General features: G+C 39.4%; 8 protein-coding genes and 1 pseudogene across 11 annotated transcripts; 5 read left to right on the plus strand and 4 right to left on the minus strand.

Annotated features, from left to right (window-relative positions):
- The first annotated feature begins 9,982 nt into the window (after window positions 1-9,982).
- On the plus strand, window positions 9,983-18,090 carry LOC136243481 (syntaxin-2-like). 2 transcript variants are annotated; one of them, XM_066034984.1, is made up of 10 exons: window positions 9,983-10,157; window positions 10,223-10,315; window positions 10,369-10,465; window positions 10,511-10,585; window positions 13,615-13,691; window positions 13,743-13,928; window positions 13,977-14,066; window positions 14,125-14,172; window positions 17,713-17,823; window positions 17,876-18,090. In XM_066034984.1, the coding sequence occupies exons 1-10, from the start codon at window positions 10,113-10,115 to the stop codon at window positions 17,969-17,971; spliced, it is 918 nt and encodes a 305-aa protein (XP_065891056.1). In that variant the 5' UTR covers window positions 9,983-10,112; the 3' UTR covers window positions 17,972-18,090. The 2 variants fall into 2 exon arrangements, with proteins under 2 accessions (XP_065891056.1, XP_065891057.1); XM_066034985.1 differs by lacking the exon at window positions 9,983-10,157 and having other exon boundaries at window positions 10,272-10,315; window positions 10,516-10,585.
- A 1,907-nt stretch (window positions 18,091-19,997) lies between these two features.
- Window positions 19,998-26,623, minus strand: LOC136243480 (uncharacterized). Its single transcript, XM_066034983.1, has 5 exons — window positions 26,440-26,623; window positions 25,947-26,102; window positions 23,195-23,425; window positions 20,635-20,694; window positions 19,998-20,586 (listed from the first exon to the last, which is right to left on the minus strand). Exons 1-5 carry the CDS (start codon window positions 26,471-26,473, stop codon window positions 20,132-20,134), a joined length of 936 nt encoding a protein of 311 aa, XP_065891055.1. The 5' UTR covers window positions 26,474-26,623; the 3' UTR covers window positions 19,998-20,131.
- LOC136243478 (uncharacterized) lies at window positions 26,444-36,742 on the plus strand. 3 transcript variants are annotated; one of them, XM_066034979.1, is made up of 19 exons: window positions 26,444-26,584; window positions 26,633-26,736; window positions 26,785-26,929; window positions 28,771-29,042; window positions 29,672-29,811; window positions 29,870-29,924; window positions 29,980-30,043; window positions 30,098-30,250; window positions 30,298-30,385; window positions 30,832-30,878; window positions 30,935-31,001; window positions 31,048-31,088; window positions 31,145-31,227; window positions 31,497-31,536; window positions 31,584-31,647; window positions 35,198-35,441; window positions 35,966-36,079; window positions 36,471-36,536; window positions 36,585-36,742. In XM_066034979.1, the coding sequence occupies exons 1-19, from the start codon at window positions 26,539-26,541 to the stop codon at window positions 36,645-36,647; spliced, it is 1,896 nt and encodes a 631-aa protein (XP_065891051.1). In that variant the 5' UTR covers window positions 26,444-26,538; the 3' UTR covers window positions 36,648-36,742. The 3 variants fall into 3 exon arrangements, with proteins under 3 accessions (XP_065891051.1, XP_065891052.1, XP_065891053.1); XM_066034980.1 differs by having other exon boundaries at window positions 26,788-26,929; XM_066034981.1 differs by lacking the exon at window positions 26,633-26,736 and having other exon boundaries at window positions 26,512-26,584; window positions 26,771-26,929.
- LOC136243479 (uncharacterized) lies at window positions 36,652-38,530 on the minus strand. Its single transcript, XM_066034982.1, has 3 exons — window positions 38,278-38,530; window positions 37,811-38,230; window positions 36,652-37,032 (listed from the first exon to the last, which is right to left on the minus strand). The coding sequence occupies exons 1-3, from the start codon at window positions 38,483-38,485 to the stop codon at window positions 36,707-36,709; spliced, it is 954 nt and encodes a 317-aa protein (XP_065891054.1). The 5' UTR covers window positions 38,486-38,530; the 3' UTR covers window positions 36,652-36,706.
- LOC136243482 (GPN-loop GTPase 3-like) lies at window positions 38,445-40,757 on the plus strand. Its single transcript, XM_066034986.1, has 7 exons — window positions 38,445-38,584; window positions 38,639-38,747; window positions 38,801-38,888; window positions 39,363-39,442; window positions 39,491-39,828; window positions 40,139-40,267; window positions 40,618-40,757. Exons 1-7 carry the CDS (start codon window positions 38,540-38,542, stop codon window positions 40,654-40,656), a joined length of 828 nt encoding a protein of 275 aa, XP_065891058.1. The 5' UTR covers window positions 38,445-38,539; the 3' UTR covers window positions 40,657-40,757.
- Window positions 40,485-45,247, minus strand: LOC136243476 (uncharacterized). Its single transcript, XM_066034977.1, has 10 exons — window positions 45,059-45,247; window positions 44,931-45,009; window positions 44,641-44,872; window positions 43,451-43,842; window positions 42,490-43,400; window positions 42,146-42,319; window positions 41,639-41,778; window positions 41,519-41,590; window positions 41,333-41,462; window positions 40,485-40,909 (listed from the first exon to the last, which is right to left on the minus strand). Exons 1-10 carry the CDS (start codon window positions 45,161-45,163, stop codon window positions 40,694-40,696), a joined length of 2,451 nt encoding a protein of 816 aa, XP_065891049.1. The 5' UTR covers window positions 45,164-45,247; the 3' UTR covers window positions 40,485-40,693.
- A 19-nt stretch (window positions 45,248-45,266) lies between these two features.
- On the plus strand, window positions 45,267-51,567 carry LOC136243477 (uncharacterized). Its single transcript, XM_066034978.1, has 2 exons — window positions 45,267-46,451; window positions 50,395-51,567. The coding sequence occupies exons 1-2, from the start codon at window positions 45,381-45,383 to the stop codon at window positions 51,388-51,390; spliced, it is 2,067 nt and encodes a 688-aa protein (XP_065891050.1). The 5' UTR covers window positions 45,267-45,380; the 3' UTR covers window positions 51,391-51,567.
- A 2,066-nt stretch (window positions 51,568-53,633) lies between these two features.
- LOC136243422 (protein pelota homolog) lies at window positions 53,634-57,875 on the minus strand (annotated as a pseudogene).
- Window positions 57,876-59,947: 2,072 nt separating this feature from the next.
- LOC136243423 (uncharacterized) lies at window positions 59,948-66,703 on the plus strand. Its single transcript, XM_066034930.1, has 6 exons — window positions 59,948-61,299; window positions 61,362-62,989; window positions 63,160-63,374; window positions 63,435-64,016; window positions 64,095-64,316; window positions 66,482-66,703. The coding sequence occupies exons 1-6, from the start codon at window positions 59,948-59,950 to the stop codon at window positions 66,701-66,703; spliced, it is 4,221 nt and encodes a 1,406-aa protein (XP_065891002.1).
- The last annotated feature ends 3,368 nt before the right edge of the window (window positions 66,704-70,071 follow it).

Here is a 70,071-nt window from a genome sequence, read left to right on the forward strand (position 1 = left end):
TTCATTGCTGGCAGGTCGTGCACAACACAGCTTCTTACAGCAATGGACTACTGGACCCAATCACTTAATGATGGCTATCCTGTTGACATTATATATTTAGATTTCCGAAAGGCATTTGATTCTGTCCCTCATAATCGACTACTGATGAAATTGAAGGCATATGGCATGGGCGGGTCTCTACTAAGATGGGTACAGAATTTTCTTTCTGGTAGAAGGCAACGAGTTGTGCTTAATGGTGATCACTCTAGTTGGTCCACAGTCTCTAGTGGGGTTCCCCAAGGTTCAGTCCTTGGCCCCATGCTCTTTCTATTATATGTTAATGATATTCCGTTATCTGTGGACAGCCCAATCTTACTATTTGCTGATGATGCCAAGATCTTTCGATCAATTAGATGTGAAGCCGATTACTTACAACTTCAACGGGATATTGATATATTGTTTGAATGGTCGAGAACCTGGTTGCTTAATTTTAATATTAGCAAGTGTTATGTTTTGCATTTAGGTCTCACCCACTCCTATGGAAATTATTGTATTGATGGTAATGTTATAACATCTACTGAGTCAGTCAAAGATTTGGGAATCATCGTTGACTCTTCTCTGAAGTTTCATAACCATACTGCTATAGTAACTGCAAGAGCTAATCGTATACTAGCTGTGATTAATAAATCGTTTGAGTACTTGAACACCAACGTGTTACTCCAACTGTACAAATCCTTTGTTCGTCCCATATTAGAATATGGAAATATTATATGGGGTCCACAGTTCATACTCGATCAGCAGTCAGTTGAAAAAATTCAAAGAAGAGCTACCAAGTTAGTGAGCGAAATTAAAGACTTGCAATATGTTGACAGATTAAACTTACCATCTCTCAGATATCGACGTCGTAGAGGGGACTTAATTTACACATACAGACTATTTCATAACATGCTGGACATGGATAGCTCATCTTTATTTACCCTTCGATCATCTTCTATAACAAGAGGTCATGATTTAAAGATCTATAAACCACACGCTACCTGCTTGCCACGCCGTCACTTTTATTCAGTAAGAATTATAAATGATTGGAATGGACTCCCATATGACTCAGTTAATGTTCATTCAACCAATTTGTTTAAGACACACCTAGATAGATTTTATTATGATTACCAGTATGATATTGTAGTTATTTTTGTAGTAGTTTGATTGTATAGATCAGGTTTTTACAGGCTTTGCCTCCTTACCTGTACCCCCAATAATAATAATAATAATAATAATAATTGACTTAGCTTGTCCTTCATAGCGCTAGGGGTCGGCGCTGTGCCGCTTCCGCTCATTTATCTGCGAGAATGCTAATTATTTTAGACGCGCTTATTTCATTAAAATACTTCAAATGCGTGCATTATCTATGGTTCAATATAGATACGGTGGTGTAGTATCCATGCTATGGTGCATGCATCAGCGTGAAAAATAGGTAGTCGCGTGCCAGACGGTTTGTGTAGGGGCGGCAAAAAAACTGCAATGCATGCAATGCCTATGGGCTATGCTATGCTTGCACTCCGGCAGCATGTAGTCCAGCTGTTGTAGGTGTCCTGGCATTGTTGCAGCTAGAGTTTGCTATGTAGCTAGCACAACATTATGTGGTGGCCGCCATGTAATGAAGCAGAAGGGGTTAAACAAACAGAAGAAATCTGTCAACCAGCAGATTGACTGGTTTCCAATGTTAGATTAGATTAGATTAGGCCACTCCAATTGGTAATTATGTTTCTGGTCCTTTGAAAATCAGTTTTAGGTGCGGGCGGGCAGAATTCAGCAACAAACCAACAATGAAGTGACTGCTCAATTAGAGTATTTTTGTGATTTACTGACTGTTCTATTAGAGTATATCGATCCGTACTATGCACTCTGTCCATTTCTTGCAGGTTTTCGCCGATAAAATAGGTGGGGACTATTCTACGGAACGGAACGGAACGGAACGGAATGATGGACTAAACCACGGAACGGAACGCTTTCTCAAACTGAAGCTTGCAACTTACCATTGCTGAAACTTCCCTTATAAGTTAGCAGTGGCATCTCCAGTGGGTGGTTAAACCATACTCTATTATCTATGGTTAAACATAAGATAAAAAGAATTAACGGATCGATTGTGGGTTTTTGTTGGTTGTCATTAGTAACGAAGTATTATTGTGGGATGAGCTGTATCAGTGATGTTCATCCATACGGAAGGGAACTTTATGTGAGCTGTTTTTCTTATTTAGACTTTACAAAACAGTCTGGGCCGGTCTTTCAAGTCATAAGTCAGTGTATAAATAAAGCAAGCAGGAAGATACTGGTAACAGGAAAGAGCCAGCTGAATTAAAACTTGAAGAATTTTGTGCAGTGTGTGAGGAGCAAATATTTTGGCAGACTGCAAGGAGGGTATATTCTGCAAACATCACTGATTCAGTGTATGCATGGAGTTATTTATATATTAACAGCTGGTGCAGTGGACTAATGCCGTATTCAATAGTGAGCTGATTTTATCTGTTGCACAATTCAAGGATGTGTCTGACTGCTAGCCTTGAATCAGGCTAAATGTCAAAACTCCAAGATCAGCCAAATCTCTATTATAAGCCGCATGTGAAACCATGCCCGTAGCCACCAGGCAAACGTGATTTGGACCAGGATGTGTGTGTAATTTCAATGTATCTAGTCAGACCTGAAATGGAACACTTACATTAATTACATACCACCTAAGAATCCTAGGATTTCTTAAGTGTAACATTTCACATGCTTCACTTCAAACAAAACAGGTTAAATTTGTTCGTCTATTTTCAAGTGATTCCCAGTCCAGCTGGTCCATGAAATTACAATGGGATCACATGTATTTGTTACAGTGCAGGCTGTCCTGTGTTGGATCTACTCTAGAGTTGAGATTTCAAGGTAGACTCACTGCCAATTTGCTGACACTAGTACTGTTGTAGCATGTTTAAGTGGAGGACAAATGAAATAGTAATGCTAGATTATTTATGTATACAAATTTTTCATAATGAAATTGATATCCCATTTTGATTTGTACTTCCACTTTGCAACATATTCAAGAGCAAGAAGCTACCACACTTAATCTCCAACCACTGTCATTAATTAACCAAGATCTCACTAGTCTGTAATTCACCTTACTGTAGTGATATTATTGATTCATCTGTATGCTTTCTTCATTTCCTTTGAAGTTGTACCAAGAGTTCATAATAAGGTGGGGAGTGTCTAACTTGAATGCATTCACCAAACACCCTGCTTAAAGTAACACCTCGGCCTTATTTCAGAACAAAGGCTTTACCTTCTTCAGCAACTCTAATCAACAGTTTTCTATCCCCCAGTAAAGGTGTTGATTTGATGAAAGGTGAACTTTACACAGGGTGTTTGTACAGGCCATACTGAGAGTTACACACTCTCCCCCATACAAATCAGTATTACGAATTCTTGGTTGTACAGTATTGGTAAACAAAGATAAGTTTCTCTCCCATCTTATTCTAGGATTTCTATTGACAAGGAAAATTCAATTATTTGTATACAGGCTCAAAATTGAGAAAATATAAAGAAAGTGAATTAATATTATACAGTCAGTTCGCTTTTGGATATTTAATGTCTCCAACCACAACAAAAATTCAATGAATCCATGCATCTCATCACTGGTCGTCTGATCATTCTGAAAGTGATACCTCACTCAATCAACCATATATTCTGTTTATTAGACTGAATAAAGTCATGATTACCTAAACAATCACTTAATTAATGTTTTATAATTATCCTATTCCATTTTCCTGGAGGTTCCACTGATAAAATGCAATTTCAGCAATGATAGCAGTTAGCCAAGCTGCAAGTTGATTCAGAAAGCACTCCATTCTGTAAAATAAACCCCATCCAGAATTCAACTCATTACTCAGGCTGAGATATCTGACAATAGTCCACTACTCTGTTAATGAATCATTGATGTTCACACAATATAGCCTCCTTGAGGTATCTGAATGTTTGCTCCTCACACACTGCACAAAATTCCACTTAGACTGAGTTGATTCAGCTTGTCACCATACTTGTTTCCTTTGTAGTGTAGCTATACACATACTGATTTATGCCGATTAGAAAGGCTGGGCCTCAGACTGTACATTCTAAAGTCAAGTAAGGAAAAAGAACTCACATACTAGTAAAAAAAAGTCATGCATTAAGTTCCCTACTTGATATATCCGAAGATGAAATTACTGAGTCAGCTATTCCCACAATTAGTACTTCGTTACTAATGACAACCAACAAGAACCCACAATCGATCCTTAAATTCGTTTTATCTTTCTTGGAGTACGTTTGATTACCTGCTGGAAGTGCCACTGATAACTTGTACAGCAATGGTAAGCTGCAAGCTTCAATCTGAGAAAGCATTCCGTTCCGCAGTTTAGTCCATCATTCCGTTCCGTTCCGTTCCGTTCCGTTCCGTAGAATAGTCCCCACCGATAAAATACAAATTATGGCATTTAGATAGTCAGATTTAGCATACTTGTTGCAGCCCAATATTTGTTTCTGAAATCTAGGTTTTTCAAAGAGCTGATGCGGGAATTTTACCCATGTATTTCTGAAATTTCACATTCTCCAAAAAAGGATGCGGGCGGTGGACCAGAAACATAATTACCAATTAGAGTGGCCTTATCGATTTTTGTAAAAAGACAAGGGTCACACAAAAGGCAAAGCCTGCAAACGTGCTCCCCTTACAAAGACATACATACATACATACAGTTACAAGTACAAAATAAAACATACAGCAAAAACATGATTTCTCCTTTCTCCACCTTTTCAAACACACCTTAAGTAGTTAAAGTCTAAGTAGCTAAAGTCTTTGAGCAGGCTGTAGGACCAGGTGTCCTACAGACCTTCAGCACTTGTGCTGTAAAGCATTAATAAAATAAATAAAATGACACACGACAACTACACACCTATACAAAAAGAAAACAAAGAGAAAATTACAAAATCAGGTTAGCTGAGCAGAAATCGACGAAGTGCCATCCGAAAAGGAATTGCTTTAAAATTTCTACAGGTTCTGAGTTCCAAAGAAATGGAGAATTTATAAAAAAAGAAAAACGGTATGCGTTAATGGTAGATGATGATGTGGTAAGTGAAAGTGAATGGGACCTAGTATTGGTGCTTGAAAACTTGAAATGTGAGTTGAATGGGATAATGACAAGGAATAATTCTTTAACTGTTGCTGGTCCAAAGGTCCACAAACTTTCCAACACACGAGAGTGAACACAAAGAGCCACGCACACGCCGCATTTTTTTTTTGTTCCAGTCTGAACGTAGCTATCATGTACTGACTGGTTTCCAACCTCTGAGGTACGTGGATACTTTGCCATCAAGGCTGGCAGGGTTCATTCTGAGACATTGTAATTCCAGTCTATTTAGGTAACTCTAAAAAATGGCTTCATAGGCAGAAATGGTGTACATGCAGACTTGTCACACCTTTCACATTTGCAATAGCTACTGTCGTGAATCTATATTTGCAACCGAGCTTCATTTGCACTGGCCGCCCTATAGCAAGTCATTCATTATAGGCTCAGCACTACTGCGCTATACTGGGTCACTGATGCTGCAAATATGTATATTATACTCTAATAGAACAGTCATTTTAAGCGTGTATAGAGTAGGCAGGTATACCACCTGCAGGGGCGGATCTAGGATTATAAAAGGGGGGGTGGCTAATTCAAGGTACTAATCTTTGGGTGGAGGCTGGAACTAGGGGGGTCTGGGGGCATGCCTCCCCAGGAAATTTTTGAAAAATAGATGCTAAAAACTGCAATTTGGAGACCTTTTCACATAAAATGCATATTTCTGCATGCAGATATTTTATATGCTGCCTTTAGTTTAGATGTATATGGCTCTCTGCAGCATTTGCTAATGGAAAGGTTTGGGTAGGTTCAGACAACCAAGCACATGATGTTGAATATATATGGCTCTCACAATTGCATGCATGATAGAATAATAATGTTGAAACTGGAAATTTGAATGATACAAGATTGAATCTGAGAGCATTTTCAATGGAAATTGTGTACCTGAATTATGTATACCAGCACCAGTAATAACTACACAAGTAGATGAACAAGCCTTTTAAACACTTCATTGTATGTATAGGCACAGGCAGATTTGGAAAAATTTCATAACAGAACCAACTTTTATGCTTACACTGAATGTTCTATTAGAGTAGTTAGGTGACTGTTCTATTAGAGATCTAGATCTTGTACACCTCCAATGCTGATCCGGCCACTAATAATTCCTTGGAAAGATGTTTATAAGGTGGGTTTATGAGTATTTGTATTATTAGTGATCATATAATTATGCTAAGACAAAATTTCATTATAATCCTCAGCATATTGATCAAGTAAAGCCTAAAAGTGAAGGGGGGGCTTCAGCCCCCAAAGCCCACCCCCTAGATCCGCCCCTGACCTGCCCAATGTATGCTAATGCTATGCCACTATGCTATACAATGTAATGGAGAGTATGCATGGTGACACGATGTATAACTGTAGCTTCCTGCATGGCTAGCATGCACATATACACATGCATGTACACTATGTTTACTAAACATACACACACACACACACACACACAAAGAAGAAAAGCCTACAGCAGCCATGCAAAACACAGCTATTGCCACTCAGTGAACCAGCACTGGGATGCCTGTGCACCGCTCAGGTGTTTCAGCATTGTGCAGGCAAATCCTCCAGCAGGGGCAGGACTAGTAACCCACAGGAGGACTGTCCCTCATGGAGAGAGGTCACAGAACCACAAGTTCCACCACTAACTGAGACAAGGACAGTTGGGCATTTGCTTTCCCAGTAAACACCAGCTACCCATTGATGTTACAGCTGGGTGGGCGGCTTCTCCAATCACACTGGATACCATTTCAGCTGGAGCAATGTGAGTAGTGTTTCTTGCTCAAGGAAACAACAGCACTAAATTGGCATAAACATGTAGGAATTGAACCTGGAACCTTTTGATTAGCAGGCCAATGTGGCTATGCTGCCTCTCTCTCTCTCTCTCTCACACACACACACACACACACACACACACACACACACACACACACACACACACACACACACACACACACACACACACACACACACACACACACACACACACACACACACACACACACACACACACACACACACAACACACAACACACACACGCACGCACACACACACGTGCGACAGCAAACAACCAGTGGAACTGCATGCACCACACATCATCATCATGATGTACAGCAATGATATTGCCATGGACAGGGATAATCAATCACTTTCATTATGGCAACTTACCTATTGATAAATTTCTTCAGCTGAGATGTTTATCCAATATAGCTATGTTCATTTGTGTCCTTCCCTCTAACAGCACCCTCTACATGGCACAGTTGATGATCTCTCAGAACAGATATATGTGCATGACTGCAAATGGATCAAACTACCCTGATAACTAATAATGTGCACAAAGTCTCTGTGAGAGATTTTTCTTCAGCTCATATATACAGTGTGCCAGCCAGTGGCGTAGCCAGGAAAAATTTTACCAAGGCAAAGTTTATGTTTTGACCTAATTGAGAGGGTCTATACTTCGGACTCAACTGATTCACAAACACTTTCAAGCAAGGGTGGCACAGGTTGACTCTCTAGTTGGATGAAAGAAACTGTTTCAGATAACTCTGAGCATTTTTCTACATGTCATACTGATAAGTAATGCTGCAGCTTAGTAATGCTAACAGACTACCATGCTTCAATTATTAGACTGGTTTAATTGCACTCAACACAAAAAATAATGACTTACTCCGGAGATAGTTTGAGTGGTCAGGCCATTCATAGACTGCAACGGAGGTCATTAGTGAAGTGATGCACACCATTCAGTTTTTATTGATATGATGTGATGTTTAAGTCAGAGATTATCTCTTTCATGTGATGCTCAACTGTATGTGCTATAAGCATGTCAAGCTATAGGGAGTCTGGGAGCATGCTCCCTAAAGGAAAATTTTGAAAATATATACTTTGAAATGGCATGTGGAGGCTAATTTCTTGATTGTAACTGCTAATGCATGACTTACATGATCAATTTGCTCAATAATATTTAATAATGCAGATGACTCATTGGACCTTTTGAAAAGTAATTTACAGACAATTAACATAAATGTAAATGATTAATAGACCAAGCAGTGTAATGAGATCAGTGGCTATAATCTGTACTGAATGCTCTATTAGAGTATATTATGGTGACTGCTCTATTAGAGTATCTCGATCTTTTTCACACTGCTTGAAGGTTCTTAGTTTACTAATTTGTTAAGATGCCTTACTGTAGTTATACTGATAGTAAAGTGTCAGTAAACTTAAGTATATGGAACATAATTATTTTACTAAGTTTTAAACTCTCAGTAAAACATCAGTGAATGCAGGTTTACTGAAAAACTACTAAAATAACAAACAATTAACTGTTCCATATACTGGGGATATACCACTGTAGTAAACTAAGATACTTCAAGCAGTGTCATATATATATACTTACTCCTGCTCAGCCTAAATTTTTGAGCATTTCTTACCGAGGCAGCTGCCTCGGTTGCCTCAATGGTAGCTACGCCACTGCCAGCCATGCAGGTGCACATGAAAACCACAAATGCAAATAGCTATTCCCTATACATACACATACATGCATTCTAGAGGGGTTTCCTGGAAACCATGCACAGCCCCACTCCAAGAAGTAACAGACTAATCAATGACCGGAATTCATTACCCTAATCTATTGTTGATCCTCCTTCTGTCAATGATTTTAAAACACTGCTGGACAGACACTACAGTAATTGCTTATTTGATTTTGTATAGTAATTAGAATAGCTAAGTACATAATTTGTTTATGGATGTACAGGCATATGCCTTTATCCTTAAAATACAAAAAAAAAGAAGGGTAATTTCGGCGTGATATCATTCTGAGGGGGGCTTAGCCCCCTAGCCCCCCCTTTCCGCCGCCTATGGCAGCTAGGAAGTGTATATAGTTACCAACTGGAGCTAAGTATATAGGAGGACTATTGCAGGACAAGACTAAAGTGATAATCCAGCCAACTACACTGCAGACTCTATATCATTGCTAAACATATTAAACTCTGTATAGGGCTATACTGCATGACTACGTATATACATCATCAATTTGATCACGACTGATGCACTCACAATTATGCAGATCCTATGCCATGAAATAGAACGAGAGATACATTACTACTATATGCTAAATATTATGCATTTATGAATTTAAATGCACTACTTCTATCTAAAACAACCAGGCTGTCTACCACCCAACACCATATATTATATATATATATATATATATGTATTTATAATTCGTTTCAGGCTAGCTACTCTTTACAAACTTCAGTATATGTTTCATGGTCATCTCAATTAATTTAGCTATATCAAACAATAAAATCTCTAGCCATGCACTGATATGAGATTTTACATTACTGTAACTTTTTCCGTACCATGCAGTTTCCACCAATCTCATTCCATTTCATTCAATTCACTGTATGCCATGAATGCTAGTGCCCTAGTTAGTCTGGCGGCGCCCGCCCCTTAGCATACTCTATGCTAAGGGGCAGGCGCCGCCAGACTAATAGCTAGTATGCAACGTATGGTCTGCATATAGCTATGCTAGCATGTCTAAGTATGCAACTATCAGGAACTGAATTTACTATGCTAACTATGGAGCTCCATTGCATCCGGTTATGTACTGGCATAGCCGCTACCTATGGAATCAAGAGTCCAGTCATGGATTATTTCTCCTTTCTAAATATACCTAATATAGCATCTTTAAACAGGCTGTGGGACCAGGTGTCTTACAGACCTTCAGCCCTAGTGCTGTAAAATAAATATACTCTAAAATATTAATAAACATTATACTCTATATAAACTCACGTGACTACTCTAATAATAGCATTAACTTAGATCCACGAGTCACGAGCCAGAAGAAGCCATCGAAACGTCCTGCGTGTATTTTCTGCTGACAGTGCAATCCACCAGCCTAGCTATTCTAATACAATACACACGTCCTTAGCGCATGATATGAAGTGCTTAGCTACCACAGCGCCATGAAAGACAAATTGAAACAGTTGCACGAGCCACTACTAATCGACGTGAGGCACATTATATTTGTTATGGGTCTTAAATTTTTAGTTTTGGAACGAATTGTAAATATCAGGATCACGACGATGGAGATACAGACGACGATGGTTTGCTTCAACCCACGGCGGAGATGGACAACAACGCATTCATGAAGGAATTCTTCTCCAATGTATTTTAGTACTACATCATCATGGTGTGCTCTAATTATAAGCGACGATGTAGGTAGACGAAATTAAACAGGCCATCAACGTTATCGGCCAATCCGTTAGGAGGATCAAACACAACAACACGTCTATGTTAGAGACTTTGTCACATGAAGGTGAGGATGTGTGGCTGTGTTGTTGATAGTGATATTGCTTCTCAGTTCAGAAAAGAGAAAATGAGGAACTCTGTCAGCAAATTAAACAACAATCACGGAAGGTGCACAGTGGACTGAAAAGTATGTCTGTGAACTGTGCTTATTACAACCTATCTATAGAGGTTATCTGTTTGATGACACACTAAATATTTTCTGTATAATCACAGGTTATCTTCATGAATGCATGAGGCAAGAGTAAGTTACAAGCCGAAGACGCTAGTGAAAATAAGAAAGCTGTGGTGCATTTGTTGTGTTATTCGTTGCTTAGTAATATCGCTTTTCAGCTGGAAGAAACAGGACTATTATACTACAGCTGTTTGCTGGCTTGTGCACTGAGTTAACCCAGTCCCATTTATTCCCACTCTTCAATTGGCTGTTAATATAAGTAGCTCACTCAATGTAGCGATTTCTCCCAAGTGTTTCTTCAGTTGTGCACAATTGCTAAGAGTTTTGTTTTCTGCATGGGTCCCATTGATTTTTGCCTCAAAAATATGGTGCCTATACCATTACTAACTTAAAATAACGTAAACGGATATCCTCTGTATCTACTTAGTCTTGCATGGATAGACTTCAATCGACTGTACCGTTTAAGTAGGAATCCAGGTGAAAATTTCCCATGCCGCCCAAAATTCCACCTTTAAAAATTATCCTAGAGATATCTTACGAGACTAAAATCACCTTTACGGAATAGTACTAGTCCATATACTACACAAAACAGCATTAAATACAACAAACGCTACAGGTGGTCAGCTACAGAATTTTAAAAATTGCCAAAATCTTGAATTTTAGACTGACTGACAACACGGTCGCAAGCCTAGAGGCCAAAAGAAGCAGTGCACGGCCACCATTTTATGCCACAATAACAAACTCACCAGTGAGATGTGCCTTTTGGGGTTCCGACAAGTGTGTGCCCTCTGCGCCTTGTCTTTTCTTTTATCTCATTCAGGCTGCTTGTCTTCTTCATCCAACGAAACCATATCGAGGCGTTAATTTTCTGAAGCAACACTTTCTTTAAGCAGCATAATAGACGCCACAAGATTATTTAAGGCGCTTAGACTATGAGGCATAGATTATATATTCCTTACTGATATAATCTATGATAGAGGCTACTGTACGGAGGTACCAGTACTAGATAGCTTTCACGATAGGTGACAAGACTACACCCATTCTTCATTCTATGTATTATTGATCTATCGATTGAAACCACAACCACAATGACACACCCCTTTAATGCTAGCTGTATTTCAGTGACCACACCCTTCAAGTTGGAAGGCTGACTCGAGATGCTCTAATAATCGATCAAAATCACGCCCCTTTTTGGCAAGTGCGCATCTTTGCAGGCTGACTCGAGATACTCTAATACAGCAGTCACCCTAATAGAACAGTCACATGTTTATAGCTAGCTGTATGCCTTAACAAAAAAAACTAAACAAACTAGTATATTAAAAAATTATAAATTAAAAAATAAAGTAGGAATCCAAGTGATAAAAAGTAGTGAAACAAGAGATGAACAATGGTAGCTATCACAGCATAGCTCGGTGGGAAATTCCTACTTTGGCATTGAACACAAAATAATTGCTATACCATGCCAAAGTATGGATTTTCCACTGAGCTATGCTGTAATAGCTACCATCGTTCATCTCTTGTTTCACTACTTTTTATCGCTTGGATTCCTACTTTATTAAATATAATTTTTTAAATATCTTTCATGCAACCTTGTAAGTTAGGAAACAAGAGAGCAGTCGCACAGTTGAACGTATACTGGAAAAAGTCTATCACCATAAAGCAAAAACTACAGTCTTTATTCTGCTACATATACGTGGACATTCAACATATCAGTACTAGCATCTGTTGTCATAGGGCAAAAATTTTTTGACCTTATTAAGTAGGTGGCCACATTAGGCAAGTCACATTATACACAAAAGAATCCCTTGAGGATTTTTACAGTGGCCAGTTAAGACAGGTGACCTTAATAATCACCCATCAAGAAGGTAATAAGATAATCAATTAGGATAACTATACTACTTTGCTAGTTAGAAGATATTTCTCTGGCTATATACCTAGTTTGATAGCTAAAAGAAGCTTCTTTTTGTTGTTTCGACCATTTAGGCGTTTGCGTAAGTTTCTGAAGCAATTGTAAAAGCTTGAATCAACAAAATGATAACTATCTTAGTATGTACAAAGGTGCTAGTTTCCCTGTTTGTTGGCTGTGTGTGATCACGTAATTATGTTCCGATGGTAATATTGATGAAAGTAAAGCCCATTTAGAACTTCACTCAAAAATAGTGACCTTTGTCTATATATCACATATGCAGCAAATGGGTGTCAAAGAAAAGATCATCATAGTTGAGAGTTGATACTTGTTGCAAGTTTATAGCTTATTCCATTTCAATAACATAGCCCTGCTCTCTCTATAAGGACTTGTGGCTGCAAAGGGTTCTAAAACATTTGGCGCTTATGAGCTCCTGACAGAGTTTATACATCAATACTATCATTGAATCAATTATAGCTGTATATAAACCCAGATTTCAGCTTGAAACTGATGACAGAACAATTATGACCTTTGTTGAACTACCTGTACATGCCCCTATGCCCCCACCCCTGAATCTCTTTCCACGCTCTGGTGGTATGTGCTCCCTGCAATGCCTGCATAATAGCTAAATAAATCTACACTAAAACAGTAAAGCTGCGAAAAAATGGTGTGGCCTTAAAAGGCTGGGTGAAAAAAAGTTGTGAAATCAAAGGTGGCAGCCAACAAATAGCTGCAATGATGTTAATGCTAATAAATTTTAGTATTGCAATTAATAGTCATCTTCATGCCAGGATACCATACGAAGGTGATAATTTTTGACACCTTTACTTTAGGAACATAGTTATACACCATGAAAGTATTTGAGGTGCTTAATTAGTTGTAGCAGCTAATATAAAGTGATTGTAATTGGGCCATGTCCCCTAAAACGAACACTCATGACACCTCTTGCTGAAGCTACACCCCTCAACGACCTAGCTCTGCAGAAAACAATACCACACACCCCACTGTGTAGCACATATTTTATCAGTATGTGGAAAGTTAATGCTTTCATCACAAAGTAAACAATTTTCACCAATAGGGATCAACCAACAGTTAAAAGCTGAGGAAAGTGGACCAGATAGGGGCTCTGTCAACCATCGTATCAAGATGGTTCATGTTGGTGTTGTACATCTAGCCAATCAAATCACTTTATTTGACGTTTTCTAGCATGTCAACTTGACTCATATGTTTCATGAAGCTATGATGGAGTACAGTCATGTTCAGGAAGACTATCGGGACAAGACTAAAGTGATGATCCAACAGCAACTACAGATAACAACTGGCAGACAAGTTACTGAAAATGACGTGGATGAAATGATAGAGAAGGGGAACCTACAAGTGTTTACACAAGATGTGGGTGTGACTAACATTTGGGAGTGTGGCTAGTATGCTGTTTTGCAGATATTGGTCAGTACCTCACAGCAACGACAGGCATTGACTGACGTAGAACAACGTCACCAAGAAATAATGGCCTTGGAACAAGACATTAGAGTAATATGATGTGTTTACAGATGGAGGTGGAGTGTCACATGGTTCTATTGTTGTTTAGGAACTACAAGAGATGTTTATAGATATATCAGCTTTAGTACAGGAACAGGTGAGTGTATTATATATAGTGATCTTTTTAGTTAGCATAGCATAGCATTATATATATTTATATATATTTATATACACAACGATAGCTGCTTTAAAAGTAACCAATCTTCCCTTCATATAATTTAGTACTGGTTGTACTTTGCATGGGACTGAGGATCAAACTGCACACTGTATTTTCCATACATTACACTTTGCTGCTAATCCTATCTGTTTGTTCTATCACCAGATTGTATGGACAGTTACTGCTAATCTGATGACCAAAAACTGTAAGGGTTTAGATGAACACATAAAACCAGACACCCAATGATGTAACACTTAAAGAAGCATTATTTGCTCAATTGTATGAAAATATAGTGGTCTCAAGCTTACCTTGTGTTGTATTAGTCTCTTAACCTCATCCACTTGGACTTTATTATAAATTTCTGTGCAACCACGTAGCATTGTGTTAAGGAAGTATAGCATACAGAGATCACAAAGGTTTGTGTTATCAGCCTTGACAGGATACAGGTAGCCCAAACGTGCCTTCAAAGCACTTCTGATGAGTTTATACAAAATTCATGGAATTTTCTGCCAATTGAGTGACTGATTGTTGCCTTCAGATAAGTGTAACTCTGAGTTAGGCCTGACATGTGCCTTTTGGTATATGTGACATGTTTAAATCTGAGCAAAAGCCACATCATTCCAAAAGATTCTATTAAATTTAGCTCAGTGTTTATTGTTAGGAACAATCATAATTGTAAACATCCATAATGCATTCATTTTATCTCTCATGGTATACTTAGCTCCCTTTGAACAGATGAAACTGGACATAACAATGTGAAGACACTTATTTCCCTTTCTCCATGTACCCTATATGTTATATTTGTAAAGTGAAAAACGTCCACGTAAACTTGGCATACTTCCCTGCTGTGATTAACTTCTTGCATTGATTTTGTGACTAGGATATGGATAGCTGTGATTAATTTCTTGCATTGATTTTGTGAAGTTGAATAGTGCTAGGATATGGATAGACTTTGTTGGCATGAAAAGTTATGCAGTTCATGAAAGAACAGTAAGTTATCATACAGTATGATAGTAACTGTATAGTAAGTACCACAAAGGAGTAGGCGGGGCCCATGAAATAACATCACCCAAAAACCAGCCTCAATTTTCCCTGACGACAATGAGGCAGTATTGGTGAGGTAAAACTAAAGCCCAAACAAGCTTTCAGATCAACCCGAAACACTTTCAACAAGTTGCTACGGAATTTTTAAAAAAATTTATTCGATGGAATTTTCTACTGACTGATTGACTGAGTAAGTAACTGACTGATGCCTTCAGACAAGCGTAACTCAATAACGGCTAAGGCTACGGGCTTGATTTTTTCACTGTTCGATGCCGCTTTGGCCCGACAGGTGCCTTTTGGCATACCGCAGTAAGTACAATGCATTCTTCATGGACTTACCAGTGTCCTCCTTTGTGTCCCATTCATCTTTACTTACAGGGAAAGGTGTCGATTTGGCGCGAGCACGTGATGACTTCCCTTCGAAACGGAAATCGTCCGTATTTTTTGTAGTGGCTATTTTGATTGCAGAGGTGCTTTTCAAACAGTTCTTGATTCGTACTGCTGTGTAATGGGTTGAACATAGCTGACAGCAAAGCATAATGGATACTTCACTTTTCAGATGATAATTAATAAAATTGGGGTGCGGCACCATTTCTTTTGGTATGCGTAGATTGTAGAGGTGCTTCCGGAAAAGTTCTTGATTTGAAATGCTTTGTAACGGGTTGAACATAGCTGACAACGAAACGTAATGGATACTTCACTTTTCAGACGATAATTGATATAGCTGGGGCGTGTGGCGCCATTTCAGATGTGGTATGCGTGGGTTTACCAGTTGTAATACAAAAAAAGTTAACAAACAAGTACACGAAAAAAAATGGAATTTTTAACTAGAGTAGGGACCATAGCACATCGATAAAAAGTACTGAAACAAGTTGGAGTGGTCCATGATATTAAATCACAGTAAAACAATGAGCACAGTAGGGATATAACACTTCTTATTGTTTTACTGTGATTTAATATCATGGACTACTCCAACTTGTTTCAGTACTTTTTATCAATGTGCTATGGTCCCTACTCTAGTTAAAAATTCCAATTTTTTTCGTGTAGCTACTTGTAAAAAGAAACTCATGCCTGCTCTGTCGATATGTGTAGAACTTTATTGCACTCTATTAGTACATTGAACTTAAGTGACAAAAAGTTAAGCATGAAGTTTTAATTTATACTGAAGTGATCAATGTCTATTGCATGCAAGCTATGGGCACAGCTATAGTGAAAGTAACATATTCCCATATCACATGTAGCCTTTTTATAATCTACTGAACTGTTAACATTCCTGCTCTCTCTATATACATATCCTACCTATTATCAACAATACAGTAAATTATTAGCTATTCAGTGAAACTTGTAGCAAGTTTAAAAACACTAATAAACTATGGGTACACAGAGAGAACTACTCACAGTGAAAAAACAATAGATTGTTGATGCATATAGTAAGGGCGTCAGAGTAGGTGCGACCAGTGAGGCCAGAGCCTCACCACTTTTTGGCTCAGTGAAATAAAAAAAATTTAAACTTGATGAAGCCAAACTAAAAGTAGTTAGCATGTAATACTTGACATCAATTTAATAGCAATAATGGACAGAAATAACACTAATCAAACCTGTCTTTCACTCAGAACTCAACTGCTTCATGTCGACTTCGTACGTATTAAGTGCCTGTAAAAATAATTGCCGTTATACTATAGTGTTTCTCTTTGTAGCTGCTTTGGAAACATTTCTTACTGTTTATTAATAGACTCAAATGATAAGGTTAGGAGTTAAACATTATTATGGAGGTGCTTTTTGGTCAGTCTCCATTGAACAGTTTCTCACAGTAAATGGCATCTATAAATATGTAATTTTAAAAATTTCCTGGGAGCATGCCCCCAGAATGAGCCTTACCACTTTTACTCTGATGCCCCTGGCATATAGTCTCTATAGTGTCATTTGTCCAGCTTAGGTACACCACTGTGGAGCTGTTTTTGCAGTGAAAGACATGCTTTTCCTATCTGCTGCAGATAACCTGTACTTGTCTTGGTGAAGGAGGGTCCCCCTCACCCATGACAATGTCCTTGTAAAAAGATCTTGGAAGCCGCACTGCCAAATAGTGATAGAGCTGACGGAAGGCCAATGGTTTTCTTGTACAGCTGATCATCATTCTACATTTATTTCTCAGACTTCAGTAGTGGTTCTTTCAAAGGGCACATTTGCATTCATGGATTTTATGTGTGTGCACTTGGCTTGCACTTTATATCCATGAACTGTAAAACAAATCCTGTAAACCCCTCTCAGTAAACTGAACTGCTGCCCAATACTGCTTAGTCATCAGGATATCTACATCCTGGTGTATAATAGCATTGCTCACTACGTGCTTTTGTCTCCACATGGTCATGATTAATTTTTTTTTTCTCTTTTCACATGCTAGTCTTCATATAGTCACACATACTTTGTTCCTTACAGGGTGAGGTAATCAATCGTATAGAGTACAATGTGGAGAGTGCTGCCCACCATGTTAAGAGGGGAAGACTACAGGTTAATGACGCATGTCAGTTGAAAAAATCTTACAATCGTGTAAGTTGTCATAATGAAAATGATATATTATTGGTTTCGCTCTGTCCAATAGAAAAGATACATTCTTATCTGCATATGCATTGTGATTCTATTGGTCATTGTACTTATCATTGCCATACCAGTTGGTGTGCATGAGGCTAAGAAATAAACACTTATTTTTGTAAATAAATTACAAGTGTGGTATTTGTGTTGCTTCAATATTAAAGCTGTATACTCTTGTGTATATACTATATGTACACTCATGTGTTCATGTACTAGTCAACAGTCTATTGTCATGTACCCACCCAGGAGAAAAACAAGTATAGGAGGCACTGTACTTTTGATTCAGGGATTTGTCTATAAGAGTGTTTTGATCCGTTCCGTAGAAAATTCAATCAAAAAGTCGACTTTTAATGTAAAATTTAAGTGATGAAACCCCTTCTTGCAGTGAATTGAATTCATGTGATCTCCTGCTCCCCTTCCTGGTTTTACCCACCAACATTGCCACACACTCTAGTTAGAGGATATTAGGCAGAACAATCAATATCATCAGTTAGTTCATTGAAAAGATAAACCTCACTGTGCATCTTCACTTCGAGTGACCAACATGTGTTCTCTACATAACAGTGTCCAACTGCATACACCATGCACATATGCTCTGAGTGTCTGTGCTTCAGTCTGCATGTTTTATGGTTTGGCCTTGTTTGTCACTGCCATGCAATACATATATAGCTAATATATGATTAGATCAAACCTGAAGTTTACCAGCAGTAGCCATATACATACTTGAGTCTCCCTTTCTACTTGGGTATACCAGCTGTTGTCTGGTTGCAGTAGAGAATGAGGAACTGAATCAACTGATATACAGCAGCTATTACTAAATGCACAAAGAAAAGTATGTCAATCAAGTTTTGTTGTACAGAATGATTGGGATGTATAGCTATTATTTTACAATAAATGTCATAATGTTTGCAGTATAATCTAATTTGTTTGCAATAGAGCTATAAGCACTGTTGCATTTCTGTATGGGATGATTTTGTCACTAGTATGTAATATGCATGGTCACTGCAAGATGGAAGCAAATTTCTTTCAGTAAAATAATGGCGTACAATGCATTTATCATGCATGCATGCCTGCAGCAGGTGCTCACTTCATGATCAATGACTAACTCTACTTTAGCATGACATTGGAGAGCAAAAGGTGATAAATTCACTAAGGTGATATATTCACTCTACTAATGGTAAGCATAACCTTTGCATTTTTCAGTACAGATATGAGACAGAATTATTTGTGGCTGATGTATTGCTCAAAATTGATATTTCACTTGTCACGATGCATGGTCACAAAGGTGAAAATGAATTTTATCCTTTAATAAATGAAGCAAATTTTAAGAAAGGTGATACCAACTCAAGTGAATTAAACTGATTAAGTTATGACTCCTCTGTATATGCAATGCCCTGAGAACCAATCACAGCCTCCATTTCAAGAATTTCCCTAATTCTTTTGCCATGAATGATACTATCAACGGTATATGTAAAAGCAATGTCTGTGTAAAATTTCACTGCTGCAGTGCATGGAAAGTTACTATTTTATAACAGGGTGTATGTATACCTCTGTTGCTATAGTGTAGCATTCAAATTGAGCATTCCTCAGTACAGTACTCTTCTGGGCACAAAAATTAATATCGTTGTATAGTTATGAGTCAAGACCTTCTGCACAAAATAGGTATACTATAGTTACAAACTGCAACAATTTTTGGATGCATGAGTCCTGTCCAAAATCAGTTGCCATATTAAAAACAACTGCATACAAAATGTCAGAGAAAGAGATCACATACTGCATGTCAGAACAACCATGCAATAATAACTCTAATAGAGCAGTCAGGTAGACTTATAGACTATATATATCCAGTCATTATATCAAGTTTTTCTATGGGCAGCATTACTTTCACTACATGGCATACACAGTTTTTCTCAAGCTCACAAGGCAATTGCAACACATGTCCCTAAAATGATGTGCATGAGTGCATTTATTGCATGTGTTATTGGGTAGTCAGTTGTACCAACACAGCAATTGGTTGAAGAAATGTTAAGTTTTGGTATTTGGCTAAATAGAATCTAATTCCTAGTTACCATGCAATAAAATTATCCTGCAAGCCTTACCACTTATGGGGAATACCCCAGGGATGAACAACGTTACTGCTTCATGTACATATCATATGGTAAAAACAAAACGTGAAAATATTGGCAAACATGAAAAAATCAATAGCAGGACAAAAATCATGACAAGAGTGTTTATAAATTACAAAAATTAGCAAATATAAACATTATTATCGTGATGATACTTGGAACTTCTGCTGAGGCAGACAACAGCACCGATGTACCCCAAGAAGAAGGACACAGAGAGTCAATAAAAACAAAAATGGCAAACCCAGCTGGATAACTACTAATACTGTTGATAGTCGCTTGACAGTTGATGAACAAAAATCTTCACAATCAGATTCATTATCGGGACAATTGTCATCTGGAGGATCATTAAATGTGAAATATGCTGATGCAGCAACAAGAGCAAAGTAGCCAATCACAATGAGGATGAAAAACATCTCCAGACAACACAAACAACTAGTACAAGCATTTTTCTCTTTGTTGCGATCACTTCCCAGGAAGAAAAGACAACATATGGTGAATCTCATACAAGTCAATACGCCCAGTACAATCCCACCAATCACATGACAGTATAATATCACTTTGTTCTCATAGGGACAGTCGTCAAAGTTTAGTGCACCTGTATCGTGGATCATGTGAACTATGTCATGCATCATGTGATGCTTACCAGCCAGTACCATGACGACAGGTAGTACTATGGCAACCCCAATTAGTAGTAACGCCAGAGCTATAGTAACAAATGATTACAGTTTAATAACATGTTGAAAATGTGCCAGTACTGTTGATACTACAAAGTATGGTTCGATAAAATATACTTGGGGCATTAGATCCAGAAACAGGTCTGCACTTAACCAAACTAAATCACAGGAGCACCAAAGTACTCTAATGGACAGTCAAACATCTACTATAACAGTTACAGGGGCGGTTCTAGAAAAAATGCTGACTGGTTTCCAACTTTAGGGTAGGGGCGAGGTCCATACAGTGGTATTAGAATTAGAACCTACTATATACATTATTTAGTTAAACACAAATGAAAATTGTCCTAAAATGTCATTCTAAGCGTATACAGATAGATTTAATACCTTTATCAAGCAGTTACAGAAGTTATGAAATCAAGAACGATAATTATTTTTAGAGGCACTTAATGTGCTCAAAGGTGCAAATGAAGCATTTTGGATCGTTTTGTGTGGTGGAGAGTAATTTGATCACTAATAGCTGCTTAATAAACTATCCAAGTGCTTAAATACGTTAATTTAGGCTAAAAATTCGTTGAGTGTTTAATTATTTTTTCAATCTTAAAAAGCTGACTGGTTTCCGGAAACCGGTGAAATCCCCTTAGAACCATGCCTGAACAGCTGGTAATTAAGTCACAATAATAACTATGAATAATACCACTGTAATACAGTACTATTATTAAAATATTTCACAATGTATCTTTTATATATTAGGTGGATCACGATCGGTATCTTAAAGATTATAGAGACAGTCACTGCCTATCCAATGTATGTAATCTTTGCACATGGAAAAAGTAAAAGATTTTATTACTCATTTTCTGCGTAAATAACGTACAATATTTTAGAGGACGGAACATTTGTCGATGGAACATTTGTCGACAGCCAAGCAATCATGAAAACCACAAAATTTATACCGTTGAAAATTAGTACTATCATATAACATAGATAGTAACTAATGCATTAGTTAAACACAATTGGAGAGATGGCACACATTCTTGGGTGAAGGCATATATATCTGAGGAAAGTTAAGCATTCATGACTACTATCGCAGATTGGCATATAATGATGCTATGGTGAATATGAGGTTCTGTTTAACAGTGAAACCTTACTTAGTGGCTACCACTGCTATGTAACCATGTCAAACCTCTATAGTCTGACATTCATTGTTGCAAAAAAATGTGCTTTTTGGGTACCTTTTAAAAAACTTCTCAGTGACTGTTCTATTAGAGTATCTCGATCACGCTTGTTTCACATATTTAGTTTTTATTCTATATCTGCTTAGCTAATTAGCACTCTCGGTACTTTCTAACCACAAAAAAGGTTGCACTATGATAGTTACTTCATCTACAAATAACTTGCAAGTTATTCCATCAAATGGATTACCCTGTAAGTGTGTCAACCAAATTGCTTTTGCATTTTAAAAATTGTGCATGGCTCCCTTGTTCTTAATCCAATTCGTAGAAAAATAGGATTCTGAATTTTGCTTTTTCTGCCCTCCAAATTTGAATTAAATCAACTAAAGCATGTACTATTTATTGCAATTAAAGTGTGCGAAAAGCAGAATAATGTGTATGTAAGAGAAAATAAGACAAACTTTGAAGGCGTATATCTCAGTGATGGCTAGGTGAATTTGACTCAAATGGTGTTCTGCCCTAAGGGAGTTTACATAGCAAAAATGGTTAATTACTATACATTGAGTTATGAATTTGTGATAATGGCATTTTCTTGGTTCCTATAAAATATACACGGCCTCATGACACTTGATAGCCTGACAGTTACTTATCCAACGAGGTGGTGGCCAAGAAATGGCTGCAATGATAATATACTGCGAGTGTCACTTACTTTGTATCACCCATTTCTTGGCTGCCACATCACATCTGTTTCATACTAGCCTATTTGGCCGCACCCTTTTCCGGCTGTTTGGATTAGTAAAGGCATTCTGGACTAAAGTGATGTCAGCACAGATACTATACTTACAATATCTATTACAGGATTTTTACTGTAGGTCCCAACACCAAGGTGTACTTAATGATCTCATTAATAAGACCTAGTTGGTGTTCACCTGAGCCCTTGTTTCTTGTTAATATCTCTTGTTACATGAGCCAGCTGCCCAAACATTTAGTAAACACTGGAACTGAGTTATGAGGCTTTTAAAATATCCCATACATTTAGTATGGACTATTCAGGCATGCAAACATGTTTACAACATGAAAACATGCTTGTTCCAGTACAAAACCATTGGGAGTGAACACATGTTCACTTCTTTGATATTACTGTATTTGGTGGGGGCTCAGGTGAATGCATACTGACCTATAGTGGCCATGTAAAGTATCAGTACCAAACATACCAAAAGTAAACAGTTATGACCTGTTTAACAAGACCACCTCATTATAGTGGCCATATTAAGCAGGTCTCAAACATAGCCAAGCATTATTAAGACATATTGATGATTTTTAAGGTCGCCCTATTAACAAGAGTTAGCTCGACACTCACTGAGAAGTAACAGTCGATAGCAGTATATTCGACCACGTGCTTTCTTGCTGTTATCCAACATGGCCCGAGAACTTGGAATGTGGTGTTCAATATCAAGATCGGCATCAGGAGATTTCCTCATTGCTCCCCAATGTCGGCTCATGTATTGAATACTGTTAAATGCTGCGAACCGTTCCACCACAGTGAGGTTGGTTCTTGAGGACCCATCTGGTGGCAATCTGTCTGTGCTACCTGTATAATAATAATAAGAACCTGGTAATACATTTATAGTAGTACAAGTAAAAGAAATTTTACATTTAAGTAACAAACAAGGGTACACCTACAGCAGCTATACTAGTTTACAATCCTACTTCAGTGATATACAGCCTGTCAGTAGTATAGCCATGACTGAAATGTCAACTTGTACAGTTGCAGGTGTAGCCTTGTTCATTGTTTTCTATTTCTATGATTCCTACTCTAAAATCTCTAATTTCTCGTTTGATTACTTTTCTCCTCATTTAATAGCTGTCTGTGACTGTAGTAGTAGCTACATTTTGTATTATGTCTTTTTTAGCAATAAAATAATTCATTACTGGTGAACCATCGCATACTGCATCAAAGGAAAAAAATGGCACCAGACACATTATAAAAACTAACTGTGTGACCGAATGCTCATCCCAATTATCAATTACTGAAATGTAAAGTGGCCATTCTGCTTCACTTCCACCTATGTTCCACCCACTATATAGCAGCAAAATCAGAGTGCACTAGAAGTGCCTCTGTAATCGATCCACAGAAATTAAAGTACCGAAGCCATAACGTGTTACTACCAATCGACATCTACGGTAGTGGAGAAAGAGATGGGACACAAAGGAGGACAAAGGTAAGTCAATAATGCATGCCTTGAGTTGGAGAAAAGGCTTGTCTGAGGCTGAAGTGATGTCAAACAGTGAAGAAATCAAGCCCATAGCTTTATCCATAGTCTAGTTATGCTTGACTGGAGGCATCGATCAGTCAGCAGAAATTTCAATTTAAAAAAAAATCACAGAAGGTTTTAGGGTTGCTCTGAAGACAATTACGGGCTTGGTAGTCCTTTAGCAGCTAATAAAATGATTGCAATGAACCACACCCTCTTAAAACAATCATAACACACCAATAACCACTGACGAAGCCATGCCCCTCAACAATCTAGCTCCGTAAAAAAACAACAAAAAAACAAGGCATTATACTACGTCTCCTAGCTTAATCTGAGTAGTGAGGTCGAGATGTTCTAACACAACAGTCACAGCCACACATTATTCATGTATTCCATAGCTGTACTTCAACAGAAAAGTTAATAGTGCAATAAAAATTATTATGAAGTGATAAAAAAGAAGTGATAAATAGTAAACAAGAGATGATGGTAGGTACAATGTAAATTCCCTACTTCACATTGCAGCAATGTGCGAAAAACCAACATTAAAACAGATCATGGTACTAGGCCCAAGAAATGATGCAATTTAGTTATAATAACAAGCCAACTATATATCGATATACCACGACAATTTCCTGTTACTAATACTGTGTATTCGAATTTAAATACCGTCGAGCACTACTTGCGAGTGTGGTCAAGCAGGCAGACCAAAATTAATGAGCTTTAGCAATTTCTAAAAAAATCAATATCCAGCTGCCTGGGTTTTCTTGCTTTTACACTCTACTTGATGTTGAATGGAGTAAGACTATTCCGTAAAGATGATTTTCATTGAGTAAGATATCTTTATTATGGCTTTTAGAAGAGGCATTTTTAGTGGCATTTGTAATTTTAGGGGGAACCCTACTATAGTATGTTCACGTTGAGCTGAATCCTCAAAAACATTTAATAACTCATGGATGCAATTACACACGATCTTGAAATTTGGCTCATTTGTAGTACTGCTTGACCTGCTACAAATATTTCAAATTCTTGTTGTTCAAACGTTTGACATAATATTTACGGCCAATCAAATTTTCCACAACACATTTCCTATGGAGAAGCCATATAAGTACAGTGTCCATTAGAGCCCTTTCCTGAACTTGTAATGGAGCCAAACCATACGTGTCTGTTGTTGACACCTTTGCTGTTACCAATAATCATCTGGTTGGCAGAAATGTTAACTCTGTGGAGAAAAAAATCCACTTTTAATTTTTAGCTGTTTTTCAGGGTTCAGCTCAACATGAACATACTATACAGTATGTACAAGTTGAGCTGGATCCTGAAAAACAGCTGAAAATGATAATTGGATTTTTACTCAAGGACAACTAGATGATTAAAGGTGATTATAAAGGTGTCAACAACAGACAAGTGTGGTTTGACTCCATTACAAGTTCAAAAAGGGTTGTAATAGACATTACACTTTTATGGCTTTCCCATTATATTGATCGTAAATATTGTGCTAAGGCATTTTATTTTACAGAATATTTTTAGCGGGTCAAGCAGTGCTAAAAATGAGCCAAATTTCAAGATCATGTGTAATTGCATCCATGAGATAATTAACTGTTTTTGAGGATCCAGCTCAATGTGTACATATAAACAGTACTACTGTACTGTTTGATAGGTTTAAAAGATCAGAGCTTGTACCAAAAGTTAAGCCATATAAGTCAGTCAAGCAGAACAGCAAGGCAACATTTAGATTATGACTTCCTATTATACATAAAGACTGAAAAATACTTACCAATGATGTGGGCATGTGACATGTAAGGGCCATATAGCTCTTTTATAAACCCATTCATACAGCTGAGCAGCTAAAACACCCACCTTGTGATACTGGTGATGTAACTTGAGGAGGAACAAGGTAGCCACTTTGGCGGTTGTTGTCATGGTGGCCAACAGGATCAATAAAAGCAGACTCCCTCGTCGTCAAAACTGGTTGATCAGGTGCAGTGGCTAACACGTCATCATAAGATGGCGGTGCTGTATGAGGAAAACTACGTGACAAGTAGTTTCACTTTTATAGCAACAGAAAATAAATATAATTTATACATTGTTACTATCAATTAACAATAGTAAGTCAGACATGAATACACCACGGGCAAACGTTTCTCAGCACGTCCAACGCTTTCCTGCACACCGACTAAACACCAATTATTAACGGAGGATTGCACGTAGATACACAAGGTGTATTAAAACATTGCAGCATCGATTACACTGTAGTACGAGAATTCATAGTAGCTGTATAATATTTATTACCACTTACATGCCAATTACGGGTCATTGAGTGACTACATCACTTCTAATACAGTCAACTCACCGTCATTAGGATCCCGATTCTCCAACTCCGCCATCTTTAGGTACTACTGTTAGTTAGGAAGAGAGAGGGTGTGGTTTTCAGCTCCAAGGCCCACAATCGATGTTGTCGGTGAAGATGGCGCGAACGATATTTTTGTTGCAATCTTGTGAGTTGTCAAACGGTTGAGATGACCTCGAATGAGTCACGTTTTTAGCTGCTGATAATGATTACCGCTACTGGGCCACCCGAAATTTGCATAAATATTTCGAGTTCCGACTTCCTCCGTACTATTCCGCATTTATATTTGGAAATATACAGGTGCATTTTTACTTAGAAAATCTATAATTTTTAGTTACCTGACAACAGCAGGATAGCAGTTGGCTGAAGGTCGATGATGCTGATTCTGCTGCCATGGCAACCAAACACTTCACATCACATTGGCCTACAAGTGACATGATGAGGCAAGACACTTGCTCACGTGATCTACATCACCTTATTGATATTTTACAAGGTATAATACATGCATGAATATTGGCAGCCTTGTGCAAAATTTCCTTTGATGTCTGTCTTCACCCAAATTGTCCTCAGGTCAAAAGACCATATTTTAAAGTTTTTACTTGAGGAACTATATAATGTTCCTCCACACTACATGATGTTTGTTGATACCATTTCCTTTAGCTGTAGCTTGTGTTGTTTTTGGTGTCTGTTTTACAACCTCAAAAGTGTGAGATGAAAATTAATGTGTGTGACATTAGTAGATGAAGTCATTGATTGTGAAGCCATGTGCAGGACAAAACTCTTTTAAGACATGAAATGGTAAAGACAGCAGCCATGTAGAACAATGAAATGGTAGACATGTTCGTAAAGCATTCATTTTATTTGTAGTCCTATAGCACAAGGCACTACAGTAGACCAAACAATGGCTGTTTTATAATTCTGTATATACTAGTGTTACAACTGGAGCGATGTGTTTATGGGCATCACTATGAGCTGGCTTGCTTTACATGGAAATTGTATGTATTTTTTTTGAAATCGAATTATTTGAGGATTGTGACAGTTATGTGTGACCCACTGAGCGAAAACCCGACTAGTTTGTAATTTTCTCGAATTTCATTTTAGGACTTATTTGTTGTCTAGAGGGAAAAATCAATGGCTTTTTAAAGTTCCAGCCTTATCTGGTGAGTAATAGCAATAGACAGCAAGAAGAGCAAAACAAATGTACAGTGTCCATAAAATTACAGGCACCTATTTAATCAATTTATAAGTTACATGTGCAACAGGCTGTGGAGTTAGGACTTGTATCATTGTGTTTACCATTAACTGGGGCATTCATCATTTTACCACAGTATAAACAAACACACATAACTCATGTTTGCTTCATGGTACAAAAGATATTCTTACTCTCCATGAAAAGTGAATTCAGTGGGGTATTATTTCCTTCATTGGTTTACTGAAGGGATTAAAATGTGCGTAAAATTTAATTTTGTAGTACGCATTTTTGCCCATTGTATTTCAATGGAATTTATCTCAAAAACAGAATGATGTAAACTAGTCTCAGTGGGTCACATATGTATGTGTCTTAATGGACATAATTTTCACAAATCTTATATAGATAAGGTATTGTTAAGTTTGTTTCAGCGTGCTTACCATATTATAGTTAGCAACTCAGGCTTTTCTTTCACAATAGCCTCTAGAGTAAAGGTCCAACCCTGTCACCCTGTTTTATTTATTGACAAACTGGCCGTTCTTTATTATTAGAAAGTTTCGTGTAGGAAATTAAACAAATTGGTATACCCTACCCCCAAGAGATGTTCTGATAATCAAAAAAAAAATCTACTTTTTTTTGGAACCATCAACATACTCTAATAAGACATACAGCTGTGAACAAAACATTCTAATTGAGCGGTCACCAATGCAGTATGTGTGTGCGTGTGTGTATGCGTGCATGTGTGTGTATGCGTGCGTGCGTGCATGTGTGTGTATGCGTGCGTGCGTGCATGTGTGTGTGTGCCTGTGTTGTGCCTCAGGATGCATCAGAAGCAATCTATGAGAATCTAAAATGCAAAAATTTTCTGGAGTGGCATGTTATTCTCAGGTACTGTATCTGAGAATGCACTAGTGTGCATGGCCCTAGATGCCATTCACATAAAAGTAAGCACAGAGATGCTTACACTACCACCCCCCTACTCTGATAAAACTGTATTTTGTCCCCCCCCTCCCCCCTTACTAGATGAAGTCCTGACTCTGTGTGTACGTGTGCGTACATGCTACCAAGAGTTAATAACTCCATTAACACTTGATGCTACCGTGTATGGATAAAGTATGACTTAATAACTATATACATGTTGATAGGTCATCACCCAATAATTGACGTAATATGGTTTGTGGATGATTTGAATGACTTCCACCTTGAGGCATGCTTGCTTGGAGCACTAGCCCGAATGAGGTCACACCACCCTGCTTCTCATGTTAACATTGTCATGAAAGAACAACCACCCAATAATATTCCTGACTTTGTGAGGTTGCTATCTGCAACACTGCTCCATGGCGATGATACCTGTTTAGCTAGTTTAGCAGCTGTTGTACCAGTTTGGCGAGGACAGTTGTTGTTACATCATAATCAGGTGATTATATTACTAATACTTAACAGAGAAGGTTGGTCATGGATTGCACAACAAAACATGGTCCCCATTGTTAATACAAATCCTTTGTTGCATTGACATCATCTGTCAGTTTGTCACATTAATGATGAAGCTTTCTTAAAGCCATGACTGTGTTGTGTTGATGTGGCTGAAGAAGGTTTATGTATGTCCCACATTAAATATTTGGTATCAATACTGAAGTGTTGAAGTTCTTTAAAATTGTGTGTGGCCAACCTCCTCTTTGTAGCATGTTATTAGTAATAAGTTGTGTCACTGCATGAGTCTATCATGCTATGATGTGGTATACGGTACTGCTCAAATGTAATGTCATCTTGCGAGAGTGTGAGCGATTAAAAAAACTAAAGAGTGTGGCACCCGTTTTGCTCATGAGTATTCATCCCAAACGAAACATTACAAATACTTGCGAGCAAAACGGATGCCACGCTCTTTAATTAGCTCATTATTCGCTCACATTCGTGAGTCAATGTTACATTTGAGCAGTACTGTACTTAGCCCCCACGGTAGAGCAGGCATCGGATGTGTTAACCTATGTCTTGTGTTGTTTCTTTGTCACTGTCAGACATGTTACTATAGTCATGTCATTTTATTAGGACAAGATGATACTGGGTGGACTACACTTGGATTGTTGTGGCAGTGTTGACAAACACTTAACAAGTGACCTTGTCATGGAAGCCATTCAAGTAATACCTACTCCTCCTCTTCAGTGGGTATGTCCCACTGAATACAAACTGTATCCATGGTGATAGTTACTAATAGCAATGATATTTCCTTAACAGTGGTAATTGTAGATCAAGTCGTCATGACAACCCAGTGGCCTCATTATTACAAGCAGTTGAGAATCAGGTATGTTGTTGGAATTATGTGAGATCATGTGAACATTCATCCCCCTGAAACACAGTACCTGCTGGTCAGGTTTGTACACTGCTCATCAGATGTTGCCATGGAAATTGCTGATGATAATGGTATATATTTAATGTATTTTGTTTTCAGTATTCCATCTAATTATATATCCCAAGAATTATGTAACTATGAAGAATTACTGATCCTTGGTAGAAAATGCATTAGTTGTGACCAGCAAGTAACCTGTAATGCCTGGTTCCTACGAAAACCAGAGGACTTTTTACCCTTACCATATCCCTTCCATATAAAGAGCACCCAGTGTGGTGATGGTGAGTTATGCTATAGTTTGGTGTAGTCTTCTATTAATCATTCCTAGATTGCCACAGTAACCAACTTGTATCACTTCAGGGACTTCCTCTCTTAGCCCCATCTACTTTATCCTCTGAAAAAACTGAGATGAAAAGGTTACTGCGTATCTGTAAATTAATGTTATGTGATAGAGCGTTTTCACTTGTTAGTATATAGCTAGTGGATAGTGCTAATTTTTAAGAATTTTGATATCTTCTTAATACTCTCAAGTAGTTGTCAAAATTATGTAGCTGTTTGTTTCATTTACAATCTGTTAATGAACTGTTGAGTAACTGACTGTCCAACTAAAGTACCATACATACTGGGTATCCATATTCTGGACTCTAATAAATGCCAGGTCCGAAATTAAGACCAGGGGTGCTACCTAAACGTAAGGTTGCCCTTAGTTGTTGACTTAGCACTGTGTCCATCATATACTGCTTCTTTGTCAAAGTGACCCACTTAATTTGTGAAATATTTGAGCTAGGGATAAAGTATTGGTGTAAAATATATTAGATGAGCATGCTGTTTAAATGAAGTGTTATGTTTTTATTGACTGTAGTTTCACTGTGGAAGATTTCTGCCAGTGCTTGTTGTCTAGTTGCCATGGTGAGTAATATAGCTGTGTGTAGTGTGTATCATTGTGTTTATGTTAACATTTTCAGAATTAGATTGTGATCAATCTGACTGGCCGGAAATGAGGTTATTACGAGACAAGGACAAGACAGAATGGTATGGATAATCTGATTGGATGAATTTGTCTACTACACACCTTTAGTGTGCCCGACAAAATAATTGTCCCCATACCGACACCTTATGGTAATTTTATTAGCTTAGTTGTCACTCTCATATATGGTATCACATCTATCCCATAGATGACAACCTGGATCAGGTGCTGAACAAGTTCGGACAAGATGGATCATGTGATCACAGCAGTGAGCTGTCCCCTGTAAAATTGGTATGTCCACATATCATGGAGATGATGTGCTATTGCAGTGAAGCCAGTTATCTAGTCTGTATCATTAAAACTGTATTGATTTGGAAAACAAACCAACAGACTTATAGGCTAATGAACAACCGCCTACTCTAATACAACAATCACTGGTGTTTGGTTAAACATTATAACTGAGGTTTCATGTAAATAAGAAACTGATTGGTTGTTTGTTTGTGTTATATACTCAATGAGAAGCATGTGCCATTCCTTATATGGAGTTGTGTACTTATCAGGAACATGGCAACACTTCATACCAGAACATGTTTTCAGAAGGTGGGTGTTTTCTTGTGACATCACATTGTATCATGTGATCCTTTTAGGAGAACACCAGTTAACTCACATGAGCTTCAAGGAGGCGTGTCATGGTTCCTACCATGGCATAAGGTAGTCTCATTTTGCTAGACCAGTTAATGTAATTACTATAATGTATGTGCCATGGCCAGACACTTATTGATATTCTTATTGTAAGTGCTGACTGTAATTGATTCAGTGACATTAATGACCCTACTGGTGTGCTAGCATGGGGGTGGTCCATACATACTTCCAGTTGTGCATAGCATGGCCTATTTGTGTTGGCTGCGGCTTAGATATTACGAAAACAATGAAGATGAGGAAAACAGACTGCAAAGGTGCCAATAAAAGGAAAGTTCGTGAACAAGTGTTATATCTTTGAAAAGGCTGCATGTATCGAGAAGGACATGAAATATGTTGAGAGAATGTGCTGTACTTGTTTTTACAGCTATTGTAAACTGGCTTTGCATGTATCTGCATTTAACTAGAAGCTTGAAGTCTCATTGGAGGAGTTAGGTGGGTATACAAGAAATTGCACTGGTACTACCAAAGAACCCAACTTGCGTCTACTGCCTATGGGGGAAAGAAGGAAGGAAGAGAAGGCCATCTCAATTTTGCAAGTCTGAGTATTCAAGAAAGTGGTACAAATCTCCAGTCATGTTATCTACTTGCCCATGTGCATGTATATTTGCTGCATGTGCAATATGTATAGAACAATAACTCTGGTGTACCTATTGTGTACCCTGAACAAGAAGGTGCATCATGAAAACAGCTGCAAGGCAAAACATGAAAGGTTTTGTTGGACATTCTGTTGTTTCTGTGTAGTAACTGCATGGATACCAACATATAGGTAATGTTTTAAAAGACCAGTGCATCAAAAAGCATACATGCCATGCAACAGAGGAATGTGCTCTAAACTGGTGAACTCTATTCTATTTCAGTGGGCAAACTTAATCATTGAATTGTAAGAGCATGCACCTACAATTCTGAAAACATGCACATGAACAAAACATGAAAAGTGTATCAGATTAGGAGTCATGGGAATTTGCACTGTCATTGTATTGAAGTTCAGGTACCATGAAATGAGTCTGATACAGAAGAACACATCAGTGCTGCATGCTGGTCACAGTGGAAACAGGTCATGATAAGCAGTACACTTCGATATGACACTATTAATAATCCATTGTTATTTTTTCTTACATACAGGCTGCAGAAGTTATTGTCTCACACATCAGCCACAACTCTTGGAAATTGTCCCAACAATGCAGCCAAAGATCGAGCAAATTCTTATCTACTAGACCTGAAAACCAATGAAGAGAGCATTCTACCATCATACATTGAACAAAGCAGGAGTTGCATGATAGTGATAACAGATGAAGCTGACAGACAAGATTCAGCAGAGGATGAAGAGTTGAGTGACACTTGGTGTCAAGCAGTGAGTATAGCTACAGTAGTGGCAGCGATGATGGCTTTGATGATGAAGACATGTGCATCAGTAAAACGAGCCTCTGGTCCCCTTAATAGTATGCCTCCCCAAGTGTTGGAACCATACTATATCACATCACACTATTGCTTGGATTGTCAGTAGTGATAAAACACACTGGTTTGTAGGTGACAACATTAACAAGAATATTTAGAAGCATCAACTACAATTAGACAGAAGAAATCAGTCCATCATTTCTATGTATATGCCCACATTGATGTGTCTCAGTACTCAGGCAAGACCACCAAGGTTACAGAGCATGCTGCAGCTTCTGTATTACTCAATGATATAATGCTGAAAGACAACATTGCAGTGTCAGTTGGTTTCTAGTGGTTTGTTAGAGTCATTGCATGGCATATAATGCAATGAATAGCAAATCAACAGTTTGGCTGACACTATCTTACACTTTAGTGTGCTAGTTATTTTTCCTGGTTTTGTACTGATAACACTATAACTTACTCCAAAAAAAATTTGCTATAGTGTGTCGGTCTTCCATAACAGAAGTGATGCCAGTAAGTTGCTTTGCTGGAGTGTATAAATTGATTTTTGCCCACCCCAAAAAATGGAATGGTACTGCTGAATTTGTCCCCCAATCTTTACCTTGCTCTGGCTGCTGTCAGTTGGTCGCATCCTGCTGCCTTCTCTATGGTTTCTGTTTCCCTGATGCTATATATCTTGCTCTCAGTGTGTGTGAGATGCATGGAACATACTGATGTAAATGAGTTAGGATAGCTGCTATTCCTTCGCTAGTTGTATTATTTTGAGGAACATTACTAAGTGGGAATAATAAGTATCTCTATAAGTACCCGTATCAAGTTGACAGTGTCAAAAAAAATCTTGTCAGCATTGTGATGTATTCTTTTGATAGCTTGGAGGTTACATCTTATTATACTAGGCAGTGTTGCTACTGTCAGCTTCCCACCACAGCCACCTCTCAGTTTCTTGAAGTCACCATGCCTTGCTTTCTCTGCAAACTGATCTCTAAAAATAAGTACACCTATCTACCCCACTGGGAGCACTCAAGTGTATTATCTTGTGGACATCAGGAATATCTGTCCCCATCCCAAATGTACTTGTTCCACATACAATTCATAGTCACTGTATGATTTAATTGTCTGCTTTTTTGCTTCTTGGTCAGTGACTTATCCAAATGGTATTTTGCATGGGGCGTCAGTGGGATATGTGCCTTCTACAATGTGTAGTGACTCTGTCTATTGATGTTAGCTTGTCTCTCAGAACAGGACCAAAAGTTGCACTGATTGGTACTAAATTGGATACATCATATACAGTGTTACTTTTGCTGCTTGCGTGGGGGAAATAGCTAATTACTGTTTGGTTGACAAGCAGGTGATACCTTCATTCTTAGTACTAATCCTTGGAAACGGTTGCTGTCATGGCTATAAATCTACATTTTCTGCGACAGTTCTTCCAATCTTAGCATGAACGAATGTATCACCCCTATACTATAGTTCTTAAATAATTCGACCATTTGGTGACAATGTGTTCTTCATCTCTCACTGTAACTGGTTACATAAAGGTTCATTGTACAATACTTTTCCTCATCTACTATGCAGCAGTACCTCTGGGGTAAATAAAACCCAGCTGATATTGACTCTGTTATAATGTTTCTGAACAACCTGGCACACATCCAGTTGGTACACTTATTGTCAAAATGTATACATCTGTCAATTATTCCTAATAGTGGTAATACTACACATACCGTTACTATGGTTGGTTCATCTGGCTTGTAAATTTCGTCAAAGAGAAATGGAGGGCATCCATACATAACAAAGGCTTTTCCCATAACCAGTAGGTATTATAGCAAACAAATCTTGACTAGCATATCTTGCTGCAAATCTTTCACTCCTTCATAACCAAGCATTTTCACTGCTTGTATTGTTCTAGGCGTGTCTTCACTTTCAGTTTGAACGCTACTCTTTCAGCAGTGCCACCCTCGTCACCATGGGATGAAACCCTGGTAAAAGGCCAACCGATAATGCATATGCCATTTATACCAATAATTGGTTGTGTACCATATGCTGTGCTACAGAACTGGTAATGGGTTGTAATGTCACCACACCAATTACAACTAGTGCTTGTAAATGCCTGGTGCGTATATTGATTATTGTCAGGCATTTATTGTAATTGTTGTTGCCATAGTTACTGCCTGAGTAGTGATGAGTCGTATGACTCCAAACTTGCCAAGATACAGCAAAATTGTGTTGCCATGGAGACTCATTGCTCACATGACCAAAAAGACCAGAAGCATCCTACTAATAATGAGGTAATACAAGAGCAAAATGACAAACCACCTCCACCAGTAGCCATTGTAAAACCCAAACAAAGTCACAAGGGTCGTCACTCTATATCTACTAAAAGGAAGAGATCAGTACGGCACAAGAAGGTATTGTAATCTGATGTAGAGAACAGTGTTAGTTATTATAAATAAGATGTGGTTGCTAAGTGAAATTACACTCTTTGCAAGGCAAGCTTCTTTACTGAGGTCCCATTTACAACTAAGATGAGCAGAGGTGTACATAGAAATTTTGAAAAGGGGTTTCCACTTCCTGCAGTTAAGTGACTACTTTTAGAAATGCCTGACTGTTTTATTAGAGTATTTTAATCTTCAACACCAAATTGATGTTGCCATAGTTTGGGAAACTACTGTTTAGCTAAGATAAAGGTTTATAATGTGTCCTGTTTCATAATGAATCCCTGATTGTGAGTCTCAATTTCTTAATGTTCCAAGTAGTGATGCTCCCAATCAGGAGCTTATCCAATCCGTCATCCTCTGTACTTGATAAGCTCCTAGTCTGATATAGTTACACATTTCTGGGAAAAAATGTTTATGCCTGATGATAGTGATCTCTTTCACTGTATTGTGTTTGTCAGAACTATTACATGTTGTTATGGTTACTGTGCTTTCAGCGACTGCAGGTGGTTGTGTTGAATGCACTGAAGGAGAGGGGTGTGTCTCGGGATCACATGTGCTTCAAGAACTGCTACAAGCGTCTGTTCAATTTAAGCAGAAGTTTTCTAAAAGTGAGTATTTGTGCAACCTTTCTATGACAGACACTTTAACATTTTTGCTGCTACAAAAGATTTTGAGATAAAAAATATGTATAGCTGTATTGAGTTTTAGACCAATTTTTAAAAGATTTTTGCCTTAATTTCCTGAAAGTGCATTCAAAATGTGCTACAATACTCTAATATAACAGTCAAAATGTATTGCAGATAGTGTAGCTGTAATATCTCCAACCCCTATAACAACACCTCATGCAGGTTTTGAATTTAATATAAATATGTGTGAATGAAGGCCTAAGCCCATGTTGAAACTCTGTTGAACACAGGAAAAATTCCCAAAGCTCAAAATGTACGACATTTGTCCTATTCCATTGTGGTACATTCATGTATGGTTGTTTGTGTATTATAGGACCTGCAGAGCTCAAGAAATCTAACCAATGAGATGAAACAAGTTGCCAGTAGTAATGTACAACAGGTACATAATAATGGATAATAATTTAGCCAATCATATTGATTATTGTAGGTCATTGAATTTGAATGCAGAAGAGCTGGCCTACAAGCCCCACCCACTGAATCTAACCAATAAATAATTATATTAAAAGTGTATAATTATATAAATTCAAATAATTAATATTTTATTTATAATTAAACTATTTCGGGCTTTGGTACACCAGGTAACTTCATTTGATCAGAGTTCATATGACCTTGATTGGTTGAGTCTACATTAACAGTATCTGGTAGGGCGTTACTAGGCAACACCACAGGCGGATGAGATGGTCCTGACTTTTGTGGTGTCTCAGATTGTTTGTCGCCATCCTTGTATGGTAGTGGTATCACCAAGGGCAACAGCAAGTTGCGAGGGTATGGTACAAATCCTGGTAGAGTGGTGATCCAATGAAACAACTCTGATCTCTCAATTGCAATAATGGTGGTAGCTGGCAGTTTAAAGATGTGGAGAAGATCATGTATATCTGATGTACATTAGTCAAGGATTGTATAATATACAAGACAGCTAATGTGGTATTCTAAACTATTAATTACACAGTGGAACCTGTTAAAGTGGATGAAGACATTTGCACTAATTTATTAACTTTAACACCCATTACCACCTTTGGTTTCACAACCTGGTTAATGAAGGCTGCACCCTTCTTTCACATGGATGGGTAAACCAAATGTAGCTAGTACATACCTGATTAGTACATGAACCTGACCTATGAAGTGAGGCCAGTGTCCTAAGGTCTACTGTACACATCAAAGTTACCTTGTCAAATTTTTCTTGCAGGTGAAAATGAAAAATTACACATGCAAATTCTATTTCAAGCCATTTGCAAATTGCACTCTGGTTTAAAGCCACAACACTCATCCCAAGTTTTTAAACTGGGAAACATTTCTATTATAAGGTACTACCAACAATGTCACTACAACAATCACAGAGGGAAACATCTACCATATCTGATGAATTTAAGCAGAAAAAATTTTACAAGGTTTTGTAAGATATCTTGGCTCGCTGATAAATAAAGGTATCTGGATAGAAGCATCCACTTGTTGCATTAAAATTACCATAATAAGTTGTTTACCAATATTACAAAGCAGCCAAATCATCATGCAGCTAGTTAAAATGTGAGGGAGGTGACTGACATAAAAGCAACCACATCATTCATTAACATACCTTACTAAATGGCAAGTTTTGGAGGGATTAGTTAGTAACATTTAAATTACCAACAATACAGCATCAGTTACCAAGGATACACATGTAACCAGTGACAATCCCAGAGAGGTGACCAACCAAAGACACATTTTGTAATGTCATCACTTGACAACCAACCAGTAACAACCACGGATAGGTGGAGCGAGGTACAGAACACATTCCATATATTGACTGTCTCTTGTTCTTTGATACTCTCACCTCCAACACTAACACTGCAAACAGCACACCGGAGAAGCCGGCAACACACCTGAACGCCATACTGGGGAAAATAGTGGCCAGGAATACACTAATGATTAGTTGAACTATTGCACAAAAGACACTGAACAAAATGAGGACATTCAGTAGATAAATACTGCCAAGTCTCTTTTCTACCGAGTTACCCACGGAGCTCAGGAACAACATATTGAATACCAGATGTATCCAGTTTGTGTGGAACAGTGTATACGTGAATAGCCTGTAAACTGGACACATGCAATCAATAAGCGCCTAAACAAAGCTTGGTGCTTACTTTCATAGTTCTCCACGACACTGGTGGCGCTCAGACAGATGGCAGTTATTCGGAAGAAAGACATGCTTAACGTAATGTGCACAAATACGAGGAATAGGAAACAACAGAAGGTGACCAAACAGTAGGAATTTAGCCAGTCCGTGATTCTTGCTGGTAACGACGTTATCCCTTTCCTCATGCTGAGCACTGCATCCATTACACGTTCCATAGCTATTGCTTATTCTATCTAATGCGCACTGATGCGCATTAATATGAACACGTAATGCGTTATGGTCAAGTTGTCGTGGGTCCGGCTGGTAGCGGCAAGGTGTGGTCACCGTATTGTGTGTAGCGTATTGATAATTTTTGTCTTCCTTTCTAGTCTACCTATTGTAGCGCTATCGTCAAGCATTGCGAGACTATCAAGCGAGTGGTGCACGTGATAAATCTTGATCCTGCTGCAGAACATTTCGACTATCCAGTACAAGTTGGTTAGTCAATGTAGTATCCAGAGAATGTACTTGTAATTTTGTACTGTGTACAGATATCCGTGAACTAATACAAGTTGATGATGTAATGGAAGACAAGGATTTGAAATATGGGCCAAATGGAGGACTTGTGTTCTGTATGGAGTGAGTTGATGGGTAGAAGAAGTCATTTTACTGCCTGAATTCCCTAGTCTGGCAGCTTTCTTATAGAGAGGAAGGGTTTGGTCACTTTAGCATTACAGAGTTGTGATGCTAGGTTGACCTGCAGCTGTTTTCCCTTCTACATATGACACATGAACTTGGCCTTGTATGCACACAAAGTACATCAATCAGCATTATTGCTCAAGGTGTAGATTGCATTACAGAGTGAATACACTACATGCTAGATTTTATAACCAATAATAAATTTAAAAGTGCATTGCTGAGTAGTGCAAGAGTGATGTAGCTTATTGATGTATATTTTCCTTGCTCCTTAGGTCTGTTATATAGTGTGGTTAAAATGCCATCACACCTGGTCTTGCTGTGCACTCTATTAGGATATTTTCATAGTGAAATTCGAACCATGTACATATATACCAGCAACTATATAGAAATGTTCAGATTACTCTATCACCGCAGGTACCTGGTACAGAATATTGATTGGCTACAAGAACAACTGGGTGATGATGACGATGATTACTTTCTGTTTGACTGCCCTGGTGAGGAATGATGTCACATTATTTCATAATGGCACCATCACACAACAGGTCAGATAGAACTATACACTCACATGCCAGTTATGAGGGCAGTGGTAGACACACTACAACATTGGAACTTCAGACTATGTGCGGTGTACTTGATGGACTCACACTTCCTCAATGATGCTGCCAAATTCTTTGGTGTTTGCCTGACCACTCTGTCAACAATGGTACAGCTGGAATTACCTCACGTCAGCATCTTGTCCAAAATGGATTTGTTGGGGAAACAGGAGAGGAAAGAGATCGATAAGTTCCTTGACCCAGAAGTGTCCACTTTAGTGTCTGAATTGAGTGTCCAGTCAATGGGACCACAGTACCATAGTCTCACAAAGGCTATTGGCCGCCTGGTATTTCCTGTGTGTTGGTGTGTCTTTGTTAGTATTATTAATGTCATGAACTCAAGCTTCTATTTTTCATTTTGTTTTTTACTTTACAAGTGTACCTGCCCAAAACTCATGTATTCAAGCTTCATAATGTTCAACTATACGTAGCTAACAGAAATTGAGTTAGAAGTTCTAACCCCCAATTCTGTCACACTTGCTACAGTATCATAAACACTTCTGAATGTAAATAGTTATCCCTACAAGTGCATTTGTCCTGTGTGTTTACTACTATGCTACTTTGTCACACTCACATCTATGCTATATTATCCAATAGATAGATGAGTACAGCCTGGTGAATTTCACACCACTGGACATCACAGATGAGGAGTCCATCAGTAATGTATTGACAACAGTGGATATGTCCATACAGTATGGGGAAGACTGTGATATACACATCCCTAAGGTAATTACACTGTACCATAAAGTGTTTGCAATGTTGGGGGTCTGTGGTCCACATACATCCCATTCACTTTCAGTTATCATTTTTCGTGGAGTTAGTAATGATTTTCCACTTGCATATTGTTCAAAATTATGTTTGTTATAAACGGTGGGATTCCTGAAGTCTCGTATTCACTGATGTCCCAAGTACATAGTGAGAATTACTGTATGGCTTAGCAGTATTGAAATTGTGAGACAAAAGGGATACAGTAAAAAGTATGCAAACAGTGATCTACACATGGCATACATATGAATAAAAATCTTATTGACAATTGCGCACATAAAGTACAAGTGATTAATAGTTGCATGTTACAGGATTTTGATGATGATGTTGACAACGAAAGTGTTGATTAGATCAAGGATTGACTAACTGGATCAAGCATTGACTGGATCAATTGATCATGTGTTGTTGGTAATTGCTGTAATCATTGATCATGTGAAACGAGTTGATTGCACTAATCAAACTATCTCGTGCATGTGAGCTTGAACACAGCACTGCAGCTTGCAGATTAGGAGGTATAGCTAGTTTTGGGGGTGTAGCTGACTGTTGTTGCAGGTAGTGGCTAGTTAAGTATACCAGATAACACAGTGATTCCATCTTGGAATACTATAAGGAAAACATTATACAGTACAAGGGTATTTGATACAAAATCCCATTTTAGTAGTTGCATTGAATGTACTTACTGAATAGCTGCTAGCAAAATGGAAACAATTATTTATTTTAGCTCTATAACTGTCAGTTAACCAGCACCAAGGAATTGTAAAATTTTACTTCCAAATTATGCAGTGCAGTCTATTATGCGTTCACCTGAGTCCTTAAGTCTTTGTTACATGGGCTACTGCCCAAACAGTTAGTAGGGTCATGAAGCCATTTAAATGCTGGAACTGATTCAGAAAAGTGAAGGTAAGAACAATCAAGTTATGAGGCTTTATGGACAATTCAGGCACACAACCATGTTTACAACCATTGAGAGTGAACACTTGTTTACCTATTTGATATTACTGTATTTGGGTGGGTCACTATACCTACCTTATCAGGAGAGTAAGCTTCTAACAAGTTGACGAAATGTTGAAATAATTCTCGTAGAGCTCTGGTGACCACATCACATGATCTCTGATCCCAGATGACCTCATGAAGGAGGGGCTGACTGGTATGACCACTATTAACAGTATCCAACTCATGTGATGCCTGTTACTATAAATAGTTACTACTTACCAGGTCAGCCACATGTGGTAGTCCAATAATAGAACATCAGTCATGTAGTGTAATAGGTGTGGTTGGTTATCACTATGACAACTGGTACTAACAGTATACAGTGATGTTACTATAGCTCACATGATCCCCTGGACAAGTCCCTCCCACTTGTTACTTCCTCCGAATAGCTCAAAAAACTTGCAGTATTGTTGCCTAGCAATGCCACGAGGTGGATGGAGCAACAACAACTTGGTCAGAGCCATGGCAACAATCCTGTAGTCCTGAAATGAACAAATACAATCAACTGACAACATGGTTGTGGACTTGATATGCTGCTATAAAGAAAAATGAAGTCATAATTAATGAAAGTATAAGCCAGATAGTACTTTTATTATCTAAGGAATTCCTACAAATATGTGCACAACACCTATATATAGTGAGGGGATTTTAGAAGTCATACTATACAGGAAGAAACCTCCTTTAACAGTGGCACTGTAACGTCCCTCAATATTTTACATTACCTTAAAGCCTGATGTTTTGGCTCACAAGAGTTTATTAAATTTACGATATACTTAAGGGTTTTGGCTACAAGAGTTTATTAAATTTATGATATATTAAGGAATTTCAAATGTTACAGTGCAAACTTACAATCTTGCCGGACATCAAGATTTTAGCCAGCCGATGCAGGATGGTGGCTGACGGAGTACAGTGTGCCAATAGAGTGTAGCTATGCTCCAGTCCCCTGATCAGCAACGCTTCACTCTGCTGCTCACACAGGTAGCCCTCCAGTAGACACTCCACTGATGATGTTAAGCCTTTACCCTATAAACAGCATATAACAGTGGAACCTGTTAATGTGGACACTTGAAGATGTTACATAATGCAGACACTTAGCATAGCTACCAAAGTTGCCTTTAGTAACCATAGGAAAATCAGAGGGACACTATTGATTCACACATTACATGTTTTGTGTATAAAATGCCATTACTTACCACTGCTGGTGGGAGAGACTGTCTCCACAGTTGTCTATGGATCAGTATTGTGGTGAATGATGTGTCTTTACTGACCGATGTTCTATTGAGGGACTGTGAAGCATTATCTAGTTGGACACTTGTCTGCTCCGTGGAGGGAAGGACTTCACCTTGCTGCAGCTGTGGGCGGTCCAGAAGTTGTAGAGATTTTCTCTTCCTCTTTCTGGTACGTTGTGGGGTTGTTGTGTCAGCAGAGTTGGTGGAGATGTCTGATATAGACAAAGTGGATGTGGGTGATGTAGATGTTACACACTCCGAAGGTGGTTTAGTGATGACACAATCAAAAGGTGGTTCTGACATGGCGTGGTCTGTAGAAAGCACAGTGACATCTGAGTGTGGTTGTGATGGTACATAGCCTGTGGAAAGCACGGTGACACAATCAGAAGGCAGTTCTGACACAACACAATCAGTAACAGAAGGTATAACACAACCTAAAGGTGTCTGGGACATGATACCGCCAGTGTGTGATGGTACAATGAAACAGTCAGAAGTTTGCTGTGACACAGTAGACAAAGATGTAGTGACATAATTTGAGGGTAATGGCTGTGACATGGAAATGTTAACAGGTGAAGGAATGCAGTTGGAAGGTGACTGCGACACAGTAGGTGTAGATACAGTGACACTGTTCAATGGTGGCTGTGAATTGGTATCATTTATGATTACATTGTCAGAAGATGGTTGAAAAGTGACACAGTGTGACGATGATTGCAACAGAACACATCCTAAGGGTAGTTGTGACATATCACCAGTGAGGTCAATCATGGTATCATTAACTTGGTGAGGATGGCATGACTGCTGACAACCTCTTAACAATATTCTATCCAGTGGGATTGACACCTTCATCTCTATCAGAGCTGGTTGAACATGGGTACCTAGAGAACACAGTGTACATTCTGTTGCAGTACCAAGTAAGTGACCTCACCTGGACCAGATGACTTCTTGTGAGGCTTTTTAAAAGATAAAACAGTAACCTTGTTTGGCAGATACCCAGGTGGGTGGGCATTATCCACGACAAAAGACTTCCTGACAGGACCCATGTAGCTTAATATTGTACGACACTTGCTTGGTGCTGTCTTCACAGGTGGTATGTACTCATTGGCCTTGTAATTTACCACTTCAGGGCATTGTTGTTGTATGATGAAGTCCTTGATGTAATCAGGGTGAAGACAAGGGACCCCCTTCTCATGGAATGATGATACACTTGAGAAGCTTGTATTGTCTGTGAACACATAACTTAGTCTATGGTATGTCTTGAGTGACCACTCATATGGCGGCTTGTCAGAGATGACATGAGCTCCACCAGCTTGTAAAAGCCTAAGGTAAGAAGGAAAGAGATTTGGCATGTGAAGGTATGTATATAGTGCCAACACATGCAGCGTACTTGCACATTGAATGTGATACTAAGTTGTGCATTGCATTACAAAATTTTGTATCATCCATTAAACCAAGAGTGCAGGCTTAACACATTCTATTTTGCCACTAGTAAAATATTCTGGTGTTTCTTCCTCAACTAAAATTTTTATCCAACAATGTCACTAACATGAAATTCTACATTCGACAAATTAAAGCTAATTCACTAGCCTTCTGTACCTCAATTAAAAGAAAACAAGCTGTTCACTATAATCATTATAGCACCGCTATATCAACCATGTCTTGTCAACAGCCAACAGCTTTAATTATTAAAGCTGTTTTGGGATACTGAATATTAATACTCAAACTTCCATGACTTAGCCTAGTCTGGCTTAGCTGACTTGCACGCAGAGCGTGAGTGTCTGGTGACAGCTGCATTACACCAGTCTTACAGAAAACTAGAGCATTCAATCATAATTAACAACATTCTTTGACATGATTTCTGTCTTGGATTCATGCATGCCATATAACTGAAACATGACGACTCCAGTGGAGTTAGTCACCATATAAGTGTTACCACTGACTGTACTGCTGATGTATTTATGTGCACGTTTTGAAAGTAATTTCATTCTATTTGCACAAATGCGGCTGTCACTAGACCCCCTGCACTTTGCACATGGGTTAGACTAGTGCACACATCTGTTCTAAGAAATGCTTTGAATATTCCAAGTAATAACAGCACAAGCACTAACATTACCATACCTTTTGTATCTAATCCTATCAACCTCAGATAGGGCTAGCAGCACGGTCCAAGACTTAAATGGTCCTTGGTTACCATTAGTAACCCTGTAGTCTCGCCATCTGGTGGGAACTTCACTTAACTTCTTCGCATTTCCACCACTATCACTTGGCTTCAGTGGAAACATCTCAGCTGGCAACCATTTTCTAGCTTTGTAGCACTTCTCAACATATTCCGATCTCACTACCCATTTTCCTTCAGTAAGTGACATTCACACTTGCTAATACACCCCGCCCCTTTATAGTGTGTGTACCTGCAATTGAGCCAGCTAGTAGCTTCTCCGTACTCAGTATCGTTCCTATCACGACGTGTGTACACCTTTGGTCATAACCCTACGTATAATGGGTGCTAACAAACCGCGTGTGATGTATGCATACTCACAACAGATTGAAGCACTCTGCCTCCGAGTTTTTCAACTAGTGAGGTAAGTTTCCGTCTCTCTTTCTCATCGAACGAGGACAGCAATAATATCGGACTTGACGACATAACTGCTGATGTGTCCGCTACGAACTTTCCCGCGATGTCCCTTACATCATCACGTGCGATAAAATTATTAATTGGTAATTAAATTCATAGCGCTTGTAGATTCGATTGTGGTGTTTAATAACGATCTCCTCTGTCAATTCTTGCTAGGCTTCGGTTCTTTTTGTTAGTTACTACTAGTTTTCATATCTATTTGAGAGCCACCCCTTGCTTACAAGCTATGGCAGCTCGTGATTATTCATCTCGTGCTCCACCTACTGTGCCACTTCGCATACCGCCAGCACTACGAGACTGGGTCATTGATAATATTCGACTTGGTAGGCAAATCGGAAGAGGAGCAAATGGCAGGATCCTAGAGGCCAAATGGGAAGGAACTGAAGTGGCTGTTAAGGAAATCCACTCCATTTTTATGAATGAAGTAAGCGAGCCAGAATTTCAGGCGTTTAAGCAAAGTTTCCTTCGAGAATGTGAGCAAAGTAGTCGACTACGTCATCCCAATATAGTTCGATTCTTTGGTATTTATCTTCCTCCTCGCGCCAGAGTACCTAGTTTAGTCATGGAGCGACTTCACTGTAGTCTAACTAATCTGCTAGAGCAAACTCCAGTTATTCCGATGGGAACAAAGTTGTCAATTCTTTATGATGTGTCCTTAGGCGTTAGATATCTTCACTCGCGCACTCCACCTATCATTCACCGTGATTTGTCCAGTAATAATGTTTTATTGTCAAAAGGAATGGAAGGGAAAATTGGTGACCTAGGTACAGCTCGTCTTGTAGATCCTAGAAGACAATCACAAATGACCCAAGCACCTGGTACCATGCATTTTATGCCTCCTGAGGCATTAGAGGACATGTCAACTGTTATATATGGAAGGGAACTAGATGTGTTCTCATTTGGTTGTGTGATGCTCCACACATTGTCCCATCAGTGGCCAACTCCCTTACAAGCTGTAACCACTGATCCTGTGACATTTGAAATGAAAGCTCGATCAGAAGTTGAAAGACGCAGGAGCTACTTTGATAGAATAGACAGAAGTAGGTTGGGTGTGTTGATCTCCTTGATTGAAAGCTGCCTCAGTAACCTTCCCAAGAACAGGACATCAATAGTGGAACTATGTGAACAGTTGGAGGGTCTGGGGCATGTCCCAACTATTGTGTCACTGCAGCAAGAAATCCGAATTAAAAATGATGAGTTACAAACGAAGTATCTTGAATTACATAATAAAGATGCTGAAATTGAGGAATTGATGTCTGAATTGCAAGTGGTCAAAGCTCACCTGCCACCAAATAAAGTAAGCTTTTTTTATAAAAAGACTATGTATATAGGTATACAGTGTTTCAGAAACCCTTCAATGACTATTAATTGCAGCAGAAATGCTGTTTGGCAGTGCAAGTGCTGCATGTAAGAGCAATTGATAGCATGAAACTTGTACCATTTCAGTGACATATGTAATAGTTCCTGACTACAGCTAAGCATCAAGTCTCGTACAAGCCAATGATACAGTTACACTATAACTAGCAATATGATTACAGAATAAAAGTGTGTACAAGTACATGCAAATAATACACATGGGTGTGCAACCTTACAAACGCAACAGTGTATGCATCTAAGTTAATAATCACAATTAACACCTATATAATTTCTAGTCAGTCTCACTACAACATAGAAACTAACCACTGCAATAACTCCATCCTCTTGGCAGGAAGTTTGTTGTCAAGTTATGTGCTCATTTTGAAAATACGTCAGCTACCAAACTGCTAGATGTATCATGTATGGAAGGGAAAAAAAACATTAGGAGGCGTATATGGCACCTGGCCATGCCAATTGTTATTATGAAAATTAAGAAGGAATTCATATAACTACAGCAGCCAACAAACTTGTTCACTCCATGTGGAATGTTTCTAGTGCTTCCAGCCCTAGTGAGATGACCAAAGGTGCAGATCAGTTGCACTCATGAACCCTCACCAGTGTGTTTCCCTCCTATGTAGTAGATATACGTCATTTTTAGTATCTATACTCATGGCATATTACTTCCTTAGCATGCTTCAGCCTAGGGCTATTGAAAAAAAATCAAGGCAATGAGAACAGACATAAATTGATGGTATAATTGCTATGTATTTCTGCATGACACCTGTATCCTGCTTGCTAAGTTCAACCTAGGGATTGGAAAGTCAGTACAGTAGACCTTCCAGAGCAAATGAGAACAGCATTTTAATCGGAGTTTGTTGATGGAAGGAAAAGAGGCCATCCTCAAGGTCCCCCAACTATCCAATAAGAAGTTTGGAAGGTAAAGGGCCTCGGATAGGGTACACTTTAATATTCAAGAGGAGTTCTTAAAGGTGGGAAGCCCATTCAATTAATTGCGAGCAGGTGATCAACTTTATAAAGTGGAGGTGGACAAGGAAAAAAACTGCACTGCTTGGCCCTTTTACTCTTAGCAAGTCTCTGGAGAGAAGGAAGATTGTGTGGGCCATGCAGAATCAGTCTCAATGAAGTTGCTGGTTACTTATAGAGGAGTACAATGAAGGACTGGAAGGATAAGCTGCATGGTTTCAATCTCCAAGCTGCAGTTAGAGAAGACCCTAGTAAAGGCTGCTGCCCCACCTCTTAATTCCATGCAGAGGATCCACCCTTAAGGTTCCTGCAACCTATATACATCACTTTATGTGTCATGCACATACAAGGATCATGCACAATACTAGCCAAAGCCATCAGTAGAAGCAAAGCAACAAGGGAACAAGAATCCATGACAAAACTTGGCACTGGTTGTTAGCAGATTTTCCAGGATCCCTGGATTCTGAAGGTGGTGAAAGGTACAATCTCCTTCTAGATCAGTCCAGTAACAGATCCTCAAAGGATCACTATGTAATTGAAGTAGAAATTCAGGCACTGTTAATTAGGAAGCAGTGATGAGGGCTCATGCACATAGATGAAGCAATTCACTATCAGGTCATTAGTGATTCTGAAAAGGATGTATCACTCCCCCAGTGATCAATTTCAAGCCTGTTAACTTCAAGATGCAGTAGATGAAGTAGATTTGTAGAATCAAGGAACTGCTGACAGGTGTAAGAGTTTCTGAGGTTTGGTTAAATATATTATATTCAGACAATTAAGCATATTTTGCATTGATTTTGAAAGTACAAATGTTCAGATACTCTAATAGAGCAGTCAAACCCCTAGTAGAATATTATAGCTGTAAGTAGTTACTTACCTGTAGTGCAATAAAAAATAGTCTAAAATTCCCTGAAAAATTTTCTAGGAGCATGCATGTATCATAAAGATCCATGTCTGTTGAATACGGTTCAAACTTTATAACTCACCCATTTACTCTTTGACCTGCTCCATCAGACTGAGTGTACCATCACCCTTGATCTTGTGCCAGCAGAAGCAAGCACAAGCAGCCTATATGTAAGATCTTGATATTTTATGTTGAGACAATTGCAACCAAATTCCATTTCACACTACGTATATACATAATATTTCCTGGGGGAGCATGCCCACTAGATTTAGCATGCTATGAGTGTGGAAACCAGTCACCTACCTGGGACTTCTGACATCCTCATTCAGGATCTACGGAGAGTGCAATGGTGGATCTTCCATCTGCTGCAGCAATGGAGAAGACATCATTCCCCCTCCCACTCAGACCTGATTGTCTCCAAGGTTAAAGAGCATAGGTGAAACGTAGGGAATAAGTCAAACTGCTACACAGAAGAGTGTTCCTGAAGGTAAATTGAAAGTAAAGTGTTTCCCTTACCTGGTATCTGCACTATAAGCATCTCTTTACAGACTGAATTTTTTGTGCATGCTGTTTGTAAAGATTAATGTTGTAGCTATGCATATAGTTATTCAGATGTAGTACGCTAATAATTTAGCCAAATTATGAAATGCATGCAAAGTTTTGTTCATAACACTTTTGGCTAGTTTATGGTTGAAATGCTTCAAATTGTATACTCATATAATTCTAGTTAACTTTTGAATGAAAGCTAAAATAGCTACATGCAGCTTCTCCACTGTCGAAAATTCTATGCTTAAATTGACCCTCCTGGCCTCCTCACATCAAGAATTTCACTAAAGCAGTTAGAGAGCAGTACATATGCAATGGTCACTGTTCAGAAAGTCCAGTACTTCATGATCAATATTAGAAACCCCTTGTTTTGGTGGACAAACTTTACGAGGTGCCAAAAGTGGCCATGGTAATTTTAGGTGTCACTGCATGTAACCAACTGCATTCTGGCAGGATTCTTTGCAAACAATTAACCACCTACTGCAATGTCTCAGTAGTAAAATTAATGTGAACAAGATGGCCTGCCATGTATCTGTGCATGGCAATGGTTACCACCTAGGATATATGCACGTGGCAGCTGCTCTTTTCCTGTTTCCTGGATTAAGAACCATTGCAAGAGGATAACATGAATTTGTCTTTGACATATGCTAGACCTTTACTTTATGCAGATCTTACTCCTTGGGCTTAATTGTAATCTTCAAGCTAGCTTCATATTACAGGAAGATTGGGATACTTCTAAAGGAGTGCTATTTTGCTTCCTTTAATTATGACTGTCATCTTTGTACCTCAAAACTTATGAGAAAAAAGGAGTTACAGGCAATCATACCAGGTCAATTGTCCTAAGTGAAGTTACACAAACTAGTGACATCTAACAGGAGGTTCACTGCATGGATTTTGGACACTCGAAATTAGAAAGTAGCTAGAGTGTACACAAAATGCATAATTTTAAAGCACACACAGCACAACCTCAGTAGGAGAGTACCTACATGTCGTAAACAGATAGTCAACTTTTCAGCAGTTTAATTAGCACCATATTGCCTCAGATTATGTTCTGTGTGTTGTATTAGAAGTGTCTGGTGTATTGATTTAAAACTAACTGAAAGTGTGTAAACTAGTTTTGTGGTAGTAAGTACTTTCTTTCATGTCTGGTTATTTTAGTTCAACTACTATTTTGTTCATAAGCAGTTAACCATATAGCTATGGGTGAAAAACATTATTCCACCATGGTGACACTTGCTCATGCAGTTTAGAAACTATAAGGGTGTCTAACCTACATGATAGGGCAGGTATACTGCTGTTTGTATTTTACATTGGCTACCAAGTAGGGTCCATGCATAGGCTAAACAAGTACCACATTATCATAATTATTATTATGTTGCCTGTGGCTATACATAATGTGTATGGGATTTGTTCATGGAACATAGTTTATACCTATTGCTTCCATCAACAGGTCAACAAGAGCAGCAATGATTTCTGGAATGACTTAAAGTTAACATGGCAGAAATGTGCTGATCTTCCTAGGAAACTATGTGTTTCATCTATTGCTGAACTTGATGGAAAAGTGTATGTTACAATAGTAAGTGGTGGGTGTGGATGTAGCAACCCTCTCATGTATGACTCCAACTTGGGCCAGTGGTCCACTCTACCAGAAATACCAGCATCAAATTGGTATTTTAGTCTGGTATCTCTACCTAATGTGAAACAGCTATTAGCTATTGGAGGAGTAGCAAGTACTAATGATGTTGTGAAGGTGATCAATAAAGTATTCCAGTGGGATGAGGAGAATGACAGATGGCTCACTCCATATCCTGACATGCCAACTGCACGATGTAAATCATCATGTACTTCCTATGGATCATCAGTGATAGTAGCTGGTGGGCAAACAGGATGGGATCCAGTAATTATGACAAGATCAGTAGAAGTTCTTCATATCACTGACACTGACTCACACTGGAGTGTGGTTGAACAATTACCACATGTTACACGTGAAGCAGTTCCTCTAACAATTAATGATAACTTGTACATTGCTGTGGGGTATGATGAAGATGGTCACAGTACATGTAATATAGTTACTGCATCTCTACCACAACTACTACAGAGTAGTAACAACACTAGCAGTGGTCAAGTGTGGAACAAACTACCTGACATGCCTTACTCTTCAGATTCCATCAATCACTATCAAGGTCGTCTGATCACCTTTACTGGAGATCATTTAGTCACAAATGGTGACAAACCAGTATACGAGTTAGTTCCACTGATTCACACCTACAATCCTGATACCAAGTCCTGGGACTGTGTTGGGGAGAATCCCCATGGGTACAATTTAGGGTACTCTGTACATGTGGAGGAAAATAAAATCATGTTTGTTGGAGGTGTAACTGGTACACATATTACCAGTAAAGATGATGACTTGGTAACCACTTGTTTGTTATTAACATTTGCATGACAGTGATTCCAAACAATTTCCTGGGTGCAATCTTGCAATTTGTATACATATTGTAGTTTAGACTGTGCATTACTACGTAATACCAAGAGTTCACATTATTATGAACTATGAACTCTTAGTGTATGCATGCATATAAGTATTGTTCAATTTGACTATGAATTTGAATTATAGCACTGAGAGTTGGTATTCTATGAAAAGTAGGCTATTATATGCCTGAATCTTTCAGGTACTTGTAAAGGAGGAATCTGTGCGAGGGCTTCCCACATCCTGATAATACAGTCACTATGTTCTATACTACATCATTACAACATGTTTAGTAGTGATAAGTGTTGTGTATTGACCCCAAACTAAGCACCGTGGAATCACTCCTTTCCTGTATAGCGTTATATTCCATGTAGTAAAGTGGCTTACTGGTTAGTTTACTTATAGTTTGATAGCTTACTAGTCGTAACACATAATAATGCATTAGTGAGTTATTTGACTGTAATGCTGCATTGATAGTTATGGCGATTAATACACATTTTGAGCATTTTACTAGAGAAAAAATTAAGGACTCTATCTCTACTGTATGTTCAACAGCATAATTGGTGGGTCTAGACAATAGAATAGCTGAAGGCAGACCATTCACAGTGCATGTGATCAGATTTCCACAAAAGTGGCAATCAAGCATCTTTGAAAACTTTGAGCTACACAAGAATTTACTATACTCAGTAGTAGAGTTGGCAATCAAGAATCTGGCAAGGCTCTTCTAAATCAAGCTGATATATTAGTCTGTGCTGTCTGCCCTTTTGCAAAAGTAAACAAAGGGGCAGGCAGCACCAGACTACTGATACTGTGATACATAGAGAGCAACCAACTTGTAAATGATTTTGACGATAAAATGTCGTGATCGCAAGTGTGGTGTGCCTTGCTTGGTGTCTTGAAAGTGACTAAAGCTATCTCTTCTTGCCTCACATAAAGATATATAATGAAGAATAAAATGATTATTATTTTCATGATTGATTATGATCTTTAAACAATTCGGACAAAACTGCTCTTCTCTGCCAGAGGGACACATCTACACCTACAACAACATAAAGTACAACTAACATATATAGAGATTCTCCAGGGGCGGATCCAGAGTTTGGAAAGAGGGGGGCACCTTGCTGAAAAACAGTTGAAGACCAAAAAAAAAAAAGGTCACAACAATAATAGCTAGTTATCCTTTACCAAATATATCACGTCTGTTATGTAAAATAACTGAAATCCTATTTATAGCTTCATAGGTAAGCTACACTGCCTCATGAACATTGTGACTGCTTTATTAGAGTAATTGACTGCTCTATTAGAGTATCTCGATCTTGTATGCAATTTCTTGAAGGGGGGGGGGGGGGGGGGGGGCATTTTCCCCAAATGCCCCATCCTGGATCCGCCATTGGAGATACTACGAAGATGAAAAGCACAGCAAAATAAATAACTACAACATAAACTACAACATCGATGACAAAACTCAAAAGAATCAGTCATTTTCCAAATATGCTGTAATGTTTGCTTCTTAAAACCGTAATAACTATTCAGCTGCATAAACATAGAAGATGGTAAATTATTCCACCTTCAAACAAACAAAAAAAATGAAAATTCAAGCTGACATGGGACAGCAAAGCGAGGGGCACTTCTGGTATCATAGTGTGATTGCCTGCCAGGACTCAATAATATAGTATTTTTGATAACAGCAAGCAATGTATTAATGGTGTTGGATCAATGACAATGAAAATCCATCCAAGCTTCATCACTAACGTGATCCATCTCCTCAATCCAAAAACCACCCTAATAGCATGATTGAACAACTTCAATCTCAAACTGTAGATTGTGACATACTCTACATCATGGTCTCTGCATCACTGTCAGATAATCTACTAGTCTTACACCTGTCCCAAGGGGGGAGAGGTAATGGTGACACTCATATATAAAGTTTGCCCATGGGGTATGAGTTGTTAAGACACTTCCCTGCAGCTATATAGCCTGGTCTAGTGGCTGGCAATTACCATGTACACTGTTTGTAAAAAAAATTTTCACAATTCCTTTTGGATATTACAGTTGTATGACAAAATAAACCATGCAATTATATACAGGCATGGGAGTAATATACTCAATCAGTATAAAGTTGGGGCATGCCCCTACAGAAAGAACATTGTGCTTTGCACACTACAGCCTTATATGTGTCCCCCAACTTGCTACATACACTAGTCCCCATACATCACATGAATAGTTATTAAATTGATAAATAAATAAATAGATAAAAAATTAATCGCTATCATCATCAGAATCTGATTCTATATTGGGTAGAGGAAACCTTAGCAATGCTGCCACTCCTGACAATTGGCCTAGTTCTGGAGTGAAAAATATGACAGTAATACATTGTAAGTGATCATTCCTTACGCTCTCCTGATAAATGGAGACTTGAAAATATCCTTGGGGAAGAATATAAAGTAAAACTGTAAAAAGAGGATAACGACTAACTTAACATCACCGCCATTTTCTCTGACACTTTCAACTAATGCTACATATTTCTGTCTGGTAGCCAAATCAGATGAACTACAGTGTAAACAACTTGCATAAAGAACAACATGTTGCAGTAGTCTCCTCACCGGAATAGCTCATCAGTCAACATTAACACATCAATGGCATTACTGTCATTAGCTCGCTGTACGTGACCTAGACTGTACAACACAATAGTAGCGATGTCTTGTATTCGGTACCATATTCTGACCCATAATAAGCACGGTCTGGTTCATTCTGCAGAGTGTGATAAAATGAATCCAGTGCCTTAACTTCACTTGCAGCCTAAACAGAGGACATTATATAAACTATGGCAACCTAGTCACACAATACCTTAGTATCAGCAAGTCTAGCAGTGACTGCTGGATCTACAAGGACTTCTAAATTTCATACAATAAACAAATACCTAAGTCTGTATACAAGACTGCTCTTACCTTTAAGAGCATAACGATGACCAGATGATGCATGAACCTATACAAACATTAACTCTATCTTTATACATATGGACTGTATACTAACTAGTAAGAATTTGGCCTTATTCTCTATCAAAACTCGTATATCTTGTTTGATGGCTTCACTCATCATATAATCAAAGAACTGGTCCTGCAGTGTTACATGTAAACTACAACCCACAATCGCTTACTACAAAACCTTCACAAATCCTGGACTAGCTAATAGTACACACTTCACTACATCAAATCTCAAGTATCTCACAATTGCCTGCATCACAGTCTCATAAAACCTGATCAAGCTCTGTTGATGGATACAGCAGCATTTAAGGCTAGCTTGTGATGGTTAAGGAGTTAACCTTTTCATGTTGGGAACATGAGCCCTTCCTTTTCCTTGGTATGTTCTGCTCAATCTTAGCTCTAGTGATGGTCATACATGCACTGAGTGACCAGGCAGATGTGTGCCAGCCCTATACAATGACAGTTGTAATAGAGTGGAACACTAACTATGAAAGGATACCTCAATTTAGGACACAAATAAAAATATGCCACCCATAACAAGGACAGACATTTAGATCTAGGCTGCTTTCCCCGACAGCTTTTATAATAACACACTTAGCAGTTTCTATCAGTGCTATTGAATCATTTATGGAAAAAAGTATGGAGTTTACTAAAGACCTAGATAGGTAAGCTTGCTGGTAGAGTGGTTACTCCATGCAGAGTGGTAGCTTCATGATGGGGGCGTGTCAATATTCAAAAATGTGTGGAAACAATCAGTGAATAAGCTATAGTGCTAGTTCTCACCTTTGCCCAAAATTTTTAACTCATAGGATGGCAAGGATAACAAAACACTCTCCATCTGAGTGGTTTTTAAGGCGAAATCCAAGTCGTGCATCCTAATCACGTGAGTATTAATTGATCCCCACAATCGATTTCAGCGTCGACGTCTATATAATCACTGCCAGGTTGTAGCCCAGTCTACATTTCGTACGTATGTAGCCTGGCTACATACGAAATGTATCCCAGGTGGCTCCTTTGATCTGAGGTGTGAAAATGTTACATACATACATGTACATGTATATACATACCTTCTTGCATTACAACAGCTGCCATGTTGGCTGTTCTTGGTGGATCACATGACATTTCTACAAGTTAACAACAATATTGACACCCTAAATTATGCTTACCCAGCCAACCCAAGGACACTATGTCCCACTTCAGTTTGGCCAGTCAGTCACTGGTTGAGCTGGATATCAATGGTGTGGTAGGCTCCCATCTGCATGGTACATGCAGTGCTGGAAAGCCCCCGACTGTCAGCCCCACCCACCTTAACATACTGGTTCTCCTGAATGTTTCTTCCTTTAATATGCAGAATACATGCAATGGTGTCAAACTCCACACTCTCCACAGACAATGTGAGGACTGTTCGTACTTTACTGGCACTACTGGAACCTGTTGCTGACTCCACCTTGACTTTACTGGGGAGATCAAATATTTATATTATTTTTATTTAATACTTTACAGGACAGTATGTACAAATCAAGGAATAAAAACATTCGCTCTATGTACAAGAAGATTCACTTGCTATTCAGTATCATTATGACAAATGAAAATGTCAACTTTCGTACCTTGCTGTATGGTTTCAATAACAGTCAGATATACCAATAATACTTCAATAGCATTGATTGCTCTATTAGAGTAGTTACTTGACTTCCCTATTAGAGTATTTTGTAGTCTCATATGGCTAGACTACTGTCTTGGTGCTTATCATTGGAAATTACAAGCACTACTCTGAAAAAGGGTCTGGAATGGTTAGCATAGGCAACTCGTTTCTAACAACCTCAACCAACAAGTCTTTACCCACATATACTCGGCCCACAAACATTTAATGTTCGACACTTGTTTCATGTGTCACTCAAAATCTTGTTGGTAAAAAAACAATGATTGACACAAGGTAAATACATCTCATGTTTAAACCATGCTGTTTTCTTCTTCTATGCAGTCAAATTGCCTCATGGTACTTGATACTTGACTAGCGAAGCTAGTGCTTTATACTCGAGCTCCAAGCTCTGCCCTGCACGTAACGGCACAGAATCTTATGCAGAATTTAGAACTTGAACATTAAATGTTTGTGGGCCGAGTTGTGGGTGAAGGACTTGTTAGATTTCATTAACACTCAATGAGGGTATCAGAAACAAGTTGCCTACGCTATAGTATGTTCGCATTCACCTGAGCCCTCATTTCTTGTTAATAACTCTTGTTACATGGACCAGCTGCCCAAACATTTAGTAGCACTGTGAAGCCTGTGGAACTGTTAATCAAAAAAGCGGGAACTGTTAATCAAAAAAGTGCTTTGATACAGGCATGAGTTATGACAATATGAGGCTTTAAAAATATCCCATACATTTAGTATGGACGATTCAGGTACACAAACATGTTTACAACATGAAAATATGCTTGTTCCTGTACAAAACTATTGGGAGTGAACTCGGGAGTGAACACATGTTCACTTCTTTGATATTACTATAGTATATTATTTTGGCGGAGGCTCAGGTGAAGGCGTAGTGACTATAGCCAAATCAATTATGATAGAGAAAAAGTGGTCTGGCCAAGAAAGACTAGTTTGTTTTTAATGATGTGGAAGGAAAGTAAAGTGTTGCTGAGGATTAATTGCCTATAGCGTAAATAATCGATTATCATCAACATTTCATCAAAACTTTGTAAGTGAACAACCTATGTATTTCACTGTCCGATAGACCATTCTTCACTCTCCACAGAAAACAAATTTCGAAGCACTAATGGAAGTAATCAGCTCAATACCTCAAGAAGCATAAAACCACAAATTAATCAATTATCGATGTCATTAGTCTATTATCGTCCGCCCAATACGTTGCCATAGATCTACTGTCGACGGGTTTAAAACTTTTCCCTCCAACTTTCTGTGGAATTTATGGATTTACAAAATTAGAGGTGCACCAATATCAATATCAGTGAAAAGTTGACTTTTTAGCAGATATGAGCAGATATTACACATAAGTACTAAAATATTTTATAGTTGACTTGGTAGCACAATGATAAAGCATGAGTCTCAAGTTGCAAAGGTTTTCATGATGGTCAGGGTTTAAATCCTCAGTTTGTCACACTTATTTTTTCTTTATTACACACCTTTTTATCACAACCTTTTCACAATTCTTTGTTTTTTTCTTTACATAGGTTTTAGTGACAAGCTTTTTGCCACATATTTTAACATTTATTGTAGTGTCCATACTGAAAACCTTTTATATTCAGATATCGGTATCAGAATCGATAATTTTTGAACATATCGGTTATTGGTACATTGGAAAATTTCCATATCGGTGTACCTCTAATTTTGGGGATATCCTTGAAGAGTAAATGGCTTAAGTTTGACTTTGCTGTGCTGTACCACACTAGGGCTCCACCACCAATGGATCTAGTGCAAGTGGAGTCCCGCTTGTCAGAGTAACATGCTGGCTGCATTACTCTACTTTTCTCTTGTCTTGTTCAGTTGTCCAGCACATGCCTTTCTTTGTGCTGGGGGTGGTAGGCAAGGGCAGTTCATCAAGCCCGGGTTAAAAAGAAAAGCACCACACCCATGATTCCAAAGGCCGGGAGAAGATTAGCGACTACGAGCGACCATCCGCAGGTACTTGTCTACTAATCGTTTTGTGCCCAGATCTTCGTTTTCTAAGTGTTCAGACAAGTGCCAGGTGCCGCTGTAAGCCCCCCAAGTTGCCATGCCAGCTGCCAGCATGCTAGTGTTGTATAGCTTGTGTCTATTATATTTGTGATCAGTGGTGGTTAAAAAACAAGCATGCAATTGCATGAAATGGCCAGTGTAAGTCAGTGTTGAAACCGGGTCGGGTCATCCGGGTCACATTTTCTCCGGGTCATCCGGGTCACATTTTCTCCGGGTCATCCGGGTCTGACCCGGTTTACAATTTATCCGGGTCTGACCCGGATTGGATCACGTGAGAAACGAAAATGTTCGTTTGACGACGTGGAACTTATAAACGCTATCGTGTAGCTCTTTCGTGAGCCACGCCCACTTATCGCATTACCAACATATGCTCAACCACGCCCATTTGTTAGTAAGTGCAGTATGTAGCATGAAACTGAGGGTATCTATGGTGAGGGGTAGCTATTGTCAGTAGGTGAAGACCTTTTTTTTTTTTTTTTTTACCTACAGCTAGGCTGAAGTTGCAATATTTACTCAACACGAATCGAACACTCAAAATGTAGACTCGTTCGCTGTCAAGTATTGATTGACAGACATTTATATAGTATATAGTATTGTAATTTAGTCTTTCATCACTTATTGTTGTAGACCATATGCGCATGCGTGTTTCTAATACTTTAAGACAGACTATAGTGAGAACACGTGTTGTAGCTTCCTTCAGCGCTCCTGTGTTCTACGAGCAATCTACCGCTATACTTCACATTGGTGCTGTGACCGAAAGAGATGAGTGAGCTTCAACGCCTTCAAGCGAAATGCCGTGGCATTAAGGCCAGCGTCACCAAGTTGATTATGAAGGTGGAAGATGTGATTTCCGCCGACCTGGAAGGCGTCAGCACCCAGTCTGTCTCAGAGTCAAGAAAGCTGCTAGCCGAAACTACTCTAGTCCAACTTAAGCACAAGAAAGGACAAATCATGGAATTGGACGACGCAATTGGGGCGAAGATAGAAGCGGAACAGGAGTTCGAGGAGGAGATAACAAACGCCGATACATACCAGATAACTCTAGACGAGAATATCGCGTTCCTGTCGGAATTTATTCGAAAGGCTGGACTGCCGCCACCAGAACTCCAACGCCCTCCTCCGTTCGTGACACCTCAGATCTCCCCCGTGTCCACGCTGCCACCGCCAGAGACAAGCAACCAGACCGTCTCAGCGAGTTCTAATGTAGCTACAGCTGATTCACATGTGAGTACTAGCACACATGTGGGTATAAGTACACACACTTTAGGCGATAGTAGTAGGGTTCCCCAAGCAGTCACTCGACTCCCAAAACAATCTCTGCCAACATTTAGCGGTGACCCACTTGAATGGCAAACGTTTTGGGATTCGTTTGATGCTGCTATCAACAAGAATGTAGGTCTCAGTGGGGTGCAGAAGTTTACTTACTTGCATGGGCAAGTACAAGGGGATGCTGCTCGTGTCATTGCTGGGTTCCCACTTACTGATGACAATTATGCCCATGCTATTACACTACTCCAAGCTCGATATGGTCAACCACATAAACTTATTAGTGCTCATATGGAAGTATTACTCAACCTAGAGAAGCCTACCAACACCCTCTCTAGTTTATTGGCTTTCCATGACACCCTAGAACAACATATGAGATCACTCTCTTCATTAGGCAAGTCCTCAGAAGCATATGGCTCCTTGTTGACACCTTCAGTGTTAAGCAAACTTCCAACTGAAACGAAGAAACACATGGCCCGTGATCATCCCAACTCAGAGTAGTCCATTGATGATGTCATGAGTGGCTTGCTTAAGGAAATCCAGATCCTTCACATGAGTCATCAGTATAGTGGAAGGCCTAGCATGCATGACAGCATTCTACCCCCCACTGCCTCATTCTACACACACACTGATAAGAGCATCCCATTCCCGCAACAGTCAGCAGAGAAAGCAGCCAGTGTGTACATTCTGCAAAGGCAACCATAAGGCTAATAATTGTAATGTAATTGTAGATCCCAAAGAGAGGTTGGCCATTGTGAAACGGGACAACCTTTGCTTTAATTGTCTTGCACAACACAAAGCATCCCAATGTAACTCTAGGTTTACTTGTAGAGAATGTAAGAAACGTCATCACTCTAGCCTTTGCCGATGCTTTCCTGCTGACAGTAAACCCCCACAAGCCACTCCTCAACCCCTGCCAGTAAACCAACCAACAACAACAGAACAAACTTCAGGCCTTACCACATTGGCTTCTACTCCCCCGACTGCCCTCTACACAAGTGTCTGCTTGTTGAAAACTGCTATTGCCGAAGTATCATCATACACCACCACCGCTGAAGGCCACATTTTGTTTGATGAAGGGGCACAGCGTTCCTTCATCACACAACAGCTGGCTGATGAGCTACATTTACAACCAACTAGCCATGAGACAATCTCTGTGTCTTCATTTGGAGCACAAGTTTCCCCATCTAGAACCCTAGCTATAGCTTCTATGTTTGTGCATGCCCTAAATGGCACTCGTATACAAATTTCAGTGTTAATTGTTCCAAAGCTTGCTGCGCCAATCCGCAACTCAGTACGTGCTCATTTACATGTAATCCCCTACTTACAGCAACTACCATTGGCTCATCCGGTAACTGGAGATGAGAACTTTGATATTTCTGTTCTTATTGGAGCAGACCACTACTGGCACTTCATACAAGACCATATTGTGCGAGGGCTTGGACCAACTGCCGTGCAGTCCAAGCTGGGCTATCTTCTGTCAGGCCCACTCCAGTTGCCGCAGCAAGCCATGACAGCCAATCTACATGTTGCCATCTTTCACTGTACTAGTCAGTCTCTAGGTAAAGATATGTGCCTCTGGAATTCAGAATCTATTAGTACTACTGACACACACCTGAATGATACCTTTCTTCAGCAGTACATGAAGACTCACATTAGAGTATGTCCAGATGGGACATACAGCTTGCATTTTCCATGGAAGGAAAACCATCCCCCTCTACCCTCCAACTTTTCAGTGTGTTCCAGACGAACCAGGTCCATGGCTCATCGATTAGCTAAGATGCCAGAGCTGTTGAGGCAGTATGGCGCTATTATTGTTGATCAAGAAAGGAAGGGCTTTATTGAATGGGTACCTGAAACTGACCGCACAAGCCGTGCACATTTCATCCCTCACCATCCTGTGAGGAAAGAGTCATCCACTACCCCGATACGGATAGTGTACGACTGCAGCTGTAAGGAGTCTCATGGCTCCCCTAGCTTAAATGATTGTCTTCACGCAGGACACCCTTTCTTAATGACCTCAGTGCCATTCTGCTGCGGTTCAGACGACACAATCTTGCCTCTACAGCAGATATTGAGACGGCGTTTTTACATGTTTTCCTGGATGAGACCGACCGGGACTACACAAGGTTTCTATGGCTGTCAGACCCCAACAATTCGTATAGTTCCTTTGTTACTTACCGCTTTAAGGTAGTGTTGTTTGGAGCCACCAGCTCCCCTTTTATGCTGAATGCCACCCTCAAATTTCACCTGACTCAGAACACTAATGCTACATCTGAGGATCTACTCCACAACTTGTATGTGGACAATTTGGTGTCTGGATGTGACAGTGAAGAGGCAGCGATCCGGTACTTCACACTATCCCGATCGATACTAAGTAGTGCTGGATTCAATTTGCGTTCGTGGTCCTCAAATTGCTCACTTCTCCAAACTACTGCATCTCAACACAAGGTTGCTGAACACAACAACCCAGTGAAGGTACTTGGTATGCTCTGGAATACTCAGGTGGATTCGATTCAGCTATCACCATGCACTGTCAGTCCACTTGCATTCACCAAGCGAGAAATCTTACGATGGTCCTCAACCATCTTTGACCCACTTGGCTTAATATCGCCTGTCACAATTTCAGCCAGACTGTTTCTTCAACAGTTGTGGCAAGATCGCATTGGTTGGGACACCATATTGAGTGATGATCTTCGTACCAGATGGAAGGTGATTGCAGATGCCATCACAGGAGTCACCACATTATCGTTTCCCCGTAAGTACACCACTTCATTGTTTACACCTCACACCTTCCTCCATGTCTTCGCTGATGCCAGCCTTAAGGCTTATGGAGCTGTAGCATACATCCAACAGGACCAAGGTTCACCCTCACTTGTGATGTCAAAGTCAAGGGCAGCTCCACTCAAGCAACTCACCCTGCCAAGGCTCGAATTGAAGGCTGCTGTGCTTGCAGCCAAGCTTAGCTCCTTTGTCAAGACATCCTTGAACATTGACTGTGCTGTGCAGCTTTGGTCAGATAGTCAGATCATCCTGCATTGGATAGCCAGCCATAAGCAACTACAGCCTTTCGTCAATCGCAGGGTTGAAGACATTCGTGCCATCTCTTCCTGCTGGAAGTACTGCCCTTCAGCAGACAACCCAGCTGACCTCTTGACTAGAGGCATTACCGCTGAGCAGCTCAAGTCGTCAGATCTTTGGATACATGGCCCAACATGGTTGCCTATACAGCCTGCCTGGCCAACCTGGGACCCTACAGAAGTTCTACTCGCCTGTCTAGAACTAGGATGTGCTGACCATATGCACAATGATCAGACTGAGTCTAGTGAAGGTCTGCCGGCCACAATAGCAAGAATTGTTGACATCAACAACTACAGCAACCTATCCAAGCTGCTAGAGGTCACTGCGTATGTCTTGCGGTTCACCAACAATACCAAACACACATCCCCCAACTCAACCATGCATTTATCGCCAGTAGAACTCTCACTAGCTAATGTGAAGTGGATCCATGCTGTTCAGCATGAGCAGTTCTCATCAGAAATCCAGAATTTGCAGTCACAGTCACAGCGACTCTCACTGGTACGACAGCTGAGATTGTTTCTAGACAAGGACATGCTACTTAGGTGTGGTGGGCGAATACACAACGCCCCATTGTCTGAACTGGCAAAATCCCATACCTTTTGCCATCAAAACACCACTTTACCAACCTAGTAATACTGCAGGCACACACACAGCTACACCACAGTGGCGTCAATGCTACACTAACTTTGATACGCCAACGCTATTGGATACCCTCAGGCAGGCAGCGAGTACGGTCACTGCTTCGCAAGTGTGTCACCTGCAAGAGAGCTACAGGTAAACCTTATGCTGCTCCATACCCCCCACCACTAGTCAAGGATCGACTGAATGCCTCACGCCCATTTGAGGTTACTGGTGTGGATTATACAGGAGCTCTGTATGTCCGGAGCAACACTGGAGAGCAGAAGGTTTATGTTTGCCTCTTCACCTGTGCGGTATCCAGAGCAATCCACCTTGAAATTGTGTGTGACTTAACCATGCAGTGTTTCTTACAGGCATTCCGCAGATTTGTTAGCCGGAGATCACTACCTAGATTGATGTTGTCAGACAACGCGTCCACCTACCAAGCTGCGGTGGAGGAGCTGCAGAAGTTATTCACATCTGCAGAATTAGCTGAGGACTTAGCCAGAAGAGGGGTCAAGTGGCACTTTATTCCTAAGAGAGCTCCCTGGTTTGGAGGTTTCTGGGAACGGTTGATAGGCCTCACCAAATCATCACTGAAGAAGGTATTGGGCAGAACACATGCTACCCTGGAAAGCCTCCAAACCATAATAGTTGAGGTGGAAGCTGTACTTAACAACAGACCCCTCACCTATGTGTCACCTAATGTTGAGGATATGGAACCGATTACACCATCCCATTTGCTACATGGTAGACCAATTGTTTCTCTACCCCACTATGATGTCCAGGATGATGAGCTGACTGATCCAACATATGGAGAGACTGTGGACATCAACAGAAGTGCTAAGGTTCATGCACAGTTACTTGCACACTTCTGGAACAGATGGAAGTTGGAATACTTAACTGCCTTACGGGAATTCCATAAGGCAACTGGTTGTAATACACAGGCAGTAAAGGTGGGTGACATTGTTCTCATTCATGACGATACCCCCAGAGTGCAATGGAAGTTAGCTGTGATTTAACAAGTCAACAAGGGAGCTGACGGACTCATTCGCTCAGCAAATGTTAGAACCTCCACAGGGAGAACTAATCGGCCGATAGCAAGATTGTATCCATTGGAAGTCACAGCCACAGAAACATCCACAACAACTAAGATATCTGGATTATGTGATAACCTGAGAGAGCAGTCAGCAATGCCAGCCCCACAACCTCAAGGGAGACCAGTTCAGCAAGCTGCCCTGCAGGGACGTCAGAAGGTACAGCAGTGGACTCACTCCTTGCTCGGCCCCCCGGAGGATGTCAAGTATTGATTGACAGACATTTATATAGTATATAGTATTGTAATTTAGTCTTTCATCACTTATTGTTGTAGACCATATGCGCATGCGTGTTTCTAATACTTTAAGACAGACTATAGTGAGAACACGTGTTGTAGCTTCCTTCAGCGCTCCTGTGTTCTACGAGCAATCTACCGCTATACTTCACATTCGCTTGCTCGAGACTAGCCAAAACACGTCTCAGCTTTAATTAATCCGGGTCAGTGGGTCATCCGGGTCAGCAGTAGTGACCCGGTTTCAACGTTGGTGTAAGTGACCAATTATCGACAATATTGACGTAAACAGTAATATAACAAGAATAGTTATTATACGGAGTAAACGTGGAGCAAAGTATGTGGTTTCCTTTACTGTTAAGTGTTGGAAAGTATTTCTTGTATATTATATCTCTACTGGTCCTAGGTCCTAGTTATCGAGTTATTGCGAATAGTTCGGTGGTTTTCACCAACTGCAAAAACCGTAATGTAATAAGCACCAATGGATGAACGTGCACTTTGAATGCATTGGGTGTGGTGCTGGGCGTTATATAGAATTACATGTTCGTTCAAGTCATCAGTGCGAACAGGCGTAATTATTCACCGGCGAGTCGAACCCCGGTTAGTGCAAGTTCATAGGCCTTTTAGTTTTCCCAAACATTAATTATTTATTTATTATTTATTCATTACTAGGACCACATCACATACAACCAAGTACATACACCAATGTGACAACCCCCTGGTGAGGCTATTAGGTGGTTAAGGCATGATCAAAATAATTATGATCCCAAATCAACTCAACCAATGGGACAAGCTATGTGTAGCTAGCACACTGCGTTCAAGACAATAATAAAACAGTATATAGCTACTCTCGGTGTTGGGAGTAACGCGTTACATATGTAACGCGTTATGTAATATTATTACTTTTGTGGTAACTAAGTAATATAACAAAATACGCTATAAAAACAGGTAATATAACTCAAGTTACTTTACTTACAAATGTAACGCTTTATCTAAGTATTATAGTTACTGTAATCTAATATTACGTAATATTGTAACTACAAGTAACGAAGTTACTAATCTCGTTGGTAACCCACTGAGTAACGCCTAGCCACAACGAAGTAATGAAGCCTACTGAATGAAGCTTATTCATCAGCTTCTTACTTATAACCAAGATTTGCACATGGTCCAACAACGCAATCATGTCACGTGATAAGGCGGTAGTTTCACACGTGACAGCTTAAGGCTGTGGACACAAAGTAATATAATCTATATATTAATTCTCTTCGCCCACGCACGTGTTTTTCGAGCACTGATCCGTCATTCTTGGTCGGATTTCAATCGGATCGGTACCATTCAATTCTAGAATTTGAGTCAAATCTTATGATCCAGAATTGGTGGCGCTTCGTTAAACTACGGAAAATACCCTTTAAACCACCGTAACTACCGGAGAAAGACACGAATTCGTCCATAACTTTCTGGAGACCCTTATCGTGTTACCAGCCTTCCCCATCCCAGCCTACACTAGACTTTTCTCTCCCCTGTGGCCGACAGAACGAGAAACGTTAAAATCGAGGCCATAAAATTTTCAAACACAAACTCCTCCCAGGTTTTTCCCCCGATTAGCTTCAAACTCGCTAAATCAACTACCCGTCCAAAACAATGTGTCATAAGGTGGTTTTCGTGTCTATCATTACGTGCTAACCTTGGTTGCGAGATACTTATCACTATCAATGGCCATTATAAGTTTACGATACGCGTATACGGCATCCCGGTATACACGCGTTGCCAATAGAAATCAGATGACGTCACGGTTAAAATTTAATATCTAAAAGCTTACAGTGAGATAGGATCAATCACTTTTTCATGATTTAACCAATCAAATCAGCGAATTTGATCATGTGATCTGGTGTGTACGCTATCATCCGGCAAACACACTCGCCAGTATAAAAGGAGAGTTTTGTAGTGGGTGTGGCCAGTCTACGACTACTTGACAGAGACTACACACGAAAGATTCATCGGGAATACACAATCTGCACCCTGCTGCGCTCATTACAAGGATAGACGTCCTGAGGCCTACACCGCTGTGCGCTAGACGAAGTATAACTACAGCGACATGAAGACAGGCAGGAGTCAGGGAAGCCTAAAATTGAGGATTACCAGCACACCACTGCAATGGAGAAGGAAACAGTCAATAAAGGAGAGTTTCGTAGTGGGTGTGGCAAGTCTACGAGCGATGATTATTTCTATCGGGCTACTGGACAGAGACTACACAAGGAAGACTCGCCGGAAATACACACTCTGCACACTGCTGTGCTGTCCACTACAAGATAGACGTCCTGAGGCCTATCCCGCTGTGTGCTAGACGAAGTATAGCTACTGCGACAAGTAGACAAGCAGGTCAGGGACTATAGACAGACCTAAAACGGAGGATTACTAGCAACAACAGTGCAAGGGAAAATGAAACAGTCAATAAAGGATAGTTTCATAGTGGGTGTGGCAAGTTAAAATGGGATGATCACTCCGACCAGGCTGCCTACAATGACACACTCTGCACCCTACAGGATGACACCTTTGTGAACAAGGAAAATTACGTTCAACTACTCTAATAGAACATACATCTACCTTACTGGGCGATGAATCGTGGGGACTATATCGTTTAGTTGCTATTGCAGTCTTCAATGTGTAGGGAGACACGGACACATTTTCACTCCTTGGTAACTCAACAGGGACAGCTGAAACTTCCAGAAGCTCTACTGAGCAACCACTCTTCGTATGAAGGATTCACCTGGGCTATGCTGATATACAACTCTTCACATATACTGGTGTTGACCTTGCTCAGTGCAGCCAATTAACTTGAATACCGTACTCAATACTGTACTGCATACACACTTTGTCATGTAATAAGTAAACAACACAACAATACCATGACTAGGATGTAGAAATGAAACTCCAATTCAGTTACTCATATTGACAAAACAATCTATCTGAATAATACCACTATATGTGACAAATTCAACTTGAATTAGAATATAGCTCATTGTGGTAACGCACCAACCATTGGTCAACTGATCCTCATGCCACACTCAAGCACTTTATGTTAGTTCATGCATCATCATCCAAATGAAGTATAGAGTACATCCCAATTGTGGTATTTGTCTGCCGCTCAAAACTAATTTAATGTATGTGCATGGTTGTAATGGGACCTGCATGAGTACTGCACAGATGCGCAGAAATTCCAGTGCACAAGGCCAACCTACATTATAAAAACTATAACATCAGTCACTCTTTGTTCATGAAGCCACCAACATTATAGCAAGATTTTAGTGCCACACACAATTGTAGAGATTATGCATGCACATAAGTAGCTATGTGTAATCATGACTTTGTTGGTATGTAATGATGTGATTACTTCTTGATCATTAGTAATGTTCAAACTTTAAGTGTATTCACACAATAGCACACAATTGTCTTAGTATCACGCGCATTTTGTGCGGGTACACCTAGTATGTAATATTATTATAGTTATTTCATTTTATGGGTAATATGTAACTGTAACTAAATAGTTCAGTTGCAAGTAATATGTAATATGTAACTAGTTACTTTTATAAAGTAACTTGCCCAACACTGGCTACTCTTAGTGGTACTATATAAACATCAGTCATATAACAGTACTATGCAATTACAAAACACCTACATAGATTTTACCAAGGTGGTAGCTACTTGTAGATATGACAGCTACAACAGTTTGAAACTGTTTAGGGTAGGTGACTGTTCTATTAGAGTATATATCAATTTGAGAATGTCTGCAAGATAACACACTAGCTATTTTAGTGACCTCACTTTCTTTTAAATAGCATAACATAACTAACCAGTAACCAAATGCACACTGTGGGTAATTAAATGTGTGTGCTCTACTACAATTAAGTGACTGCTCTATTAGAGTATCTCGATTGTACATTACTTTATAAGAGACTTACTTCCAGCCTTCCTACATTATTCTGCAAGCACCTTCTCTCCAAGTTATGACTCCAATAGGCTGATGAGCTGGAGAAACCTGACACTAGCTAGCTAGCGTTACACTGCGTTATTTATAATAAGTCGCCTGTAAACAACCAGCTGTAATGAAGCACCTGTCACCTGACTAATTAACACTAACCCATTTTACATCTACTTTCCAGCCCGTCTTCTCTCTAGGATCCATTACTGAGGATTTCCAAATCTTTGCAACACGTCTGAAATGCAAATCGGAAAAACGTGATCCAGTACTTCACTTCCTGCCTTTTACCCATTCGACGGTTTAGACCCTTTAGACCGGACCAACGGTTATGATTCAATCAAGCCGTTTTTTGATAGATTTTATACTCGTGTGTCAGTGTTTCACTGGTCTCATGGCGTGTTATAAGAATTTTAAATTTCACGTGATAGGCGTGCACGTGAACGCATTGCGCTTTGATGTTGCAAAGATTTGGAAATCCTCAGTACTTCTCTAAGATTGTTGCATACAATTTCCTGGAGTCCACTGACCGAAACATTGATATTCAATCATTTAAGGCCCTAAGTTAGGGTCCGCAACGCGAAAAATCGATATCCTCCAATCAACTACCTAACTATTGTCATGTGTTAGGCTAAGTGTAACTTGAATAACACCAGCATGGCAGCCAAGTTTGTCACTTTCTTCTGGTAGAAAACGATACAAATGTCTTAAAATCACGTGATTGATCGTTGCAGCAGTTCGTAGGGTTCTTCGTATGCCACGATATTCACTCTCAACATTGTTCAAGTAGTCTGTCATCAACTCGAAGTATCGGTGGTTTGATTTTATTGGTCAGTTTCTGGTGGCAGCACGATCTGTGCAGCTTTTTGGCGACAGACAAAATGTTTCTTCCTCTGGAGCACAGGACAAGCAGAGCAACAACTGCGCCGTGGGTCAGCAATGACCAGTACTAGGTAAAGTACCTGCATGCGGAGTATGGTTATAATTGAAGCTTGTTAGCCATCTGGCTGAGCCATCTATATGTTGAAATTCGGCCAAAATGACGCGATTTTTGCAAACAAATATCAGAATAGTTGATACATCAGTGAGACAGTCTCCAACAGCAAGGATACGAAGCTTATAAACACCTAACAATATGGCTATCTCGCCCAGTAAACGCATAGGGCAACCCAATGCATGAAATAAGCACTCACGTGATCGAAGTTCAAATTGCAGAAATACCAATGAAATCATTTTCATTTCTGAATAGGAACCATGTAGTGTGCTCCTTTTGTAAATATTAGTGTTAATTGTTCACTCAGGCCTGGTCTGGGCCAGTGCAGGTGTGTTTTATGCTGTGATGGCATCTTTCTGGTGAGACCCTTCAATACAAAACAGCTAATCGTGATGATAACGCATACTTTGATGTCAGAATTTTTAACCCTAGTGCACCCTCAAATCAACCCTTACACTCTGCATACCGATGTCATGACAAGGAAAAGAGACGTGAATACCAACAACGGGTTCATGAAGTAGAGAATGCCTCATTTACTCCCTTAATTTTTACTACTACTAGTGGAATGGGTGATGCTGCTACTCAGTTTTATAAGAGATTGGCCAACCTTTTGAGTGCAAAGCACAGTCTTTCCTATGGAATAGTGATGGGATGGCTGAGATGTAAATTGAACTTCTCTTTGTTGAGGTCTGCAATTATGTGCATTCGTGG

Source organism: Dysidea avara, chromosome 13 (genome assembly GCF_963678975.1).
Source record: "Dysidea avara chromosome 13, odDysAvar1.4, whole genome shotgun sequence".
Taxonomy (NCBI): Eukaryota; Metazoa; Porifera; class Demospongiae; order Dictyoceratida; family Dysideidae; genus Dysidea; species Dysidea avara.

Coding starts and splice junctions, on each gene's coding strand:
- LOC136243481 (XM_066034984.1), top strand. CDS start 10,113: ATGAAAGACAAATTGAAACAGTTGCACGAGCCACTACTAATCGAC. Junction 10,466..10,510: donor AGAGACTTTGTCACATGAAG/GTGAGGATGTGT, acceptor ATTGCTTCTCAG/TTCAGAAAAGAGAAAATGAG. Junction 17,824..17,875: donor TGAAAAAATCTTACAATCGT/GTAAGTTGTCAT, acceptor TCTGTCCAATAG/AAAAGATACATTCTTATCTG.
- LOC136243480 (XM_066034983.1), bottom strand. CDS start 26,473: ATGGCGGAGTTGGAGAATCGGGATCCTAATGACG. Junction 20,695..23,194: donor CTATCGACTGTTACTTCTCA/GTGAGTGTCGAG, acceptor TTGTTACTATAG/CTCTGGCGTTACTACTAATT. Junction 20,587..20,634: donor TGTCGTCATGGTACTGGCTG/GTAAGCATCACA, acceptor TCCACGATACAG/GTGCACTAAACTTTGACGAC.
- LOC136243478 (XM_066034979.1), top strand. CDS start 26,539: ATGTTGTCGGTGAAGATGGCGCGAACGATATTTTTGTTGCAATCTT. Junction 30,044..30,097: donor GGAAATTGCTGATGATAATG/GTATATATTTAA, acceptor ATATATCCCAAG/AATTATGTAACTATGAAGAA. Junction 31,537..31,583: donor CCAGAACATGTTTTCAGAAG/GTGGGTGTTTTC, acceptor TGATCCTTTTAG/GAGAACACCAGTTAACTCAC.
- LOC136243479 (XM_066034982.1), bottom strand. CDS start 38,485: ATGGAACGTGTAATGGATGCAGTGCTCAGCATGAGGAAAGGGATAACG. Junction 38,231..38,277: donor TGTCGTGGAGAACTATGAAA/GTAAGCACCAAG, acceptor GCATGTGTCCAG/TTTACAGGCTATTCACGTAT. Junction 37,033..37,810: donor GATTGTCACTGGTTACATGT/GTATCCTTGGTA, acceptor AATGTACATCAG/ATATACATGATCTTCTCCAC.
- LOC136243482 (XM_066034986.1), top strand. CDS start 38,540: ATGCGTTATGGTCAAGTTGTCGTGGGTCCGGCTGGTAGCGGCAAG. Junction 39,443..39,490: donor CTTTCTGTTTGACTGCCCTG/GTGAGGAATGAT, acceptor ATCACACAACAG/GTCAGATAGAACTATACACT. Junction 39,829..40,138: donor CAAAGGCTATTGGCCGCCTG/GTATTTCCTGTG, acceptor ATTATCCAATAG/ATAGATGAGTACAGCCTGGT.
- LOC136243476 (XM_066034977.1), bottom strand. CDS start 45,163: ATGTCGTCAAGTCCGATATTATTGCTGTCCTCGTTCGATGAGAAAGAG. Junction 43,401..43,450: donor CAAGAAGTCATCTGGTCCAG/GTGAGGTCACTT, acceptor TGTGTTCTCTAG/GTACCCATGTTCAACCAGCT. Junction 40,910..41,332: donor AAGCTTACTCTCCTGATAAG/GTAGGTATAGTG, acceptor TTTTCCTTATAG/TATTCCAAGATGGAATCACT.
- LOC136243477 (XM_066034978.1), top strand. CDS start 45,381: ATGGCAGCTCGTGATTATTCATCTCGTGCTCCACCTACTGTGCCACTT. Junction 46,452..50,394: donor CTCACCTGCCACCAAATAAA/GTAAGCTTTTTT, acceptor TTCCATCAACAG/GTCAACAAGAGCAGCAATGA.
- LOC136243423 (XM_066034930.1), top strand. CDS start 59,948: ATGACAGCATTCTACCCCCCACTGCCTCATTCTACACACACACTGATA. Junction 62,990..63,159: donor GGACATGCTACTTAGGTGTG/GTGGGCGAATAC, acceptor GGATACCCTCAG/GCAGGCAGCGAGTACGGTCA. Junction 64,317..66,481: donor CCCTGCAGGGACGTCAGAAG/GTACAGCAGTGG, acceptor GTATAACTACAG/CGACATGAAGACAGGCAGGA.